General features: G+C 39.0%; 1 pseudogene; it reads right to left on the bottom strand.

The window, feature by feature from the left end:
* Positions 1 to 42,076: 42,076 nt before the first annotated feature.
* Positions 42,077 to 48,696, bottom strand: LOC139438497 (olfactory receptor 7A10-like; annotated as a pseudogene).
* Between the last annotated feature and the right edge of the window lie 23,393 nt (positions 48,697 to 72,089).

The raw sequence follows: 72,089 nt of genomic DNA, 5'->3' as shown, positions 1-72,089 counted from the left end.
GAAATGACTCTCAGTCTCTTTGAAAGAGAGCACCCACACCTTGCTGGGAACCCTAAATATGCTCTTGGAAGCTTATTAAGCACTTCCTACTGTCCCCCTCCCTTAGAGGAGTTGCACAGGACTAGTTAATTGCCTGGCTCCACCTTCTCCCAGACCAATTTTCCCTATCCCAGGGAGGTTAGGTAAATCAGACTGCCTCAGCAGATTTACCTCTCCCTTCTTCCTGGTTTCTCCAGAGGCCAGGTGGTATGCTTCTCAAAGCTAAAAAAAGGGGGGTCCAGACCATAGAACCCACACTCAGGGGATCCCTCTCCACCTTTCACCAGAACCCTCCCACTCTCAGAATTTTTCTCTTCTAGCTGACTGACTGGCAAGGGTCAAGGAATGCTGTGGCTCCTGCCCTGAGGGAGGGGCTCAGCTGTCCAATAGCTCCTGCCTGAAGCATCAGAAACTCATGGTTTGACCTTGCACAATCACGCTTTTTGTTATGCTCTCTGCAGATGGATGCCCTTAAGCCTCCTGCTTTTTGGGTTCCCAAAACAGCTCAGTCAGGAAGGATTTTGCTGAACTCAGTTGTTTTACTTAGGAGAGATGATGTAGGTGTACTTAATCTGTCACCATCTTGCCTCTCTCCATTTTTTTTTCTTAATTGAATTTTTTATACAAAGCCTTTGTTAATTTCAGAAGAAAAGAAGTTAATATAGGAAGGAAGAGAAGTTGGGAAGAGTGCTGGTGAAGGAAGGGATGGGTCTGTGTGGAAAGACCTTTGTGCAGGAATGCCAAACCCAGCAGTTAGACAGGGTGAAGGACATGTCACTGCTATTTGATAGGATTTGTTATCTTGTTGGTGAATGAATTGCAGTTGCTTAAAGAATTTTATCATATCACAGTTTACATAATGATTTCAAGTACTTTTCACAAGTGAATCAATTTTCTCAGTTTATTCAACTATTTTAAAAGCAGAAACCTGGGAATGATATCTACCCTTTCCCCCCACATACCAACTAACTCTGTAGGGCACAGCTTTCTACTGGGATTCCTTCATTTTTGTCTGGAGCCAGAACCCTCAGCCCAGAAGAGAAGTGGCTCTTCTCATTCAAGACCCCCAGCACTTGCCCTGTGAATTTGAGTCATTTTCTGGTTGCATAGCAAACAGGAAATCTGCTTCTCCTCCCTTGGGTCTGACCAAGGCCACCAGACATTGAGCAGTGGGGCCAGGGCTGATGAGACCACAGTAAGCAGTAGGCATGTTTAAGGGTAAAGAACACATGTTGAGGTCTGGACCTCAGAAATTCAGGGTCACCCCATTCCTCTCTGCACCCCACCTTGGTCTGCAGGCAACATCTTCAGACTATCACACATAGCTTCAGAGAGAGGGAACCCACCCATTCCCCACAGACAAAACACCAAAGGTCAGCCCGAATAGGGGTCCTGAATGTGAAAGAGAGCCCAGTGCTGACCCTGGTTCTTCCTTGCCTCTTCACGTTTATGGGTCTTGGTCTGTCCCTTTCCTTCACATGGCCTTAGTGTCCCCATCCCTAAATGAGGGCCTAGGACTCATATGTCAGTTGTAGAATTGGAATAGAGCCTGAGGGAGCTTTTGTTGATTCACTATCTTTTACCTTATTTATCCTTGAGTAAGCCAGCATAAGCAAACTCTGTCTAGAATTAAATTCATGATCATCTTTGGGAATGGTTATTATGAAAAGGAAACTAATATTTTAATCACAGATATTTTTTTGTTTAAAAATTATTTCAAAGCTGTTTTGACTCTTGACCCCTAACTGAAATCCTAAAATGACTGGGCATAAATAAGACATTAGCAGAGTAAGGGATTTATTGTTCTTTTATTATTCTCCCAATTACTATGAACAATTAAAAGAATCAGGGAGTTATTGTTAAGTAAAAACAGTTCAGGAGAGTGACTGTGGCTCATGTATTGAGTGCCTGTCTCTGACATGGGAGATCCTGGGTTTGGTTCCTGGTGCCTTCTGAAAAACACAACAAAATAGAAACGCCAAGGAAACAAATGAAAAAAAAAACCTCAGGGGATAAGTGATGATTTCTCACTTAAAATGTCCCAGTTTCAATCTCTGGCCCTGGGACCTCAAAAAAACCCACCACATCACAAAAATTCAAAGCCTGTTACCTGGCAGATCCAGTCACAGAAATTCCTCTATTGTTTTATTTTTCCATAAATAATATAACACCAGTTTGTTATTTCATTTATATACCAAACTCTCCTAACTGGCTCTCCTGTTCATAGAAATCCTTTAAATGAAATACATTCCAAGAACTAAAAGCATCTGTAAGTAGTTAATATTTCTACTTTGAAATCATCATCAGGACTAACAGGGATGCCTAGGCCCGCCATGACCCTGGAGCACCACGTGACATTAATCTGCATCTTCTGCCCACAGGATCAGAGCTGTGAAAGGGGGGCTGTGTATCTGTGGGTCTCGGGCCCAGGAGGAACAGGACTCAGAGAAGGTGACCACTCAGGGGATGGCTGGTGGGGAAAGACAGAGAATGAGCAGGATTCTGCTGACCAAAAACAGCATTTGTCCTGAGCTTATGGAGGAATGGGAGGGTTAGGGAATATATAAAAAGGACAGAGAGGGGGAAAGGAGTTGTCTTAAATTGTCATGTTCCCATGCAAAAAAAAATCATGTACAATTGTGTTAAAGCACCTGTAAACATAGTGATAGAGAGGGTATATTGTGTACATTTAAGTTAATATGCATAGACAAATATAAATAGGTAAAAATTAATATTGGTGTGAATGTGTCTGTAGGTAAATATAGCCACAGTTAGTTTGGCCTCACTGGCCCGAGGGCCTAGAGTCAGTATTTTTTAGGCAACCGCGTGAGGTAGGAAACAGGGTTGTGGTCTGTAGACCAGGACAGAAAGTGGTCATACGAGACCCAGGTGGGACTTTGCCTTGATTTAGGAGTCCCCATGGGAGTTTACTTTAAGAAACTCAGTTGACATTAAAAAAAGGATCAGGAAGCCATTATAAATGGCATTACTTGGCCTAGAATTGTCTCTTAATAAACAAACATCTATCTACTGTTATGGATTAGTGATATTAACCAGACTCAGACTTTGAATAAAGTTCCAATTGAGAGCTTCATTAGCTGTGCAGTGACTGTCTCATCCTATGCGGAGGAGACAGCAGCCCTGAGTTAAGGGAAGAGGTGTTTTTATAGCCTTTGAGGATGGGGGGGAGAGTTACTAGCAAGCAAGCAGGCACAGAAGCAGAACACTGTGGTTAGCTGAAGATAGTGTATCTATTTTTTTCTTTTTTAAAAGCCCTTTCTTGTGAGCAGTCCCATGTTATTTTTTGGCCCTTTTCTTGGGGACAGCCCTAAGTTATTTACTGACACTCTCCTTGGAGACAGCCTAAGTTATTTATTTATCTGAAGGCACATGCAATTCCCATTTCCTAATGTAGTTCTATTCCTATTTTCCCAATGTGGCCTTACCCTTACACTACCAAGAAATGAAAGACCTTCCAAATGGTGTGTTTAACTTTATGATGATTGTCATCCTGTGCAGCAGCCCTTGGGTCTGCATCCCTAGGAGGAGGCTTCCCTAGGAATCCCTCCACATTGAAAGCCCTCAGCACAGGGTCAGGGACAAATCATTTGTGGGAGGGGCTTAGCAGTGTTGGGAATGCTGATGAGTCATTTCAGATATAGGAGCTTTAAAACTCTCATGACTGGCTTGCATAGCTGTCACTTTTGCAGAAAATCCTCTTGAGAAAATACCTGTGAAGAAAGAAATTTATTTTGAGATCTTTGAGGCACAGCAAAACTCAAATAATTACACTTGCAATTGTCTTAAAATTAGCCCAATAAACATTTTTTAGCCATTTAGCATTAACTGGCTTTGCATACCCCAGGAAACTAGCTCAACATAGGCTCTCAATTTGTAGGTAAGCAGGGATGTTTATATGGTCCCAAGCTGCCTTGGCACTCCTTGCCCTGCTTCCCCTTCAGTGGACTCCTTCCCATCTGTGGCCTTTGGAAGCTTTTCTGTAGGGGTCCATCCTACAAAACAGTCAACACCATGTCCGATGAATAGATTGTCACTGCCATCTGGTGGTTATGTCTTCTGGGTCAATGACAAAATCCTCCATTTAAATTCCCCACAGTTGCACATCCTGTTAATGTGCTTCCTGTGTTCCCTGAGCATGTGAATTGTGGAATTTCCTTTCTGACCCAAAAAGGGGCTTCACCTGGTGTTCCACTGCTTTTTCTTTAGCTGCCCCAAGGGTAGAGAGGGAATCTGTGGAAGGGGAGCAGATACCTGGATCCTGGCCCCAGATTTGGACAGGAGTATGTCCCAAGTGGGAAACATGTCATGGGGAGTCAAGAAGGAGGAACAGGTGCCAGAGAGCATCCTCCCTTCACCCAGACTCTTCTCTCCATATTTTATCCCAGCTCCAGCTGTCACACCCAGGCTCCGATTGTAGCACTGGGGACATCTTGATCACACATATGTGATGTTACACTGGGGCACCACTTCACATCAGCCTCCTCCCCCCAGGTGCTTGGCTCCCTCCATGGAATCCCCACCCTCTCAGAGCCCTCCCTCTCTTATGCCCATCAACTCTCTGCTGTGTCCTTTTAGGAAATGTCCACAGAGATCTAGAAAGTTCATCTGGGTAGAAGCTAAATGTCTGCCTCCATGCCAGTGATTCTCTAATAGGGGTAGGAAAAGTGAGGAATGGGATTTGCCCCAGACTGGGGGTTTCCCAGAGGCCCTCTAATTTTCAACCTGCGACCTGGGTGGGGGGGGTGAGTAGTTGAAAGAAGCCTGTGGCTGTATCCCATACTCCATTTACACTGATGCTTCTAGCTTTCAGAATGTCTGCATTTGAAAGAAGTGATTGAAATCTGCTATGGGTTTGGGAGCAAAGGTAAGGGATTGTATCTTTTTTTTTCTATCTGGTTGCACCATCCTCTTTTTGGTGCTTCATTTTGCATGTGGGGTCAGGGGCTGCACCTCACTGCACAGGTCTGGGATGCCTTTATTTTTTAACAGGAGGTTCCAGGAATTGAACCTGAGTCCTACATATGGTAAATGGGAGCTCAATTGCTTGAGCCACAGCTGCTTCCTTAGAGTTGCATCTTAAACGACAAACCAAGCCTGAAGCCATCTATAGGAAATTATTCTCAGATAACTAAAAGAACTTCATTAATGCCACTTTTGGGAACCTGCACTAAATTCCTGTGACAGTTGACATCCTTCCTTCTAAGCTCAGAAGCTTCCTGTGGAATAACAGTGTGAGGACTGGTCTCTAAAGGTAAGTTAATTCTTAAGCTGAAATTCAACAAGTGTTTTAGGCAAAGTCCCCATAGTGGTGACCAATTTGGGGATGAGACCTTTATCCAGGGATTGCCCTTCATATATCTGTGCTTTGGGATCTGGTTTTGGCTGTGAAAATCCTGGGGAGGCCTGTGGAAGGAGGTTGGTAGGGGAAGACCATAGGATGGCCAGCCAGTGGCCACTATATGGAGCTGATGCCACCCTTGACCTGAGAACACAGAGACCGCTGATACCCAGATCTTGGGGAAGGGCAAATGGGAACCATCTGTGATCTTATGTATGCAATTGTCAGGGATTCTGTTTATTCCAAGCAAGGTGTTAAGACATCAATAACAATACTACTGGAAGTAATACCAATAGAAGTGACTACTAGTCACTGCTCTCGGATAAGAATTGTTTCAATATTCACAGTTCCTCAAGGGGCAGGGGACTGGGCTTTTTATACAGGAGGAGGAGGCAGGGACACTTCTGTAAAGGGGTGTGTGGACCCATGTAGAGTGGGTGCCTGGGTTTGATCTGTGACTGATGTGTGACCCTCCCTCCTGTTGATAGCTCACCTGGCCCAAGGCTTGCTGGCAGTAGGAGCCTTGGTTGATCCAGGCTGCCTGGTAAACATGGGCAGAGGGATTTCCTCACAAAAAATGTTCCATGACTGTGTCAAAGGGGCCTCCCCAAGGCTGGAGATATACTCAGGGTATCTTCTATCACAAGGCTCAAAGAAAAGTTCTGTCCATAGCATCATCTCCATCTTTTAATGTAAAAACGTGGCCTTATGAATTGTTGGTGGGAATCTGCCTTGTCTATCAGCCAGCTCTGCAGAGAACTGTCTCTCTCCTTTTGTATGTAAATAGAGGAGGGCCTCAGAGTCTTTAGTGTTAGGAGTCAATTACCTCTGTCTCTTTTTTTTCTGGGATGAGAGGGGCCACTCACACCCCCAGTTACACTTACCAGGTTGCCCTTTCTCCTCATTCCTCTATTTTTCACCCTGTTCATGATCATTTTTATTTTTATTTTTTTTAGTTCTTGTGACCAAGAAAACAGCTGCTTAAAGATTTGTGTACAAGATTGTATGTGGAAATATTTTCCATTCTCTTGAGTAAATATTTACAAGTGGGACTAAAGGAATATTTGTTAAGTGTATGATTTACTTTAGAAGAAACTGATATTATATTCCAAAGTGGCAGTTTTGTTTTGTTTGGTATTCATATGAGTAAAACATATGAGTTCCTGTTGTTCTGCATTCATGCCACTATTTGATATTCTCATTTTTTTCAAACTAGTGGTAGTGTTGTCCTAGGAGGTTCTAATTTGCATTTCCCTCATGGCTAATATGTAGAACTTTTTTTCATATATTTTTTCCTACCTATGTATTTTTTTAAAAGGTACTATTAGGATCACTTAGCTATTTCTAAAATTAGAATGTTTGTATTCTTATGTTTGAGGTTTTTTCTAATGGTCAGAGAAGAAGCTTCCTTCCTTCATTTTTCTCCCCATTGAAAGTAACTGTGACATTCAGAACATAGCCTGCTGCAAACACACAATGAGATATTTAATCATGAGCTGTACTAGGTTAGACATGCTTATGATTAAACAGGAAAATAGATTCATGTGTTATGTTTCATTTTTAATTCTCCATCAATGATAGAAACAGGAGAATATATATGGTTGAGTTTTGAGTATTCTTTGTATATATCTCTAAGGAAGAAATACAAATGGCCAAAAAGCACATGAAAAGATCCACAGTTCTGTGGTAACCGCTCTGGTCAAGGGCAGTCTGGGGCACCTCCCTGAAAAAAAAACCCTCTTCCAAGTCCCGAGCTTATACTGACTTGCTTAGGCTAAGAGGCGCCTTGTGTTTCCACAATGGATACAGCTGGGGATGGTTGAAACAAAAGGCTGAGTGAGTGTTGTGCAGTGTCAACACACAGAGGAAACATGGGAAGCACAGAAAGTAGGACCCCATTAAGTTATATGCAGAAAAACTTTCCCTGAGTTTTCCACAAAGATGTGGCATAAAGTTCTAACCAGGAAATGTTAGAATGCTTTGTGAACTACAATGGCTGGCTTTTGGCATGGGCTGGCCCCAGGAGGGCACATTTGACCCCGGATCATCTGTAAAGTCCATGAGATGTTAACGAGAAAACCAGAGTGCCCTGGCCAGTTCCCCTACATTGATGCCTGGCAGGACACTGCAAGTCAAAGTCCGCCCTAGTTAAGGGTGAGTAAGGAAGCCAGGATTTGCCTGATACAAAAGCCCACAGGTGCTGTCTCAGGAACCAGGCCAAACAGGTGCCTTGCAAAGGGTCCAGAGAAAGTAAGCCCCAAATCTAGTGACAACCCACCCATTCTAGAGGGCCCACCAACTTATGAGATTGTTCCTACAGTGCCAGTGCCGAGGAGCGGGGATGAGCCAATTTTCCCAAGCAATGCAACCTCGCTGCCCCGACTGCCATCTCCACTGCCGTCCTCCCTGAGCAGTATGACCTCGCTACCCTGACAGCTGTCTCCACTGCCATCCTTCCTGAACAGCGTGACCTCACTGCCCCCACACCCACCGTCCTCCCTGAGCAGCGCTACCTCGCAGCCGTTCCTGCAGCCGCTTCCACAGCCATTCCCACAGCCGATTCTGCAGCTGCTTTCTCCAAGCAACACAGCCCAGCTGTTCCTACAGCCACTCCCACAGTCCTTTCCACAGCCGGTTCAGTTCCACGGCCACTTCCTCCAAGAAACAGGAGCCAGCTGCCTCTGCAGCTGCTTCCACAGCCGGTTTCGCAGCTGCTTTCTCCAAGCAACACAGCGCAGCTGCTGCAGCAGCTGCTCCCACAGCAGGTTCTGCTGGCAATTTCTCCAAGCAACATGGCCCAGCCACACCCGCAGCCACTCCCACAGCCGCTTTCTCCAAACAGTGCAGACTCTGCACCTCTGCAATGGCTGTCTCCACCAATCTTGACCGCTGGCAGCATAGTGCTGGCCATCACTCAGGAGGAGTCCCTGAAAGATAGCAACTCAGACCACGAAGAGCCCCAGGGACAGGTGGAGCAGGGAGAAGGGCCACCCTGCAGCTTCCTCTCTCTGAAGCCTGGGCTCCAATTTATTATGATGCTGATGACCATATACAAGGAGGACACTTCACTACTACTGATCTCTTTATCTGGAAATGTCACACCCCACATACCTGGAGAAGCCTCAGGTCATGATGGACCTCTTCCAGTCTATCATTCATACCTGCAAACCCACCAGGGCTGACTGACTGTAAGCAGCTCCTTATGACCTTACTCAACTTCAAGGAGAGAATGTGAGTCACAAAAGGAGCTTTCACCTGGCTTAAAGAGCACCCATCTGGTGGAAGCCTGGACAGGGATCAATATGCCCACACTCAGTTCCCAGACAAGGACCCCCAATGGGATCCCAATGACATGACCAGGCCCAACTGTTTAGAAACTTTCCATAGGGCCTTAGTTGAAGGTTTCAGAGCTGGGAGACAAAAGGTAGTAAACATGGCAAAGACCACCCAAGTCCTACAGACTCTAGAGGGAAGTTGGTTCAATTCTGACAGGATTGACTCCTGACATTTATTTCAAACTTTGGGGTGTGATACGATACTACTTTTGTTGTTGCTTTTCAATTTGTTCTACTTTTTAGCCATGGTAGCTCTTTGCAGTGCATCCTATTGCTCTTTACTATAACCCTATCATTGACGGGTTTATTTTACATCTATTTACTTTTTGGTACTACAAAATATTCCAGATCCTTCTTGCATATTTCTTTCCTAGAAAGAGCAATTTCTCTAAGAAGGCATTTATTGGAGAATGGCTTTAAAACCTAAAGTCTGGGCATTATCTCTGCTCATTGTTACTGCAGCCTCGAGGGCCTCTCTGCAGAGAGTGTAAGGAAATATATGTGTATATACTAAGATGTGTACATGCACATATCTAGAACAACAAGAAACCTCCCTTTTAAGAAATTCTAAAGAGAATTTTGCAGGAAGAAAGGAAAAAACAGGACAGGCAGAGTTCGAGGAGAGTGTAAGAGCAACAAAAAATACAAAAAGACAAGGGAAAAAAAAGCACACAAAGTATGACAAACACAACTCCAATCAAAATATGGCTAACACAAATAATTCCTTGAAAGTGATAACACTGAATGTCAACGAACTTAACTCACCAATCAAAAGATTCAGACTGGGACATTGAATAAGGAAATATGACCCATCTATATGCTGTCTACAAGAGACACATCTTAGACCCAGAGACTCATGGAGGTTGAAAGTGAATGGTTGGAAAATAATCTTACAAGCAAACAATAATGAAAAATTGCAGGAGTAGCTATATTAATATTAGACAAAATAGACTTTAAATGCAAAACAATTGTGAGAGACAAAGAAGGATACTACATTTTAGTAAAAGGGAAAATCTGTCAAGAAGATCAAACGATCATAAATATTTATGCTCCTAACAAGGGGGCCTCTAAATACATGAGGCAAATGCTGGTAAAACTAAGTGAAAGAATAGATGTCTCTTCAATTATAGTGGGGGATTTTAATACACCACTATCAACTCTGGACAGAACATCTCAAAAGAGAATCACTAAAGAAACAAAACATTTGAACAGTATATTAGAGGAGCTGGATCTAATAGACATGTATAGATCATTACACCCAAACACAGCAGGATATACATTTTTCTCAAGTGCACATGGATCATCCTCCAGGATAGACCATGTGCTAGGCCACAAAGAAAGGCTTAATGAATTCAGAAAGATCAAAATCATACAAAATAATATCTCTGACCACAGTGGAGTGAAGCTGGAAATTTGCAAAGGTCAGAGGTCCAGATTTCAGACCATGATCTGGAAATTAAACAGCACACTCTTAGAAAAACAGTGGGTCAAAGAGGAAATCTCAAAAGAAATCAAAGACTACCTTGAAACAAATGATAATGATAACACGACGTAAAAAAATTTATGGGATGCAGCAAAAGCAGTACTGAGAGGGAAATTGATAGCCATAAATTCATATATCAAAAAGAAGAAAGAGCAAATTTTTAAGAACTAACTGCACATTTGGAGGAATAAGAAAAACAACAACAAAGTAATCTAATAGGAAGAAGAAGGAAGGAAATAACAAAGATAAGAGCAGAACTAAACAAAATAAAAAATAAGAAAGTACTTGAAACGATCAACAAGACCAAGAGCTGCTTTTTGAGAAGATCAATAAAATTGACAAACCTTTAGTGAGACTAAAAGCAAAAAAAGAAAAAAGATGCAAATACACAAAATAAGAAATGAGAAAGGCGATATTACCACTGACCCCACAGAAATAAAGACTATCATAAGAGGATACTTTGTAAAAACTATATTCCAACAAAAATGAGAATTCAGAGGAAATGGACAAATTCCTAGAAACACATAAGCAGCCCATATTGACAAAAGAAGAAATTGATGATCTCAACAAACCAATCACTAGTAAAGAGATAGAATCAGTCATTAAAAACCTCCCAACTAAGAAGAGCCCAGGGCAAGACGGCTTCACAGGTGAATTCTACAAAACATTCCAGAAAGAACAAACACCAATCCTGCTGAAACTATTCCAAAAAATTGAAACAGAAGGAACATTGCTGAACTCCTTCTGTGATGCCAACATTACCCTAGTACCAAAGCCAAACAAATACACCACAAGGAAAGAAAATGACAGACCAATTTCTCTAATGAACCTAGACGCAAAAATACTTAACAAAATACTTGCTAATTGTATTCAACAACACATTAAACGAATTATACACCATGACCAAGTGAGATTTATTCCAGGTATGCAAGGATGGTTCAACATAAGAAAATCAATCAATGTAATACACCATATAAATAGATTGAAGGAAAAAAATCACATGATTATAACTATAGATGCAGAAAAACCATTTGACAAAATACAGCACACTTTCTTGATAAAAATCCTCCAAAAGATCGGAATACAAGGAAATTTTTTGAACATGATAAAGAGTATATATGAAAAACCCACAGCCAACATCGTTTACAATGGAGAAATCCTAAATTCCTTCTCTCTAAAGTCAGGAACAAGACAAGGATGCCCATTGTCTCCCCTTCTATTTAACATTGTCTTAGAAGTACTTGATGAAACACTGAGGCAAGAACCAGATATAAAAGGTATTCAAATTGGAAAGGAAGAAGCCAAAATTTCATTATTTGAAGATGACATGATCATATACATAGAAAACCCTGAGAGATCTACAACAAAGCTTCCAGGACTCATAAATGAGTTTAGTAAAATCGCAGGTTATATGTTCAATGTGCAAAAATCAGTAGCATTTTTGTACACCAATAATGAGCAAGATCAGGAGGAAATCAGGAAACAAATACCATTTACAATAGTAAGTAAAAAAATAAAATATTTAGGAATAAATTTAACTAAAGATGTAAAAAACTTATACACTGAGAACTATACAAGACTGTTCAAGGAAATCAAAGAAGACCTAAATAATGGAAGAATATTCCCTGTTCATGGATAGGAAGACTAAATATTACTAAGATGTCTATTCTACCAAAACTGATCTACACATTCAATGCAATCCCAATAAAAACCAAACAGCCTTCTTTAAGGAACTAGAAAAACTAACTATGAAATTTATTTAGAAAGGAAAGAGGCCCAAATAGCCAAGGACATATTGAAAATGAAAAACGATATTGGAGGAATCACACTACCTGACTTCAAAACATACTACAAAGCAACAGTAGTGAAAACAGCATGGTATTGGCATAAGGAGAGACACACAGACCAATGGAATCGAATTGAAAGTTATGATATAGAACCTCATATATATAGCCATATAATATGTGATAAAGCCACCAAACCCTCTCAACTGGGAGAGAATGGCCTATTCAACAAATGGTGTCTGGAGAACTGGATCTCCAGATGTAGAAGAATGAAAGAGGATTACCATCTCACACCTTATACAAAGATCAACTCAAGATGGATCAAAGACCTAAATATAAGAGCCAAGACCATAAAGACCTTGGAAAGCAGTGTAGGGAAACATCTACAGGACCTTGTAATAGAAAATGGCTTCATGAATATCACACCAAAAGTACGAGCAGCAAAAGAACTAATAGATAAATGGGACTTCCTCAGAATTAAAGCCTTCTGCACCTCAAAGGAGTTTGTCAAGAAAGTAAAAAGGGAACCCACACAATGGGAGAAAATATTTGGTAACCATATATCTGATAAGAGACTTATAACTTGCATATATAAAGAACTCATATATCTTGAAAATAAAAAGATAAACAACCCGTTAAGAAATGGGAAAAAGATTTAAACAGAACTTTTCCATAGAAGAAATACAAATGGCTAAAAAGCACATGAAAAAATGCTCCAAATCTCTAGCTATCAGGGAAATGCAAATCAAAATTACAATGAGATACCATCTTATTCCCATAAGATTGGCAGCTATGAAAAAAACAGAAGACTACAAATGCTGGAGAGTATGTGAAGAAAGGGGAACACTCATCCACTGCTGGTGGGAATGCAGAAGGATCCAGCCATTCTGGATGACAGTTTGGTGGTTTCTCAAAAAACTAACCATAGATTTGCCATATGACCCAGCAAAACCACTCCTGGGTATATACCCAGCAGAACTGAAAACAAGGACACAAACCAATATATGCACACCAATGTTCATAGCAGTATTGTTCACTATCGCCAAAAGTTGGAATCAACCCAAATGCCCATCAACAGACGAGTGGATCAATAAAATGAGGTATATACATACAATGGAATACTACGCAGCTGTAAGAACAAATACACTACAAACACACGTGATAACATGGATGAATCTTGAGAACCTTATGTTGAGTGAAGCAACCCAGGCATTGAAGGACAAATACTACATGACCTCAATGATATGAAATAAGCAAGCTGCCTCAAAGAGCTAGAGACTGGAAAATAGGCTTACAGGAAATCGGGGGGTGGAGGAAGGATGTGAGCCGACGTCTGCAGGTGTGAAATCTATGATGAGCTGATGGTAAGTATGAGCACAAAGAAGAAATAAAATGGGGGCAATGGGTTGCCTTTGGGTGGGGCTTTGCAGATTTGAGGGGGGCTAGGGATGGGTGGATGGGTAATATTGCCCAAAAATTGGGAGGAGGGAGGGGCAACATATGAACATAGGAGAGAGTCAGTTGTTGGTTAAGAGTAAAATACTGAGAAAATCGTATCAAAATATAATCAGGAGTGTTACCTGTTTAGGATGCTCGGAGGGGATGGTCTGATGTGGGATGGACTCCTGGGGAATGTCTGAATGCTCATTTTGCCAGGGTGGGTTGCACCATTGGGTAGAGACCCAAGGAGTGAGAGTGAGGGTGGACCCACATCCTGGGGAGGACTAATGCCATCAAATAGAGGGAACTGTATCTCTTGAGAGAAAGGGTGGCTCCCAGGGCATTAGGGCAGCTGAGCAAGTCAGGCCCTGAACACTGTTGCAAGTATCTCTTTACATGGCTCCTTGGGAAATGGAGGTTGACTGTCACTTTGGGCCACAAGGGGAGGGGAAAATGGATGTTGAATGGATAGAACCAATGTAAATGTAAGGATAAGAGAGGAGTTTCGCGAGAGTACACAAGGATGGATATAAAACATGTAATATTACACCATAAACATATAGGGGATGACAGACTAATAATGTAAACCATAATGTAAAACATAGGATAACTAAAAATTTAGAAACCTGTGTATCCTAAAGTATGGACCACGATGTAAGCACAGATGTCACCTTGTTTGAAAGCTATTGTCTCAGAGTCTGTACATCAGTTTCAGTAAATATATGAATAAGTTATTAGGAAATCACTGTGGAAGGGAAAAGGTTTTATGGTGGATGTGTGGGAGTACTGTATATAATGTATATATGAATTACTGTGATCTAGGGCTCTTGTGAAGAGAAGCTCAATAGTTAGGAGAAAAGAAAAGAAAAAGAGAGGACATAGACACTGAGGAAAAGACGGAAGTACTTGCCTTGCCTATTTGCATACAGGGCAACACTTATTGCAGTGACGGAAGGTAAAACATCCAAAACAAAGCTTTTGCATTTTTAAATTTTTTGATACCCCAATTTATTTTTACCTTAATTTTTCCAAGTTAATATGTATTCTATATCTAACCTTTAAACTCATCACTATATTCCATTTTACTATTAATGGAACCTGGCAATATATTGGGTTTCACTTTTCATGATGTTTTGGATCACAGAGAGGTTCATCAATGGCAGGGGAGGAATACTGGTGTGGGATGTTATTGACAGGGGACACATGGTTGGCAGGATGTTCTACAGGGCATATATCCAGGGTACATAAAAATGTTTGGATATTTTCATAGTGGATACAATTAAAAACAACTGAGGGAGTGCTGAATTCCTAGCCAGGGGAGCTCTACCACAGCCCCTAAATGAACAGTAACAATCCCCCAAGTGCAATAGCAAAGACCAAAAAATAAGTAAGGTCCAACAATGAGCCCTTGATACTAATGATTATGCTTGTGAGCCTGTGCACCTGAAATAAGAATAAGGTCTAGAGCTGCAGGGTGCCTAAGAGTTACCTCCTGAGAGCCTTCCTTCGTGTTGCTCAAATGTGGCCAGTCTTGAAGCCAAACTCAGCATGTAAATGTGTTGCCTCCCCCTCAGATTGGGACATGACTCCCAGGAATGAGCCTCCCTGGCATGGAGGGATTACTACCAAGTACCAGCTGATGATGTAACTAGAAAATGACCTTGAATAAAAGGTCAACTCGCACCAACAAAATATCTCAATCTACATATAATACCAGGAGTTAAAAATGCTGTGTGACCTGAATCGAAGGGGGAAATGGAAAGGACAAATTAGTCTATATGGCTGTGAGTCTCCAAAAAGATCCAGGAGATTATCAAAGGGGTTGCCCTTATGCATTCCTCAGCAGAGTTCCAGTGACAGATAAAGTAGATACAACCCCGGGTATTGGTTCTTTGGAGGGCTACAGAGATCCACAGGTCCTATGGTCATGGCACTTGGAGTTCAGTGCCATGTCAGTTGGCCCTACTTTGGAATTTGTGTTTCTGTGTGATGGAGCTGGACTCAGATGTGATCTTTGTTCACAAGCCTCTCCTGTTGATATAGATGTGGAGTGGACACAACCATTCCAAGGTCCACAGGATGGACAAATAGAGTATGGATTAGAGTGGACTTACTGATATTCTATTCATGAAATATTGTGATTAGTAATGGAAGAAAATGTGTCATTGGTGTAGAGAAAGCGGCCATGGTGGCTGCTGGGGGTAGGGAATGGGAGGAAGAGATGAGATGTGGGGGCATTTTCAGGACTTGAGGTTGTCCTGGGTGGTGCTGCATGGACAGTTACCAGACATTGTATGTCCCCCCATGGCCCAGTGGGTGGAATATGGGAGAGTGTGAGCTATGATGTGGACCATTGACCATGAGGTGCAGTGGTGCTCAGAGATGTATTCACCAAATGCAATGAATGTATCATGATGATGGAGGAGGTTGTTGTTATGGGGGGGAAGTGGGGTGAGGGGGTTGGGGGGTGTATGGGGACCTCATATTTTTTAATGTAATATTAAAAAATAAAGACAAAAAAATAAATGATATTCACCTATTCCTAGAAAAATAAAAGTTGCCAAAAAATAGGCCCCCAAAATAAAAAATCTGAAAAGATTCATATCTTCTTCAGTGATTGAATCTATAGATTAAAACATTCTCATAAATTTTCATATTGACCAATGGCCTTATTGGGGAATTCCACTAAACTTTCAAGGAAAAAATAATACTTATTTACTCAAACTTTTCCAAGGAATAGGAAAAAAATGGGAAAATATCTCCATTTATGATTACGGCTTAACATTTGTATCAAAATCTTATAAGGCCATTAAAAATAGGAAATTTACAGGTTTCTAGCTTTTTTAAACATAAGCTCACATATCATAAAGAAAAATCTGCAGTCTAATTCCAGCAATATTTTATAAAGAGGATTTATCATGGCAAAGCAAGGTAATTCAGTATATGTACCCCCTGAAAAGTAGAAACTGTCATCTCAGTGAATGAAGGAAAATACTTAATAAAATTCAACACCCACCAGTGATTTTAGAACAAACAACAAAAGCATAACTTATCAAATAAAAATTGAGAAGAACCATCTTCATCCTTTAAAAGATACTTCCTGAAAACTAACACAAATTTCACATCATATTGAAGTATTTCATGCCTGGGAGATCAATAACAAAGCAAAAATTTTCAATATTAACACATCTAACAATGCACTGGAGATCCTTCCCAAAGCAATATTGGCAAGAAAAAGATTGGAAGGAATAATTATTTGAAAGGATAAAGTAAAATTGACATAATTTGGAAAGGAGTTTATTGCATAAGTTGAAGATCTGGAAGATTTTATAAACTCAGTTTAGTGGTCTGAATACAAGGGTAATATAAAAGCTTCTTATATATGCAACTCATAGGGCTTTATAAAATGAAACTTCCAAAGATGATATTTAAAATATCTTGAAAGTATTAAATGCCTAAAAATAATATTTAGGAAAGTTTGGAAAGGCTTCTTTATAATAAAGGTATCAAGAAAAATTTAAAGAAAACTAAATAAATGGAGGGATGAACCATGTTCATAATTGAAAGGACTCAATATTGTAAAGATTTCATTATTCTCCAAATTGATTGACTGAGTCAATGCAGTTGTTATCACAATCACAACTTTATGGGGCAATTACAATTTATTAAATCATTCCTATGAGATCATTTTCAAAAAGCTTTGCTAAGACAAACTTTAAAACAAGGAGTGAAATGGGAATGTATATTCTACCTGTTTCTTTTTTTAAGTCACTATAATGTTTCATCATAAGGATAAAAAGGAAATAAAATGAACCAAATGACATGTCTAGAAACAAATTGGTCACATGCAGATTCATCAATATCAGGAAAATTGTAATTCTAAATGTAAAAATGAAAACCTTAAAGAAACAAAAAGGAGAAGAATGTTTTCATTTTCAAAGGAGAAAATTTGTTTAATAAGACATGTATCATCATATATCATCAACCTTAAAGGAAAAGTTTAATGAATGTTAATTACATTAATACTGATATTTTCTGTTTGGCAATGAATGGTCAAGCCACAAGTGGAATAAATTATTTAACATAGATCTAGTCAATAGTGAATTACATCAAAATTATACAGGGGCCATCTACAGAAACAAGCAGAAAATCCACTAGAAAAAGTATGATGTGTGGACAAGAAAAGAATGGAAGCTCAACAGTAAATAAATTACACTGTTATCAAATTGATGGACTGAATGTTTAAAAGAAAGCCAGAGGTCTAAGAGAAAGTTTAGGGAAGGAACAACAAACACATTAAAGCACAGGGTTATTTAAAATCATCACAAGCTGGACAAATTTGGCTGAAATTGTCCAATGTTATTCTTTTGGGTCAAGTGAATAAGTGAGAATTACTGAACATGGGCTGATGACACTTTGCATTTCTCACCAGATGTAGAACACTGTGTGAAGTGTCCAGATCATCAGAATGCAAACAATGAGAGAACTCATTCCCTCCAAAAGACCCATTGGGGTTGACTCTGGTCTGCACAGCTCTTTGCTTCTCTTTCCTCACTACTGTTATTCTTGGGGTCTTTGTGAAGCACCAAGACACTCCCACCGTCAAGGTCAATAAATGGATCCTCAGCTACATCCCGCTCATCTCCCTTACCCTGTGTTTCCTATGCTCCTTGCTCTTCATCATTTATCCCAACACAGCCATCTGCATCCTCTGACAAATCACATTTAGAATTATTTTTGCAGTGGCTGTGCCCACTGTTTTGGCCAAAACAATCACTGTGGTTCTGGAATTCAAGGTCCCTGCTCTAGGGAGAAGGATGAGGCAGTGTTTGGAATCAGGGCCACCTAACTTTGCTATTTCCATTTGCTCCCTAATCCAGATGATACTCTCTGGAATCTGGTTCAGAACCTCTCCCCCATTCATTGATAAAGATGCACACACTGAGCCTGGTTATATTACCATTGAGTGTCTTAAGGGCTCAGCTACTGCCTTCTACTGTGTCCTGGGATACCTGGGCTGCTTGGCCCTCTGCAGCTTCAATGTAGCTTTCATGGCCAGGAACCTGCTTGACACCTTGCTGGTGTTCTGCAGGGTTTGGGTCAGTTTCCTCTCTGTCTACCACAGCACCAAGGGGAAGGTAATGGCAGCCATTGAAATCTTCTCCAGCTTGGCTTCCAGTGCTGGATTACTAGGCTACATCTTTGCTCCTAGGTGCTATATTATTTTATTAAGACCAGATAGGAACACTCACCATGGATTATGGTATAGAACATATTCTGTGGAAAATAAGACTTCTTAAGTTGTAACTGAATATTTTCCTGCAATAAATAGAATGCCTGAAGAAAATCAACACCATGCTTGCATTTACCTTCACCAATTAAGAAGTGGATCACATTTTTTCTCTAATAATGTCAGGAGAATGACAGTCACATCATCCAACTTTTCAACATTAAATTACATTTTTTTGTCCTTTTTCATTACATTAAATCTAATATTGAATACTCATATTCTAGTTAGTTTTGTATGTTTGGAATACATTTGAATAGACTTCCACTTTGGTTTTCAGTTTTTTGTTTATAAATTTCCTTTTATCCTAATTATCCTGGAATGCATGATAAAGGTTTCCCTCCTTTCTTCTGTCTGTGGTTATTTTAAAGATCCAACAACATTTTGGGAATATTCCTTATTTTTCCACATATTTGAATTGCTATGTATTGAGGATAATAAATACCGACATATAAGTTCTGTTTCTGGACACACTCTGTAGCAGTTTGATATTGATTATGAATTCCAAAAATAGATGTTAGATTTTGTTTGTGAACTGGTCAGCTCCTCTGGGCATATTAGATTAAATTGATTCAGAGGTTTCACTTTTACTTGATTGAATAATAAGCAAAGCTTTGATCGGGCCACATCTGTAGCACACTGGGTGTCCATAACTTTGGTTTCTGAGATTCCATCTTTTGGACTCAGAAACCAATAATTCCCAGCATCAGAATAGTTTGCAGTGCAAACAGTGCACAGATGAATACCCTGTTGCCCCTAGCCCTAGAGGTGCTCGCAGTCAAGACATGGAGACCAAGCTGATACGTAAACTTTAACTGACTTCTGTACCAAGAAACACAGCATTTTTCCATTACTAGAGGCTGCAGAAACAATGGCAAGCACAGACAAGTAGTTTATTGAGGAAATAGCATGGACCAGGTGTGAAAACCATGTGGTGTATGAATGGTGGAATGGACCATTGTATAGCTCTTGCCCAGTCATTTTAGGTATCATATTAAAACAATTTTTGTACCCCTCTTTCACCTGAATGCATTAAAAATGAATATACTTGCTTACTGGAAGTACTAAAGTGGAAGATGGGATCAGATTTTTAATCACTCTACTTCTGAATCACATTTAACCTGGTATAATTTATAGTCACTAGTACTGAATTACTGGACCTGAGTTTACCCTGACATTGAAATGACATTATGCGTTTTACTCTTTAAGCCTTCAGAGGAAATGTTTCCTGTGCACAACACCTTGTGCACACTAGACATCAATATGTTAATTGAATACATTTTGTGAATGTATAAAAGTGTGATACTATGTGTGCATTTCATTTCTGTGTGTATGTTCATTCATTCAACATGTCTGCATTAATACACCTTAAGTATTTATTCCATGAAGATACAAAATTGAATACCATAGAGCCAGAAACTGTCCTCATTAGTCTAACTGAAAAGTTCAATTGTTGGCATTGGCCTTTGAAGGGCGATTCAGGATGCAATGAGAAAATAGAATGGGATGCCCTAATCTGGATATGGCAATAAGAAAAACCCTTCCATGGTAAGGAAATTAGAGAAGATATTTTGAGGAGGAGTAGGAATTGAGACTAGGCAGGGAAAGGGGACATAGATGTAGAAAATGATATTACAAGCATGGGGACAAGCTGAGCATAGACCCCAAGTTTGACAGGTGCACTGAAGAAGACAGAGGCTCTGGAATCCAATGAGGAGGGAGAAGTGAGAATAGATAGGCATGAGTCAGACTGTATGGTTTTTGTAGTTCATTTTAGGGGGAGAATGAACAATTTTATGCTACTTTTATGCTAAAAAAACTAGACAATGTAGATAAAATAGAAAACTTCCTAAGAATGTACAAACAACCTACACTGATGCTCAAAGAAACAGAAGACTCAACAAACCAATCACAAGTAAAGAGATTGAAACAGTCATTTAACAGTTCCCCAAAATGAAAAGCCCTTGACCAGACAGTTTCACAGGTGAGTACTACCAAGCATTCAAAGAAGATTTAATACCAATGTGACTCAAGTTCTTCCAAAAAAGTGAACAAGAAGGAATGCTACAAAACTCATTCTATGAAACCAATATCACCCTAACACTAAAGCCAAATAAAGCTATTACAAAAAAATAAAGTTATAGGCCCATTTCTCTAATGAATATAGATGCAAAAATCCTCAATAAAATACTTGTTAATCAAATTGAACAACACATTAAAAGAATTATCCTTCTTTATCAAGTGGATTATATACAAGGCATGTAAGGCTGGTTCAACACAAGAAAATCAATCAGCGTAATACACCACATTAATAAGTCAAAGAAGAAAAATCACATGATCTTATCAATTGACACAGAAAAGGCATCTGACAAAATACAGTATCCTTTCTTGAGAAAAATACGCAAAGAAATAGGAATTGAAGGAAACTTCTCGACATGATAAAAGCCATATAAGAAAAACCCACAGCTAACATTGTATTCAATGGTGAAAGATTGAAAACTTTCTGATTGACATCAGGGAAAGGACAAGGATGCTCACTAACCACATTGTTCTTCAATGTAGTGGTAGAGTTTCTAGCTAAAGCAATTAGACAAGAAAAAGAAATAAAAGGCATGCAAATTGGAAAAGAAGAATTAAAATTTTCACTATTCGCAGATGATGATTATATATCTAGAAAGTCCTGAAAAATCTACAACAAAGCTGCTACAGCTAATAAATTATTTCAGTAGAGTGTCAGTATTCACGATCAATAAGCAAAAATCAGTAGTGTTTCTTTACATGAAAAATGCACAATCTGAGGAGGAAGTCAAGAAAAACACTCCATGTACAATAGCAACAAAAAGAATCAAATATTTAGGAATAAACTTAACCTAGGATGCAAAACACTTGTATTCAGAAAACTATAATGCATTGCAAAAAGGACTTTAAAACACCTAAATAATTGGAATAACATTTCTTGCTCATGGATTGGAAGACTAAATATCATTAAGAAGTCAATTCTACCCAAATTGATATACAGATTCAATGCAATACAAATAAAAATTCCACCAGTATTTTTTTTTAGCAAATGGAAAACACAATTATCAAGTCTATATGGAAGTGTAAGAGTCCCCAAAAGGCCAAAAACATTTTCAAAAGGAAAAGTGAAGTTGGAGGACTCTCACTTACAGACTTTAAATCATATAATTAGCTACAGTGGTAAAAACAACATGGTATTGTCATAAACATAGACACATAGACAAATGGAAGCAAATTGATGGTTCATAAACAGACACTCACATCTATGGCCAAGTGATTTTTGACAATCCTGTCAAGCCCTCCCAGTTGGGGAAGAAAAGCTTATTCAAAAAATTTTGTTGGGAGAACTGGATATCCATAGCCAAAAGAAAGAATGAAGACCCCTATCTCACATATTATACAAAAATAAACTCAAAGTCGACCAAAGACCTGAATATAAAAGGAAGTACAATAAAGCCTCTAGAGGAATATGTAGGAAAACATCTTCAAGACCTGGTGGTAGGTGAAGGATTCATAAACCTTACACCAAAAGCACGAGCAAAAAAAGAAAACATGGATAAATGGGACCTCCTCAAACTTAAACATTTCTATGCTTCAAAGGGCTTCATCAAGAAGGTGAAAAGGCATCAAGACAATGGGAGAAAATATTTGGAAACCAATTATCTGATAAGGGTTTGATTTCCATGCTATATAAAGAGATCATACAACACAACAATAAAAAAGCAAGCAATAAATTTAAAAATGGACCAAAGATTTAAATAGACATTTCTCCAAAGAGGAAATACAAATGGCCAAAAAGCACATGAATAAATGGTTCATATCACTAGCTATTAGGGAAATGCAAATTAAAACAACAATAAGATATCATTTAACACCACATAGAACGGCCATTATTAAAAAAAATAAACAGACAACAATATGTGCTGGAGAGGATGTGGAGAAACAGGAACACTCCTTCACTGTTGGTGGGAGTGTAAAATGGTGCAGCCTTCATGGAATACAGTTTGGAGGTTCCTGAGGAAGCTAAATATAGAACTGTCACATGATCCAGCAATTCCTCTACAAGGAATATATCCAGATGAACTAAAAACTAGGCCATAAACAGACATCTGCACACCAATGTTCATAACGAAGTTGTTCACAATTGCCAAAGATGGAAACAACTCAAGTGTCCCTTCATGATTGAATGTATAAACAAATGTGGTCTATACAAAGGAATATTATGCTGCAGTAAGAAGAAATGAAATTGGGACATATGTGATAACATGGATGAGTCTTGAAGACATTATACTAAGTGAAGTAAGCCAGACACAAAAGGACAAATATTGCATGGTCTCATTAATATAAACTAAATACAAATAATAAACACATGGAATTGTATATGTTATTAGGAGATAAGAGGATTTTTGAGAATAAAGATACTTAATGTATGTAGAAGTTTTTTTATTTATTTTCTTTTAAATGTTACATTAAAAAAATAACAGGCCCCTTTATACCTCCCACCACCCTCACCCCACTCCTCCCACAACAACAACCTCTTGCATCATCATGGCACATTCACTGCACCTGGTAAATACATTTTGGAGCACTGCAGTCCCGCATGTACAGTGGTCTACATAGTAATCTACACTCTTCTGCAGTCCACCCAGTGGGTCATGGCAGGAAACACAATGTCTGGCAGCTGTCCTGCATCATCACCCAGGACAACTCCAAATCCTGAAAATGCACCCACATCCTATCTTTTCTTCCTTCTCCCTAACATCAGCAGCTACCGTGACCACTTTCTTCACATCATTACTACAATTTCTTCCCTTACTAATCACAATAGTTCCCCAGCAGAACACCAGTAAGTCAACTCTAATCTATATCCTACTCCTCCATCCTGTAGACCCTGGGATGGTTCTGTCCAGTCCACCTCTACATCAAGAAGGGACTAACATTCCACATGGATGATGGATGCAATTCTCCTGCTTGCAGTTGTAGGCACTCTTGGCTCCCTGGTGTGGTGGTTGACCTTCTTCACCTCCCTGTTAGCTGGCCAGGATAAAAGCAATAAACCAGAGGGTAGGAGTTGCAAGCCTGCTGAGGCTCAGGGCCTGGCTGTCACATGGACAGTCCAGAGATTCAGGCCTCCTGAGTATACCCGAAACCCAAAGCCAACTACAGGTCTGGTAAAAGTAACAGAAGAGGCATGTGTAGAAAGATCACATCTGAGTCTAACTCCATCTCACTCAGGAATGCAAACTCAAAGCAGGGCCAACTGACATGGCACTGAACTGCAGAGCCATCTGCCATGAACATAGGGTCTCTGCAGCCCTCAGGAGAACCAGTACCTGGGTTTCTATCTACTTTGGCTGTCTCTGGGACCCTGCTGAGATGTGCATAAACGTTACTCCATTGATGACCTCCCAACTGTTTTTGGAGAATCATAGCCATACAAACTCATTTGTCCTTTCCATTTCCCCCTTTTGTCCAAGATAAAAAGCAGTTTTAAACACTTGATATTACATGTAGGCTGAGATATTCTGCTGGTCTGAGTTGGCCCTTCTATTCAAGGTCTTTTTCTAATTACATCATCAAATGGTGCTTGGTAGTAATGCCTTGGCACCAGGGAGGTTCATCCCCAGAAGTCATGTTCCATACTGGGGGGAAGGTAATGCATTTACATGCTAAGTTTGGCTTAGTGACCGCATTTGAGCAACATGGAGGTCCTCAGGAGGTAACTCTGTGGTCACCCCTCGGGCTGAAGCGTGGTTTGCTGGCCTGGCGGGGGAGCGGCCGCGGTAGGCCAAGCCGCTGCCCCCATAATAGGGTGGCTGGTCAGACTCACCGCCACCCCTGAAGGAAGCTCGGCATGGGCGCAGAGTGCCCTCGGGTCTCCCCTTCTCGGCAGCCATGCTTCCGCGGCCGCCCCTCCTCCCGGATGGCGCCACACGATGCCTGTGGGGCGGCACCCTTCTTCTTCTTTCTCCCTGCGTAGGCGCAGGGCAGAAATTTCCAGTATGCCCTTTTCCCCTCCCCCGACAGCAACAACAGCCAGGCGTGGGCGGAAAGATCCAGTCTGCCCTTTTCCCCTCCCCCGACAGCAGCAACAGCCAGGCATGGGCGGAAAAATCCAGCCCACCCTTTTCCCTTCCCCCGACAGCAGCAACAGCCAGGCGTGGGCGGGAAACTCAAGTCTGCCCTCCACCCCAGCAACAGCAGCCACCAATCCCTAAACCCTGCCCCTTCCCCCAGTAACAGCAACAGCCAATCCCTAATCACCACCCCTCCCCCATCCGGTACCGCCCACTGACCTTTTGCCGGCAACCAATCAGAGCAGTGCGTGGCTTCGACCAATCAGCCTTCCCCAGCCCCTATAAAACTGTTGCCTCTCCCTCAGTAAAATGGACTTGCGTGTTTACCTTGTCTCCGCGGTAGTTCTTCTGCCGTGCGCCCTCCAGTCCTGAGAGCCCCCGACAAGGGCCTGGCCTCCCTTGTCCCCAGTTCGTCGCCTGCTTCTCCGGGCGACCCCTTCGTCGCCTGCTTCGCCGGGCGACCCCTTCGTCACCGGCTTCGCCGGGCGACCCCGTCAGCCGAACTGCGCAACCCCTTGTGAGACCGATCCCTCGTCTGCTGCCGGACCGACCCCTCTTCCCAGGTGGGACCGACCCCTCGTCCCAAGTGGGACCGACCCCTCATCCAGAGCTGGACCGACCCCTCGTCCGCAGCCAGACCCCACCTTTACCGACTGAGCAAGCCGCCGCAAACTCTTCAGCACCTTGCAGCTCTACGCCTAGTTCATATTTCAGGCACACAAGCTCATAATCGTAGCCATCAGTATCAAGGGCTCATTGCTGGGCCGCCCATCTTTATTGGTTTTTGACATTGCACTTGGGGTATTGTTGCTGTTCATTTGGGAATGTGATAGAGCTCCCCTGGATTGGAACTCAGCACTCCCTCAGTTGTCATTTTTAACTGAAACCACTATGAAAATACCCAAACATTTTCATGTACCCTGTGTACACACCGGGGAGAACTCCCTCCCAATCACGTGCCCCCTTTCAATAACACACCACACCAGTATTCCTCCCCTGCCATAGTTGAACCCTTCTGTACTCCAAAACTTCTTTAGAAAAGAAGTTTAATATATTGCCAGATTCCATAAATAGCAATATGGTGTATAATGATGGGTTTAAAGGTTAGATACAGAATATATACTAATTTAGAAAAATTTTAAAAAGGAAAAATAAATTGGAGTATCAAAAAATGAAAAACTGAAAGTTTTGTTTTAACATTTTGCCTTTCATCACTGCTGTAGGTGTTGCCCTGCATATACTGTGGCAAGGCAATTTGTTCCATTTCTTCCTCAGTGTCTACATACTTTCTTTTTCTTCTTCTTCCAACTATTAAGTTTATCTTCACATAAGTTTTAGATCACAATAATTCACATATACAATATATGGTACTCCCACATATCCAACATCAAACCCTTTGTCCGTTCACAAACATTAATCTTTCTACATGTTCATATTCTATTTGCTGCAGTTCATGTACAGATATTGAAACAATAGCTTTCAAACATGATTCCATTTGAGTTTCCATTATGGTTTATATTTTAGACTATACAATTTTCTAAATGTTTAGTTATCTTATGTTTTACATTATCATTTATATTTTAGCCTATAGACTTTAATACATTTTTGGTGTAATTTAACATGTCCTATATCCATCATTGCATGATCTTATGGAATACTTCCATTGACCCACAGTTACACTGATTCCATCTATTCAACACCTTTTTCCCCATCCTCTCAGGGCCCACTGTGACATTCAATCTTCACTACATGAAGGACCATATTCAGAGAGACTTGCAACAATGTTGAGAGCTTGACGTACTCGACTGCCCTAACCCACTGGGAGCCACCAATTCTCTCAAGAGGTAAAATTCCCTCTATTTGAGAACATCAGTTCTCCCCAGGATGTGGGTATACTTTCACCCTCATTGTATGGGTCTCCACCCAATAGTATAACCCATTATGACACTCTCCCTAGAAGCTTTCCATGTGTCAGACCCCCCCCTTAAGCATCTTAAAACAGGTAACCTTCCATACTATATTTTCTAGAGTTTTCTCTAATTTATAATTTCAACCACATACCTGACAGTTTCCTATGTTCAAATGTTCTGCCCACCGTCCCCCCCAAAAATTTGGCCATCTGATCCATCCTTTCATCTCCAGCCCCCCTCATGCTCACAAAGCCCTGCCTCGAGGTATCCTTATGCCCCCATTTTATCCCTCCTCTGTACAAATACTTATATTCAGCTTATCATAGCTTTCACCCATGCAGGTGTCAGCTTGCACCCTTTCTCTACTCCCCAACTTTCTTTAAGCATATCATCCAGTCACTCTGAAGCTGTTTCTATCTCTCTGAAACAGCTTGGTTTACTTATTTCTTATCAGAGAGGTCATGTAGTATTTGTCCTTCAATGCCTGGGTTACTTCACTCAATATAAAGTTCTCAAGATTCATCCATGTTATCAAATGTGTTTGTAGAGTATTTGTTCTTATAGCTGAGTAGTATTCCATTGTATGTATACACATTTTATTTATCCATTCATCTCTTGATGGCATTTGGATTGATTCCAACTTTTGCCAACAGTGGAGAGTGCTGCTATGAACATTGGTGTGTGTATATCAGCTTGTGTCCTTGTTTTCAGATCTTCTGGGTATATACCCAGCAGTGGAATTGCTGGTTCATATGGTAAATCTGTACCTAGTTTTTTGAGAAACTACCAAACTGTCCTCCAGAATGGCTGGGTCCTTCTGAATTCCAACCAGCAGTGGATGAGAGTTCTCATTCCTCCACATTCTCTCCAGCACCTGTAGATCTCTGATTTTTTGATAGCTGCCAGAATTATGGGAGTAATATGGTATCTCATAGTGTTTTGACTTGCATTTCCCTAGTAGCTAGTGATTTTGAGCATTTTTTCATGTGCCTTTTAGCTATTTGTAAAACTTCTTTTGAGAAGCATCTGTTCAAATCTTTTTCCCATTTTTTAAATGGGTTGCTTGTCTTTATTTTCAAGATATAGGAATTCTTTATAAATGCAGGATATTTCTCCCATAAGATATATGGTTACCAAATAATTTCCCCCAATGTGTAGACTCTCTTTTCACTTTCTTGACAAAATCCTTTGAGGTGCAGAAGGCTTTAATTTTGAGGAAGTCCCATTTATCTATTTGTTCTTTGGATGCTCATGCTTTTGGTGTGAAGTTCATGAAGCCATTTCCTATTACAAGGTCCTGTAGATGCTTCCCTACATTGCTTTCCAAAGTCTTTATGGTCTTGGCTCTTATACTTAGGTCTTTCATCCATCCTGAGTTGATTTTTGTAAAAGGTGTGAATTGGTAATCCTCTTTCATTCTTTTAAATACGGATATCCAGTTCTCCAGGCACCATTTGTTGAAGAGGTCATTCTCTCACAGTTGAGAGGTTTTGGTGGCCTTGTTGAATACCATATGGCTGTTTATTTGAGGATCTATATCAGAACTCTCATTTCAAGTCCATTGGTCAGTATGTCTATCCTTCTGTCAATACCATGCCATTTTCACAACTGTAGCATTGTAGTATGTTTGGAGTCAGGTAGTGTGATTCCTCCAATTTCATTTTTCTTTTTCAATATGTCTTTGGCTATTTGGGACCTCTTTCTTTTCCAAATAAATATCATAGTTAGTTTATCTAGTTCATTAAAGAATTCTGTGTGGATTTTTATTGGGATTGCATTGAATCCATAGATCAGTTTTGGTAGGATAGACATTTTAATGATATTTAGTCTTCCTATCCATGTGCAGGGAATATTCTTCCGTTTATTTAGGTCTTCTTTGATTTCCTTGAGCAGTGTTTGTAGTTTTCTGTGTATAAGTCCTTTACATCTTTAATTAAATTTATTCCTAGGTATTTTTTTTAGTTTAATATTGGAAATGGTATTTGATTCCTGATTTCATCCTCAGATTGATCATTATTGGTATACAGAAATAGTATTGATTATTGCATATTGATTTTGTAACCTGTGACTTTACTGAACTCATTTATGAGTTCTAGAAGATTTCTTGTAGACTTCCCAGGGTTTTCTATGTATAGGATCATATCGTCTGCAAATAGTGAAATTTTCACTTCTTCCTTTCCAATTTGGATGGCTCTTATGTCTGGTTCTTCCCTCAGTGCTTGAGCAAGTAGTTCTAAGACAATGTTAAATAGAAGGGCTGATAGTGGGCATCCTTCTTTTGTTCTTGATCCTAGAGAGAAAGATTTTAGATCTTCAACATTGTAAATGATGTTAGCTGTGGGTTTTTCATATATGCTCTTTATCATGCTGAGAAAGTTTCCTTCTATTCTCATCTTTTGCATTGTTTTCATTAGGAAAGTGTGCTGTATTTTGTCAAATGCTTTTTCTGCATCTATAGATATGATCATGTATTTCTTTTCCTTCAGTCTGTTTATATGGTGTATTACATTAATTGATTTTCCTATGTTGACCCATCCTTGCATACCTGGAATGAATCTCACTTGGGCATGGTGTATAATTTATTTAGTGTATTGTTGAATATGATTAGCAAGTATTTCTTTGAGGATTTTCATGTTTAAGTTCATTAGAGTGATTGGTCTGTAATATTCCCTCCTTGTGGTGTCTTTGGCTTTGGTATTAGAGTAATGTTGGCATCAAAGAATGAGTTAGGCAATGTTCCTTGTATTTTTATTTTTTGGAAGAGTTTAAGCATGATTGGTGTTAGTTTTTTCTGGAATGCTTGGTAGAATTCACCTGTGAAGCTGTCTGGCCCAGGGCTCTTCTTAGTTGAGAGGTTTTAATGACTGATTCTATCTCTTTACTTGTGATTGGTTTGTTGAGATCATCAGTTTCTTCTTTCATCAATGTAAGCTGCTTATGTGTTTCTAGGAATTTGTTCATTTCCTCTAAATTGTCCTTTTTCTTGGAATATAGTTTTTCAAAGTATCCTTTTGTAATAGTCTTTATTTCTGTGGGGTCAATGTTGATATCTCCTTTCTCATTTCTTATTTTGCATATTTGCATCATCTTCCTTCTTTTTTTCTTTGTTAGTCTAGGTAACGGTTTGTCAATTTTATTGATCTCAAAAAACCAGCTCTTGGTTTTGCTCATTTTTTCAAGTGCTTTCTTTTTTTCTATTTCATTTAGTTCTGTGCTGATCTTTGTTATTTCTTTCTTTCTTCTTCCTTTGTATTTAGTTTGTTGTTTTCTTCACTAATTCCTCCAATTGTACAATTAGTTATTCAATTTTAGCTCTTTCTTCTTTTTTGATGTATGAATTTATGGCTATAAATTTCCCTATCGGTATTGCTTTTGCTGCATCCCATAAGTTTGGATATGTTGTGTTATAATTTTCATTAGTTTTAAGGTAGTTATTAATTTCTTTTGTCATTTCCTCCTTGACCCACTGTTTTTCTAAGAGTGCTGTTTAACTTCCAAATCTTGGTGCCAAATCTTGGTCTCTGTCCCTTGAAGATTTCCAGCTTCATTCTACTGTGGTCAGAGAAATTATTTTGTATGATTTCAGTCTTTCTGAATTCATTGAGACCTTTTCTGTGGCCTAGCATGTAAATGTACAAGTATATGTCTTGGGTAGGCCTGTTGGAATTTATGCTGTTTGGAGTGCATTGTGCTTCCTGGACATGTACATCCATCTCCCTCAGTAGATACGGGAAGTTTTCAGCCATTATTTCCTCCAACACCCCTTCTGTCCCTTTTCCCTTCTCTTCTCCTTCTGGGATGCCTGTAATGTATATGTTTGTGTGTTTTCCATTGTCATTCAGATCCCTAAATCCATGCTGGAATTTTTCTTTCTTTTTATCGATCACTTCTACTATCTGTTTGATTTCAGATATACTGTCTTCCACACCACTAATTCTTTTCTGTGCCTCTTTGAGTCTGCTGTTATTTGCTGAGAGTGTATTTTTGATTTCTAGAATTGTGCTGTTCATCACCATCACATCTGTTATCTTTTTGTGTATGATTGCAATTTCTTCTGTATTCTCTCTAAGTGTTTTCTTCATATTCTTAATCTCTTCCTCCACCTCATCAAATTTGTCCCTAATATATGTTTTGAGAACTTTAATTACTTGTTTGATGTTCTGTTACTCTTCCTGATTTTAGTTTGTTCATTGGATTGGAGCATGTTTTCCAGATTATTATTTTGGTTTGTAATTTTTTGTTGCTGTCTTGTCATCATTTTATATTGATGGTTTTAATCAGTTGCTTATCTTCTTTGTCTAGTTTGGTGTTTAATTAGTTGTTTTTGCATGTGTGTTAATTCTTCTCTTTGTCACTTTGTTCTTCTTATTCTATTTCCTTGTTGTTGGCTAAGTTCACTTGAAGGAAAATATTAAGGTCAGGGAAAGCCAAAAGAGTAAGAGAAGAAAAATGAACAATAGTAGCATTGATAATAAATATTAAGAGGAACCATGTGTGATCTAGGAGAATGGATATTTGACTCATGTAAGGTATGTATACTTATAACAGTATGAAAAGAAGTGTATGTATAATGAGACAGTAAACTAAATATGGGGAGGAATATAGTGTGAATTAAAAGTCCAGTGTGTTCAGGAGAGAGGGAAAGAGTAAAAAAAGGACAGTAATATAAAGAGTAAATATAAGACAGATAACGGAGCAAAGGTATTAGAAATAAATTCAGAAAAATAGGGGGGCAAACAAAGAGATGTGTAATGTAAGAGAAACAATAAATGATGGAGGATAGAAAGATGTAGAGGAAAGGGGATAGTGTTGGTGACCAAAATCAATATACACACAAAAGTGGAATGGAGGATGAGGAAATACAGCAAATGTGAAGGACTCCCTGCAGCAGCTAATATTTTAAAAAATTTAAAAAAGGAGATGAAAGAAAGAAAAGGAAAAAAGGGACAAAAAGGAGAGGGTAAGTAAGCAAGAAAAAGAAAAAGAGAAAAAAGAAAAAGAAAGAGAAAAAGGACCTTGGGGGATTAAGAGAAAGAAAACAAGAAGACAACCCAATAAAATGCCAGACAAAGTTTCAAGCAAGGTATCTCTTTGCAGTTAAATAAAATGCTTAGGGATTTGACATTCTCCCCTTTTCCCCTCCTTACTTCCCTGTCACCCAGGGCAGCAGGAAAGCTACCTGAGAGGTCCAGTAGGAGATTCAAGTGGGTCCTTGTTGAACCAGCTCTGCACAGAAAACAGTGACTTTTGTTTTCCAGAGAGAGAGCACCCACAGCTCACCAGGAACCCCAAGTATGCTATTGGAAGCTTGGAAAGCACCTCCTACAGTCCCTCTCTTTTAGGTGTGCTATGAGAGGGCTAGTTGATTTTCCGACTCCACCTTCTCCCAGACCAAGTTTCATATCACAGGGTATTTAGGTGAATTGGGTTTTGTCAGCAGATTCACTACTCCTTTCTTCCCAGGCTCTCCCCAAGCCAGCTGGTATGCTCCTCGAAGCACAGATACACAGAAAAAGGAGGGAGGGAGAACCAGAAAATTGAACCTTCACTCGCTTGGCCCCTTTGCTGCACCTTCTTCCGAATCTCTCCCACTCATGGAGTCAGTCCAAAACTGGAGGGCTTGGGCAATCCCGGACCTCCAGAAGTGCTGGACTTGGGAAACGGAAGCCCAGGACACTGCAGAATCAGAGTATGTAGGTGTGTGGAATGCGGGCTATGGAGCTTAGGGGACACAGGCCTGGGGACCACGTATCTGGGGATCATGGTGCCCAGGGACACCACCACACAACTGACAGTTCTCAGGGAACATTGTGGCCACCAGCCATAAGGTGAAGGGTCCCGCCTCCCCACAGCTTTCAACCTCTGTGCTTGTAACCTGCAATTCTACCTTTAGCAAGCACTACTTCTGTCACTGTCTCTAAAAAACAGACGTCCATACACCACCTGCCTTGCAAGGTCCTGAAACAGCCTGCTCCGGCAAGACTCCAACACCACTTTGCTGCTTCTTTGCAGTTGCACTCACTCAGACACCACCTTGCCCTGCCTCCTCCTGTAGAAGTTTTAATTAACTGGACTTAAAAGTGTAGTGATGGATAGAGCTGATAATAACACATTATAGTGAGTAGTAACTGGATTATAAATGGGATTGTGGCTGAAAAAGTTAGTCTGGGTAAGTAAATGTCAATAGAAAGAAAGCTAAAGAATAACTGAGAGGGAAGCAGACTTGGCCCAGTGGATAGGGCATCCATCTACCACAAAGGAGGTCCGCAGTTCAAACCCCAGGCCTCCTTGACCCATGTGGAGCTGGCCCATGTGCAGTGCTGATGCAAACAAGGAGTGCCCTGCCACGCAGGGGTGTCCCCGCATAAGGGAGCTCCATGCGCAAGGAGTGAGTCCCATAAGGAGAGCCGTCCAGTGCAAAAGAATTTTCAGCCTGCCCAGGAATGGCAGGCAGCACACAGCAAGATGATGCAACAAAAAGAAACACAGATTCCCGTGCCACTAACAACAACAGAAGCGGACAAAGAAGAGCACACAGGAGATAGACACAGAGAACAGACAACTGGGGCAGGGTGGGGGGGAGAAATAAATAAACAAATCTTTAAAAAAAAATAAAAGAATACCTGAAGGACTGAAATACACAGTAAACCCAGAGGCAGTTGAGAATTGTGGTTAAGGGTGCAAATACAAGCAAGTTCTTCTGTGAACTAGAGCAGATGTATATCAATATTGTATATACATGGAAAACTACAATTAGTGTGGTCTATAGACTGTGGTTAACAGCAATACTATAATATCCTTGCATAAATGTCAAGCTGTACTGTGTTGATAAAGGAGGTGTATGGAAAAAGTGTGCTAAATGTATGCTATGGGCAGAGGACGTGGCCCAGTGGTTAGGGCATCCATCTACCACATGGGAGGTCCGCAGTTCAAACCCTGGGCCTCGTTGACCCGTGTGCAGCTGGCCCATGCACAGTCCTGATGCACACAAGGAGTTCCCTGCCATGCAGGGGTGTCTCCTACGTAGGGGAGCCCCATGCACAAGGAGAGCACCCCAGAAGGAGAGCTGCCCAGCGTGAAAGAAAGTGCAGCCTGCCCAGGAATAGTGCCACACACACAGAGAGCTGACACAATAAGATGACACAACAAAAAGAAACACAGATTCCTGTGCTGCTGACAATAACAGAAGCAGACAAAGAAGACACAGCAAATAGACACAGAGAACAGACAACTGGAGTCGGGCTGGGGAAGGGTAGAGAAATAAATAAATAAATAAATCTTAAAAAAAAAGAAAGATAAAGGTTTGCATGACTCTAAAAAAAAAGCATGCTAATGGACCATGATTGGTAGTAATAGTCTGGTCATATTGTCTCATAATCTGTAACAAATGTTCAACAAGGGTGTGGAATTGTATGGGAAATTTACACATCTGTATGATTGTTTTGCAAGTTCACAATATTTGTAATAAAAATATATTTAAAAAATAATATGGGTTGGGGAAAAAATACACCAAATGTAAGATAGGAACTATAGTTGGTAGTAATATTGTGATGATGTTCATGCACAGTTTGTAACAAATGTTTCACAATGCAAAGAGTTGGTGGAAGGGTGATGTATGAGACACCTGTGTGATGTTATGTATGTATATTTTGTAAGATCACAATCTTTAGTGTGCATGTTTATGTATGAATGATATACTTCCATAAAATATAAAAAGTTTTTTAAGAATAGAGTGTTGAGAGATGATGAAGAAAGAGTTGGCCTTGCTGATTCTGAAACTTCAAGATTCAGAGAGTCACTTACGCACACATTGTTGTGACTGGCAATGGAAGAAATTGAGCATTGATGTGGAGTAAGTGGCCACAGTAGTTGCTGAAGGCAGGGAGAGGGAAGAAAAGAGGTGATGTGGGGACAATTTTGGGACTTGGAGTTGTCCTAAATGATATTGCAAGGACAGATGCTGGACATTATATATCCTGCCATAACCTACGGAATGGACTGGGGGAGAGTGTAAACTAAAATGTAAACTATAATCCACGTGGTGCAGCAGCGCTCCAAAATGTATTCACCAAATGCAACAAATGAACCACAATGATGAATGAGGTTGTTGATGTGGGAAGAGTGGGGTAGGGGGTTTATGGGAACCTCTTATTTTTTTGATGTAATTTGTGATCTATGTATCAATACAATTAAAAATGATGCAATTGGGGGTGGGGAGTGGGGTGTAAAGGAACTTCTTATATTTTTTCAGTGTAACATTTTGGAAAAAAATCTACTCATTCCCTATAAATGTGTATTATTTTCATAATTAATTATCTTTAAAGACATTTTCAATGATATGTTTTAAACTTTAAAAAAAGAAGTAATATTGGATATGAATGGACTCTGTAAAATAAAGCCTAAAGAAACTATGAAAGTACAGTTCTATAATTAACAATGTACCAACCCACCATGTATGGATTAACAATTCTAATACTTCTATGCATTTGCACTGGAATCAAGTTTCATAGATAGTTGACAGATGAGGGAATATTTTTCACACTGTGAAACAGGTGATTATAGATAAGCAAGGGAGGAGACTAGAATGTTCTATATGTTAATAGTTTAGATTTATTAACTCATGTATCAGTAAATATAGAGTGTTGTATGTAGGCATATTTATAAACATGTATATACACACATATGTTTCCTCACACTCTCTTCAGAGAGGCCTTAGAAGGCACAGTACCATGGAACTCAGAACATGGAATTTATCACCATTATCCAATAAGTGTCTTCTTGGAGAAATTGTTGACTCTAGGAGAGAAACATGCAAGGAATGACTGGCACAATTTATAGTACCATAGAGTAAATATGTGCTAAAATAAAACTCTCAATGATGGTGTTATACTACAGATAAAGAGTACAGCTGACATTTTACCCCCATGGCCAAAAGTGGAACAAATTAAACAAGAAAAGTAATATTGTATCACTACTAAAAGTATCATATAAATTTCATGAGTTCATCCTGATATTAATAAATAATTGATTAAATAAATAAGAAGAGACAAATCTCTCTTGCAGGAAAAAAATCAATAATTTATGTAGATATTACTTTTTCAAGGCCATGGAGAAAAATCCCACTCTTGAAGTATGGGTTTCACTTAGTGACTTCTTCCCAAACGTGATATAAGGAAGGTTAGAGATATGAGGAACTTAATGCTGGGGAACCACAAAACACTGCTGAAAGAAGTCAATATCAACAATGATAAGTCATGTTGATAGGATGCACCCTGGTTATGATGGTATGAAAATGATACTTTATTTCTGGTGCATTCTTCCAAAAACCCATAAGCTCAGTCTAATCATGAGAAGAACATCAGAAAATTCAAACTGAGGGAAACTTTACAATATATCTTACCTACACTCCTCGAAAGTATCCAGGTTATCAAAACCAAGAAGAGTCTGAGAAGCTGCCACAATCACAAAGTGACTAAGAAGTTATGACAAATAAATAAAAGGTGTTATTTTGGATGGCAGATGGTACAAACAGGGGAAAGGGGGTAAGAGATTCTTGGAAACTATTTATAACATCCTTACAGGATTTCTGCAACTCTAAAACTGTTCTAAATATTAAGTTTATTAAGAAGTAAAATTTTTAGTGAAATGCAAATTCCTGGGATCATAAAACTCCAAGATTCAATACCGACACAATTATATGCATTGGAAAATTACTCTGATTTCACAGAGTAATTGGAATAACTAAATAAAATGATAAACATGAAATGACTGACATTATGCCAAGCATTAATAGTGAAAACTTTATGATTCAACCCCACTTATGCTAACTCATCACACCTCCTTCCATGCATCCACTCTTCTATTTTCATCCCTCATCATCTTTCCAAAGTTTTTACAACAGATAGAGTCATATTAACCCAGAGAAATCTTTCTACTTGGCAAGGGTTTTCATGAACATCACTCTCTCTAAACCATACACAGACTCCAATAACCTCGAACATAAAGATCCAATTTGTGGACAGAATACAAGACTCTCTGTTACAAGGCTCATTTTCAACTTTTCATGAATGCCCATCATTGTTCATCAGATATTCAAAAATATTTCTAAAACTGCACCACATCCTATGGTTATACTGAACTCACATTTGTGTCCCTCTTATCTCTTTTTGTTGTGCTTCTACCTCCACATCCTCATGGAATTATTCCAATTCCTCCTTCATGGCTCAGTTCAATCATGAGGTCCCATATGATGCCTTCATTAACTCACACAACACAGGATGAGTCCAAAGTTCTAGACCCTCTTCACTAGGAATTCAGAGCCAGCTCAGGATATTGCATGTACTCATTTCTATGTCTCTTAAATTGTTTAGATATAATCTTTTATAAAAGAAACAATGTGTCACTCAATTCTTCATTCCCAAATTCTTATTTAGTTCTTCATACTGTTTGATGACTAAATGTCATGTGTTGAACCGGATTCTTCCCAAAATTTTAGAAAAAGAAAAAGCAGTGAAACGAAAATCTCTATCTATGAAATTATGTTCTGCTGTGTGTCTTCTCCAGTGTATCTTCATGAGTGAGTGTTCATTTATATAGGACACCAAGGGGGCAGGGACTCAACCATGAGTACCGCCAGTGATATGATCAAATCAAAGCTCTAATCTTGATTTAATTAAGTAAATGTAAAAAAAATGAATTTAAATCAATCAAAGGGTATCATATACAGAGGAACAGACCAGTTTACAAACATAATTGAAATCTCTTCTTGGAATTCATAAATAGTATCAACCTGCCATAGAGACCTTTAGGGATTTCATTCCCATGAAACTCATTAATGAATTATTCTTTTGTCTCTCTTCTTGATAAGATACATACTTCTCTGGAGGTAAGAAAGAAAACCACAAAGCAAACTCGTGCCAGTTTTGAACCTCAGAAGACAGATAAGGAGAATCATGTCCATCTCTTATCCCACTGAACACCTTCCTTCCCTGTAGGAAGTCACCTTTCTTTAGATGTGAACTCTAATATTACAAGGTTTCCCAAAATGGTTTCTCTATCACTGATAGTAAAAAAGATTCTGGGTACACTAAAATATCTTGTTTCCAATCTGTCTCCTTTGGAGTCATGGGACTTCCCTCTCTCAACAAGATTTCCTTTTCTCTCACTTCTTCTCCATTCTCCCCAAAACTTAGCAATATATGTGCAAATCACTCAATCGTTTATTTCTTTATCATTTGACAAATATTTATTCAACAATACTGTATGGTAAATAGTAAGTTATATTCTGGGAATGAATAGAAGAGTGAGATATTTTGCTTCTGCTCAAACAGCTCACAGACTTTAGAAGGCATGAGATAAGCAAATAAGTAAATGCAACATAATAAGATGGTACTGGAATCCTGCTGGAGTATATTTCCATATATCAGGATCAGCTTTTCCATTTCTGCTAAAAAGGCTCTTAGGACTTAGATGGGAATTACATCGAAGCTGTAGATAACTTTGGGTAGTACTGACATCTTAACAATATTAATTCTCCCTATTCATGAACACAGAATACCTAGCCATTTACTTAGTTCTTTTATTATTTCATTCAACTTTTTCTTTGAAGTTTTCATTGTGCATCTTTTTTAGTTAAAGTTATTCCTATGCATTTTCTTCTTTTAGATGGTATGGTGAGTGGATTTTTTATTGTCCATTTAAGAATGTTCTTTCTGTTGTATAATTTAAAACTTTTTTTTCATGTAAACCTGATAGGTTTCATTTGGTTGAATTCATTTATGATCTCTAGGGTTTTCTTGGGGCAGCTTGTCATGATATAGATAAGGATCACCACATTTCTTAAAACAGATGATTTTACTTTTACTTTCTAAATTGGGTAGACTTTATTTAGTTTTATGGCCTAATTTCTTAACTTCCAGTATAATACTGAATAGCAATATTGAAAGCAGTCATCCTTGTTTTGTTCCAGATCTCAAAGAGATAACTTCCACTCTTTCAGGATTGAGGATAAGATTACCTGTGTTTTCTTATATATTTTGTTTATTCTGTTTAGGGAGTTATTTATATTCTTATTTTCCTAAGTATTTTTATCATGAAAAGGTGGTGGAATTTATCATTCACATTTTCTGCATCAATTTAGATTTTCATGTGATTTCCTTTTCATTAGGTTAATGGGTATATTACATTGATTTTCTTAAGTTGAACATTCATTTTGAATCCCATTTTGTCTTAGTGGGTAATTCTTGTAATATTCTCTTGGATTTGACATGCTAGTATTTGTTAAGTGCTTTGCATCTATATTTATGAGAGAAATTGCTCCTTGCTTTACTTTCTTTGATATGCTTTATGTAGTTTTGGCATCAAAATAACTTTAGTCTCATAGAATGAGTTAGGAAGCTATATGTATCTTGACTTCAAGTTGGAAGGTTTTGAAAAATATCGTCATTAATTCTTCTTTGAATATTTCATAGATTTCATTTTGGAAGATGTCTGATCCTAGACTTCTAGTTTTGAGAAGTTTTTGATAACTAATTGAATTTCTTTACTCATTATGTTTTTGTTGAGATCTATTTCTTTTCAGTCAATTTAGATAAATTGCATGTTTTTAGGAATTGGTCCATTTCTTCTATTTTCTAGATTTCGGTAGACAGTTATTCATAGATTTAATTCATAATCCCTTTAATGTCAGCAATATTTAGCAACATCCCTGATTACTTTTTTTATTTTGGTAATTTACATCCTCTTTCTTGTTTCTTTTTCAATCTAAATAAACCTTTTCTATTTTATTGATCTTTTCCAAGAAACAAGTTCATTGGTTCACACAATTGTTTTTTCTATACTCTAGTTCATTTCTCTTCACTGAAATCTATATTGTTTTTCTCCTTCTTCTAGATTTAGGTACAGTCTGCCCTTCTTTTTCTATTTCCCACAAATCTGTAGTTAGGCTTTTTAAAAAAAATTTTCTCTCCCCTTCCTCCCTGCCCCCACCCCCCATTTGTCTGTTCTCTGTGTCTATTTGCAGCATGTTCTTTGTCCGCTTCTGTTGTTGTCAGCAGCATGGGAATCTGTGTTTCTTTTTTGTTGTGTCATCTTGCTGCGTGAGCTCTCCGTGTGTGCGGTGCCATTCCTGGGCGGGCTGAACTTTCTTTCACACTGGGTGGCTCTCTTTATGGGGTGCACTCCTTGCGCATGGGGCTCCCCTATGCAGGGACACCCCTGCGTGGAATGGTACTCCTTGCATGCAATAGCACTGTGCGTGGCCAACTGGACACAGATCAAGGAGGCGCTGATTTGAACCGCAGACCTCCCATGGGGACCTCCCATGTGGTAGACAGATGCCCTATCCACTGGGCCAAGTCTGCTTCCCTGTAGATAGGTTTTTGATGTGTTATTTTTTGAAATATGAGGATTCACACCTACAAATTTCCCTGAATATTTCAAATTCATCCCAAATCTGGCCTAACAGAATGAATTAGTTTAGCCACAAAATAAATAATAAAATGGACTGTGATGTGAGGTGGATTTCAAATGCCAGCTGCAGTTTTGAGAGACTGTCCACATTAAGGAATTTGAGATTCCATATTACTAAATATGTTCTATATGAAAATGAATTAGAAAATTATCCTAAGTGGGAACTCTGGTAAGAGATTCCTGTATAAAAGATGGATCCTTAGAATTATAGTTGCATTGTAAATGTTAACAAAGTATAAATACATTAATCAAGTATGTGTATGAAGAGACACACTTCTCCTGACCATGGTGCTACAAGTGCCAAAGCTCTCTGAATGAGGATCCAGCATGCAGTGTGAAATCACAGAAGCTTTGTGACCTTAAAGGCTCAAGGTGCACAACTTAACATTAAATTGTTTTAGCTTGCTAATTTCCAAATAATGTAAAACGTGAATCCTCTCTTTTCCACTGAGACCTCCAAGAATTCACACAAATATGTCCTCAAATTAAACAGCAGAATTTTAAAACTCAGTATATCAATGGATAAATTCTTACATTGCTAGAATCACAATAAGTCCATAGTAAGATACCAGTAAGTCTACTTTAGTCCAAATTTCATTCCCCAAACCAGAGGATTCTGGGATGGTGATGTCTACTCCACATCTCATAGAGAGGGGCTGTGATCCTTTAGAGCTGATGGATGGGACTATGTTGCTTGCAGTTTTAGGCTTTCTCTGTTACTTGGTATGTAGTTGTCCATCATCACCCCCTTGCCTGTTGTCTTGGGTGAAAGCAATGAACTGGAGAGTAAGTGTTGCAAATCTATTGAGGTTCAGGGCCCAGCTGGCACATGGGCAGCCCCCAAACTTACGTCACTTGTACATAAACCTACAAACTCTAGTACTAATTACAAGTACAAATGAAAGGACAGAAAAGCCACATGTAGGGAATCTGAAGGTAGTGGTCACTGGAGGTTCTGAGGGTAGGAAACAGTAAAAAGTGTTATAAGACAGGGGCATTTTTTGGAATTGGGAATTGTCCTAAAAGACATTGCAATAACAGATGCAAACCATTATATATCTTGCCATAACCTATGGAATTATGTCGAAGAGAGTGTAAACTACAATGTAAACATTTGTCCATGCTTAGTGGCAATGCTCCACAGTTTGTTCCTCAATTGCAATGAATGTACCTCACTAATGAAAGATGTTGTTCATGTGGGAAAATGTGGGAAGTGTGGGGAGTGGGGCATATTAGAATCCCCTATCTTTTTCATATGATATTTGTGTAATCTAAGTATCTTTTCAAAAATTAAAAATATCTATACAGACCCTAAGAAAGCAAGTTATCATGACTAAAAGACAGAAAAAAAGACAGACAATAGGAATAAAAGCTTTTAAGTTTTTCAGATTTTGAAAATATTCAGAGAATATGAAACAACACTTTTTAATGAGTTTTAGAAGATTAAAAAGAATATTGCAATTATATTAAATGGTATATTTCAATAATTAAATAAATAGAACCTCTGAAGCTAAAATGTACAATGATGAAAATGTAAAATTTCCAAGTAGGAATGGGAGAAATTTATCTACCATGGGAATCAAAGACCCACTAATCCTGAAACAGAAATGGAAAATAAAACAAATTTATATCTGTGGACCTACTACACTTGACATTTTATCCATGTCCCTCCATTTACTGCCAGTAAAACAGTCCCTTTCATATTTTCTTTGCACAGTGAAACAGATCTACAGGTTGATTTCAGTGATTTATTGTTCCACTGATGTTTTCCTTCTTGGATAATAAATAAATACAAAATATTTTCATTCAGGAAATGAAAAATATATATATATATATATATATAACCACACTTAGGATGATGTATCTCAGAGCTATTAATATGCAGGTGCTTCCAATTCTTCTGAGAGGGATGGTCTGTAAATGAGGAGAAATGGGAAGTGTGACATTGGAGAAAGACATTAGGATGTGAAATCCAGGACCTTCTCATTCAATACTGTTACTCTAGAATTTGCTTCTCTTGCAAACTCAGTTCTTGGCAGTGGAGGGAGGAGTAATTGCTCCTATGTTTGAAATATACTCATTTAGGCATGGGCTACCTTATTACAATGCATTATAATAGGTAAGCATTCTGTTACAGTTTTCTACTTTCTCTTGGTTTAAATGATGTTCCTTGGACCTGGGTGTGTTTATTCTCACTTCCCCACTCTGGACAGTAAATCTTCAATTGGCAGTATTCATCTTTTCTAAATTTCTCATGTTAGTGTCCCAAAGTATTTATTTTACTCATAAAACATTCAATTAAACAGAACACAGATCACTCAAAATGTATCTTGCCCTCCTTCTAGGTAACATATATTTCATGGTTTTCAGACAGCAAATAAATCCCCCACTTATCCAGGAAAAAAAACAGTTTTTCCCTCTGTAACTTTGTGTTTATCTCTCACTGAAATTATGGAAGTGTCTTTTAATGAAATCTATATTTTAGGATCTCTCTGCAAGGTTTCCCTTTTTAAAAAAACCTAACTGTACTTAAGTTTCACTGATAAAAGACAATATGATGCTTTTTTCCCCTTATAGCCATTTATAGACTCTTAAGGAATAAACTTTGTTTTACATGAGAACAAATTTTACCCTCAGTTTAGAGTGAATCATTGTTTTCACATATTTTAGGATCCTGGAGAAGAATAAAATTCTACTGACAAAACCAGGAATACTTTTTTATTTTAAAGGAAAAGAGAAGATGCAGGAATGGGGAAATAAGAAAAGATCTTTGTAAAAACATAAGTTCGAGGAGAATATAATAGAGTTGAAAAGGTCTCCATCACTCACATATGATATTTGCTTAATAAAAATGTTACCTTATGAATCAGTGTACCAGCTAAATATTTAGAAAGGAAACAGGAAGTTTCTTAGGGGATTTTGAAAGATACCAATCACCCTCCCTTCATAAATACAATCAAAGTGTAAGTAAGTTTGGCATCCACAACTGAGTCTTCTTAGGGTGTGACTTCAGTAGGGTAGGTTATTCTTAGCAGTCTTTTCTCCCTCTTTCTGGTTTGTATTCCTGTCCTCCAGATGGGGAAACTGCAGGTGGTGGTGCCTATTTAATCAATACTGAAGACATGAGCCTCCTTCTCCCTGACTGCAGAAAGGGGGCATATTTGTGTGGTCAATAATTCCAGTGGAGTCTTCTTGATTATACAGTGTTCCTGATTATAACAGAAGTATCACCTTTCTTAGCTGGACTGTTTTTCACTCTTTTCCATACTTCCAAATATTGAAAGACATAACTCTAGTTTCTTCAGTAACATGAGTGTTCATGACTACCACGTTTTTTCTCAAGATTCTTTTTCAAAATTTTCTTAATGTTTTTATTTTTAAAGAAGCTTTAGATTACATAAATGTTACATTAAAAATACAGGAGATTCCCATATGCTCCAGCCCCTCAAGATCCCACACTTTACCACATTAACAACTTGTTTCATTAGAGTTGTACATTTGTTAACATTGAAGGACACATATTGAAGCATTGCTACTAACCATGGACTGCACTGTAGATTATAGTTTACCCTCAGTCTCAGACAATTTTATAGGCTGTGACAAAATGTATAACGGCCTTGTTTCCATCATTGAAAGGTCATGTAGGAGAATTCTTATGTCTCCAAAATGTCTCCATATTACTCCTTATTCTTCCCTTCCCTCCCCTCAGAACCTCTGGTGGCCAATGCCTTTATTTCAATGATAAAATTCTTTAATTACTATAATAACACATCTATAATAGAATAATAATATCTAGTTATTATAATGTACAATGGACTAAAGTAAACATTCTTAAAAGCTTTTATTTGGAAAGAGATTTCTGCTCAAAAATAAGCCTTTCATGTAAACTATTTTGTACCAGAACTGATTACAAAATAGCAGTCTTGCAGGGTAGCAATTGGGAACTGATACATCAAATTGTTGGGAGTGAGAAGACCACTGACACTATTTCCATGTGGTAAATGTACATAATTGCTCTTGTATAGCTTGGAAAAAATGATTCACAATATATTGTTTGCAGTAGCATTTAAAGAAAGCACCTAGGAAAGGTATTGACAAACTGGTTTATGTGAAAAATGATTTTACTGAGAATCCTAATTCAAGTTAATGTGGAATAAGGTGGGGCTCTTACTTGCACTGGAGAGAATTCCAGAAAAAAGTGACAAGGTGAGGATTTTTAATTTTCAGATTAAGGTGTAATCAAAACATAGACATTTTATAAAACTGCATGAATGAAATATATTTTCCGGAAAATTTCAGTTCTGATAAGTGTATGACTCACATCAGAGACTGAACCTGTGTGTCAATAAATTACAAGTGAAAATGAATTCACAGCTTTGCCAAAGAATTTGAAGTGAATACAAATAGGTAAGCAATTATTAACATCTTCAAATATGACCATTAGCTCAGAGAAATCATTACCTCCAAAATGCCACTCTGGTTTGCCATTTGTAGTGATGGCAAGGAAACCAGTTGATGAATGAAGCATTCACCTTAGTCTACCCAGAAGAAAACAGCAAGCTTACATAAAAGTCTGAAATTATGTCTTAATATCTGGGTTTAATATAAGAATAAGATATAGTAGGAAAGGCAGAAAAACACATATTTGCTTTTTATGACCCATAAATGAGGACTATTATTGTAGGGAGTGCTGAAAGAAATTTCCAGAAAATATCCTTCAATATGGAAATATTTTTTAAAGGGCAAACTTACATCGCTGGAAGAATGATAGAAATTATTGAAACCATCATTGTTTGAAAAATCAGGGAATGTGTTGTTGATTACAACCTCACTTGAATTATGATTTTGAAGGTGCAGGAGAAAGGCACATATTGGAGATAGAATGTGGATTACTATAAAGCAGTCAGATGACATCTCCAGTTCAGGATGTGACCTCTTTCAGGAACTAATGAACAAGCCCTGGTAGCTGGTACAGAGCCTTTGCTAGGAGAGCTTATTTTTCACTAACACCATAAAACACAAGCAGTTTCTTTCATCTGGGAGTGACTGCAATACACTTTCATCCCTCCAGCACCTGCTATAATTTTATATATACAGAATAAACTGAATGAAATATTTTACTGCTGAAAATCCAGGCAGCAGTTTCTATCTTCAATCCTGAATCCAGGAATACAATGAGGGAACACATGATGTGAAATAATACAAAAGAAATAGGAATCCGTGATATACCAAAATGAAACAAATGTAAGTTTTTATTAGGCAAATGCAAGATTATCTCTCTATACACTTACAAAGTACCTAGATTAAGATCTCCTCTAATCCATATTTTATTCCTCCACCTTGTGTGCCCTGGGATGGTGATGTCCACTCCACCTCTAAATTGAAAGTTGGCTTAGATCCCACATGGCTGATGGGTGGAATTCTCCTGCTTGCACTTGTAGACTCTCTCGGTTCCCTGGTATGGTGGTTGACCATCCTCACCTCCCTGTTAGCTGACACTGGCAAATCCAATGAATTTGAGAGCAGGTGTTGCAACTCTCCTGAAGCTCATTCAAGTCTCCTGACCATACAACAACCCCAGCACCAACAAAAGTTTGAGTAAAAGTGACAGAGAAGCACATGTAGAAAGATCACATCTGAGTCCAACTCCATCACACTTCAGGGTACAAATTCCAAAGTAGTATCTTCTGGCAAGGCACCGAACTCCAGAATCATCTTCCATGACCATAGGAATGAGGTGTCTCTGTAGTCCTCAGGAGAACCACTACCTGGGGTAGTACCTACTTAGGCTGTCTCTGAGATCCTGCTGAAAGATGCATAAGTCCAACTCATCTGACGACCTGACTCATTTTGAAGTCTCTTAGCCATATGAACTCATTTGTCATTCCCATTTCCCCTTTTTATTCAAGGTATTTTTCTAATTGTATCACGAGCTGGTGGTTGGTAGTAATTCCTCAGCACCAGGGATTCTCAACCCAGCGGATATGTCCCATGCTGGAGGGAAAGTAATGTTGAGTTGACTTAGGGAGTGGCCACATTTGAGCAACATGGAGGCTCTCAGGAGGTTACTCTTAGGCACCTTGCATCTCTAGACCTAGTTGAAATTTCAAGCACACAGGCTCATAAGCATTGTCATCAGTATCAAGGGCCCATCATTGGACCATCCTTCTTCACTGGTCTTTGTTCTTGCACTTGGGGGATAGTTGCTCCTCAACTGGGGAGTGCAACATAGTTTCCCAGAATAGGAACTCAGCACTTCCTCAGTTTTCATGTCAAACTCTACCTAATATGACAATTAATATCCAAAATATATTTATATACCCTGCATGAATGCCCTGGAGAACTGCCCTCTGCCCATGCATCCCCCATCAACGACATCCCACACCAGTGCTCCTGCCCTGCAATTGTTGAAACACTCTGTGATCCAAAACTTCTTCAAAACTATATGCTAATATATTTCTAAACTCAATTAACAGGAAAATGAAATATTAGTGATAGGTTTAAAGATAAAAAATAGAATATTTTTATTCTATATTTAAGAAAAACTAAAAGTAAAAAATAAATCAGGGTATTAAAATGCAAAATATCATAAAATATATTTTACATTTTGCCTTCATCACTGTAATAGGTGTTGCTGTGTATGTACAGTAGAAAAGCTCTCTCTCCCATTCTTTTCTCAGGGTCTTCATCCTTTGTTTAAAAAAATTATAATGTCTTCAAAAAAGTTTTAGATCACAATAAAGTCACATATACAATATAAGGGAATCTGATATGCCAACATCAAACACTTTTCTCTCTTCCCCCTGCAATTATCTTTTTAATGTGCGTATATTTGCTATAGCTGATGAACAGATATTGAAACATAGATACAAACCATGGTTTCACTATGGTTTACATTATGGTTTATATTTTAGATTGTACAATTTTATAAAAATTTGGTTGTACTATGGTTTACATTTAATTTTTTGGTGAAATTTAACAAGGCCTATATCCATCACTGCATAATCTTGTGGAACACTTCCACTGCCCCCAGTTGTCCCATCTTCCATCTATTCTATTCCTCTCTCCCCCACCCCTTGGGGCCCACAGTGACAACCAAGCTTCACTGCCTGAAATACACGATTCACAGATACTTGCAACAATGCTGAGGATTTGACACACTAGTCTGTCTGGAGACAGTGGCTGTGGGAGTTGCTGAGTGCTGGGAGAGGGAAGATGTGTGACATGGAGGCATTTTTAGGACTTGAAGTTGTCCTGAATGATATAGTACAGATAGATGAAGGACATTACATATCATGCCATAAGCCATTGAATGGACTGTGGGGAGTTGCAAACTACAATGCAAATGATAATCCACACAACCATAAGTTGTTGGTGTGAGAGGAGTGGGGGTGGGGTGGGGAATGGTATATATGGGAACCTCATATTTTTAATGTTACATTTTGCATTATCTATGTATCTTCAAAAAAAGACAACAAAATATTTCATTTTCAAAAAAAGAATCTTCTAGTGTTTGATCTCTGTTAATCATGAGCACTTTTGTAAACTTGAGACAAAGTATCCTTTTATAGACAGAATGTTTCCCAGCTTTTTAAAGGCCTGCTTTATGTCCTTGTTTCTAAGAATGTAAATAAAGGGCTTCTACATGGGAGTAATCACTGTGTACATCACTGAGGCTATTGCATTTGCCTTTGAGTTTTTGGTAGCAGCAGAGCTAAGATACACTCCAATACCTACCATAAAACAAGGTCACTACTGAGAGGTGAGATCCACAATTAGAAAATGCTTTATATTTACCACTAGCTGTTGAGATTCTCAAAATTGAGGATATAATTTTATAGTAAGAGAAAAAGATCCCAGTGAGTGGTATAACCCCCAGAAGTCCACCTGCAAAATACATCACAAGGTCATTGAGGAAGGTGTCAGAACAAGCATGTCTGACTACCTGATTAAGTTCACAGAAAAAGTAGGGCATTTCCATCTCTGTACAAAAAGACAATTGTAAAACCATTATGTTATGCAAAAGAGAGTCCAAAACACTCAATAACCAGGATACCAGCAGTAGGAGGCCACAGAGCCAGGGGTTCATGATGACTGTGTAGTGCAGGGGGTGACAGATGGCCACGAAGCGGCCATAGGCCATTGCAGTCAAGAAGGAGTTATCTAATTGTCCAAAAAGCATGAAAAAATACATCTGGGTGAGACGGTTTTCAAAAGTTATGATTTTGTTGCCTGTCTGAATGTTCAGCAGCATCTTTGGTTTCGTGGTGGAGGTGAAACAGATATCAGTAAAAGACAGGTTGGAGAGGAAGAAGTACATGGGTGTGTGGAGATGGGAGTCCAAGATGATGGCCAGGATGATGAGCAGGCTGCCAATGAATGTAACCAGGTACATGGACAGGAACATTCCAAAGAGGAGGGGCTGCACCTCTGTATTTTCTGAGAGCCCCAGGAGGATGAATTCTAAAGCATATGTTTGGTTTTTTGTTTCCATGTGGATGATGAATTTCCTGAGGAGATATTCAAAGCAGTGCAATTTAGCCTCAAGCCATAATCAGAAAAATATAATAAATGGTACTGTTTGTATTGTAATTACATTAAGTTAATATTTTTATGGATTTTATAGAGATCTAGTACCCTTTTCTGAAAATAGGGAAAACATATGTTCCTGCTTCTCCTTGATAGTTGTGATGGCTAGAAACCCTTGGTCATAATAGAATACACTTTGCCAAGGCAATAATTTCCATGATAAATTCTCTCAGACTTTATTTTAAGCAACAAACATTATGACCATGTTTTTGTACCCTGTGACAAAATAGAAAAGAAGAACAAAGTAGTAGGAACCATGTTATTTGGTTGTAACTGTTATTATAAAAACACAATAATTTAAAAAATCTTTTTGGTGAAATGGACAAATGACCCCACACAAATGTGTTCCACTGATGTTTCACAGAGGACAAGGGTAATTCAGTGTAGAAAGTATGATCTTTTCAAGAAGTGGTGTTGGAACAAAAGTGAAGCAGGCTAGTAAGATAGGGAATAGATGGATCTAGACCCTGACAGAGTCCACATGGACATCAAATCCCCCTAATGATGGCTGCTGGAGGAATCTCACCCTGGGATTTGCTACCCAGAACAAAGCCTCCTTCCTGAGAATATGGAAAAGCCTGGATCTTCCCTAGGAACTTTATCACTGGGTCCTCACTAAGGAATTGATGGGCAGGGTAATCAATCCAAAGAGCAAACAGCTGAAACCCCCTCCCCTGCCATTAGCAAAGGGGTGGATAACTAGCAGTTTAAAAGCAAACCATGAGGTTTGAGCTTGCTCTTGCCTACCTTTTTGCCTATTGACCCGTCTTGCCTTCTGCATGTCACTTTCATCATTTTTCCTCTGCCATGTGGCCATGCAAGTTACCCTCGGGACTTATAATCTATAATGGGGAATTGTAGCTTGTAAATTAGCCCTCTTCATCCCTTTTCAGCCCCTTCCTCACTACATGCTGGGGCCCTGCTCTGTTATTTTCTCCCATTTCTCTTCCCTTCCTACCTGAATTAATTACTGGCCTAACTCACCTGGCGTGTTCTTGAAATTCACTTCTGCAGCATAGCCAAGAACTTAGTTAGAATATGGTAGCAATAGGATGCACTCATGCCAAATAAAAAAGGAACTTAGGCACTGATTGAATTCATTTCACAAAAATTAAATCAAAATGAATCATACCATTTTAAAGTAAAATGCATTGTGAAAGTGCTAGACTAAAATGTGAAGAAAATCTAAGGGCCCATAGGTTGGAAAAGAGTTTTTAGATATAGTCATGGAAGCATGATTCATGAGAGATTAAAATTTATAAGTCAGTTTTTATTCAAATGTAAAATATCTACTCTGTGAAAGACATTGATAAGGGGTTGTAAGAAAACATGCAGGTTTGGAAAAATACTTACAAAACACATCTGATAAAAGATTTGTATACAAATGTAGAAATTAATATTAACACCACAAAATAAGAAAGCATAAGCTGAATTTAAAAATCTGCAAAAGATATAAACAGAATCCTAACTTAGGAAGAAATTCAAAATACAAATACAAAATACAATATATAAAAAGAAATTCAACTTCACTGGCACCTAGGTATTATGACCAAATGCCAACTAGCAATGTCTCTGAAAAAGACCTTGGCCAAAAAGGGGAAATATTCAGTGCAGATGAAATTTTATGATTAAGAGATTTTAAAGTGAGTTTGGTGGTCATTCCAGAGGTTATGCTTATGCTCATCTCAGCAGAATCTCACTATCTGTTACAGTAAACAGTGCCTCAAACAGTAGGGATCCTGATGGTTCTAGAGATATCTAGACACTGTAAATAGTGCAGGGAATCTCAGGAATTTGGCACCCTGTCAGTAGGCCTTACTTTGGAATTTATGCTCCCCAGTGTAAAAGAGTTAGCCTCATTTGTAGATTCCCAACATGTGGCTCTTCTCTAAATGTTATTTACATAAAGCCATGTGTTGGCACTATCCTTGTTAAATACATGAGCCAGAGCATTATGTTTTTGGTCTGTTCATGTGCCAGTTGAACGCTTAATCTAGAGTTTCAACACTTACTCGCCAGGTCATTGGACCTATGTAGAACATCTAATAAGGAGATGGTAATGGACAACACCTATCTCAAGGAGCAAAGAATGTCTGCACCTCTAAGCAAGCTAGTTCCACCCATATATCCCAAGGGATCTAAGGCCCCTCTCAATTAGAAACAGTGGGCATCACCATCACAAAATCCTGAAGATTGGGGAATGAACAATGGACTAAAGTAGACATTATTTTTATATTATAGACTTACTATTCTAGCAATGGAAGAATGTTTATCATTGATATAAAGGCCATGGCCACCAGAGATTCTGAGAGGAGGGAGCAGGCAGAATACGTGTTATATCAGGGCATTTTCAGGACATTGGGATTGTTCTGCATGACATTGCAATGACGGATACAGGCCATTATATGTTTTATCATTACCTAAAATTGTGCAGGACAGGCTCTTAACTATAATATAAACTATAATTCATGGTTAGCAGCATTGTTTCTATATGCATTCATCAATTGTAGCAAATGTACTATACTAATGAAAGTTGTTGTTACTATGGGAAAGAGTGGGAGGGTTAAGGGGTGGGGCATATGGGTCCCCTCTATATTTTATGTAACATTTATGTAATCTAAACCTGTTTTAAAATTTTTAAAATTTAAATAAATAAATGAATAAATAAACTCATTAAAACTCTTTTAAAAATTAAACATCATCTGTCATTAGGGACTTGGAAGACTATGAACACAATAATATATGACCACATGTTTATTAGAAGAGATAAAAACCTAAAAACTGAGAATACCAATTGCTGTTGAGTATATGGAACAATACATCTCTCATTCACTGCTAGTGAGAACACAAAATGGTTCATCCAGAAGACAGTTTCTTTTAAAACTAAACATTGTCTTAACATACAATCCAGCAGTTTTGCTTTTAGTTATATATATATATGATATGAAAATTAGAAGCCACACAAAAGTCCACACTTGAATGTTTACAGCAGCTTTATTTGTAAACACCAAATCTGAAAGCAAACAAAATGTTTGTCAACCACCACAACAGGCAACAGAGAGAGTCCACAACTGCAAGCAGAATTCCATCCATCAGACATGTGGGATCTAAGGCCCCTCTTGATTTAGAGGTGTAGTGGTCATCACCATCCCAAGATCCTCAAGATAGAGGAATAAAATAAGAATTAGAGTAGACTTAATGGTATTCTACTATGGACTTATTGTGACTCTAGCAATGGAAGAAATTGTGTCACAGTCAGGGAGACAGTGACCACTGGAGTTGTTGAGTGCAGGGAGAGGGAAGAAGAGGGGGTGATATGGTGGCTTTTTTGGGGACTTGGGGTTGTCCTGAAGTATATCACATGGACAGATGCAGGATATTATATATCGTACCATATCACACTGAATGGACTGGAAGAGAGTGTAAACTAACATGTAAACAATAATCCAAGCTTTGTAACAATGATCCAAAATGTATTCATTAAATAAAAGGAATGTGCCAAACTGATGAAAGGTTGTTAATGTGGGAGGATGGGGAATTTAGGGAGTGGGGTATATGGGAACGTCATATTTTAAAATGTAAAATTTAGTGTGATCTATGTATCTTTAAAAAAGAAGACCATAATAATTTTTGCTAAAGAAATCTCATAGCGAATTTATAAAAACAAACAAGAAAAATCTTTACCTCTCAGTGAACATACTCTAAGAATGACTGAAGTAATAAATGCACAGTTATGTCATTATAGCAAATACAACAAATTATACATGTCACAGGAATTGTATGCTTTTTAATATGTATCAATAAACTTCATTTCTTTTTTAAAAAGAACTATTTTTAAAACCTCACCACACCATATAATTATTGACTCCATATTTGTGTCCATGTCATCTCTTCTTCATGTACTTCTAGCCTTTTCTCCTTCTGAAATTACTCTAAATCCTCCTTCAAGCCTTATTACAATTAAAATCTTCATTGTGATGCCTTTACTAACCTCCCCAGGATGAGTCTGTAATTTCTGATCCACTTCACCAGAATTCCAGAGCCACATATATTGAATGACTAAAAGAAAAAAATGAATAAACACAGGTAAACAGATAATTTCTACAAGTGTAGAGAAAGAAGAATGAGTGAAACAAGGAAACAATCCTTCTGAGAGAGGGAAGACCCAAGAGTAAGAGATTAGAGGAAACAGATTGGGAAAAAAAATCTATTTTAGTTTATCTGCTATTTTCACTCAGGCTTTTTAATAAGACAGAACTTTTGTTTTAAGCTTTCTCTGTGGTCATAATCTGCAGATTTCCTTAAAGCTTCTACCAATAAAAGGTGTCCATGGAGTCAAAAATATATTCCCACAGTACCTGTGAAGATTCTGTAAGTCGCTCTGAAATTATCAAGTCAGGCTCTAAGTTCACCAATGCAGGTTCTTCCTTGAATGATGAAAGAAGTTGGAAGCTCTGTTCCCAAGTGAAGTGAGATGGAATGAGTCATAAGGTCTGTAGAAGACAAATTGTGTTTTCTTTGATATAGTGAAGGAGAAGCACATAGAGTATCTGAGCAATTAGGGATTCCATTTCCATGAACCACATTAATGAAGTATTCTTTTGTATCAATCTCCCTGAGATAATTATTTCTCTGGAGATAAGAAAGGAAAACACAATGCAAATTTGTGCCATTTTAGTCCCTTGTGACAGCTTTGGAGCTACATGTTCATCTCTAATCCCTGTGGACACCTACCTCCCAGGAGGACGTCACCCTTATTAAGGTGTGGGCTCTAGTCTTGTCAGGTTTCCCATACTGATTTCCCTCTTGTTGCTTCTGGAGAAAGATTCTGAATACATTAAACTATCATATTTCCCAATTTTTCTCCTCTGGAGTTGGCTGTCATGAATGGAGACACCCACTCACAAGTGAATTTCCTCTTGTCTCACTGCTTCTCCTTTCTCCCCCATAATTAGCAATATCTGTTCAACCCACATAACCATCTGGTTTCTCAGTCATTCAACAATATTTATTCAGCAATACTGTATGGTAAATCCTAAAGTACATTCTGGGAATGAAGAGAAGACAAAGGAACTGTGTTTCCTAACAAACTGTTCACAGTTTTAAAAAACCAAGAAATGAGCACTCACACAATCCTTAGAAGCCTGCCCCTGGTGCACCTTGTGCCATATGTCCACCACCCAATACCCTAAAACAGTAACCCTTCCTTATTATATCATCTACAGTATTTTCTCAAGGATGGATATAAGACATTTAAAATTACACAAAAAATATGTAGGGGCTGATAGGCTAAATATAAATCATAATGTAAAATATAAGATAACTAAAAATATAGAAAATTGTATAGTCTAAAAAATAAACCACAATGTAAACACAAATGTTACCTTATTTGAAAGCTATTGTCTCATATCTGTACATCAGTTTTAGTAAATATGGTATGACTATGTTAAAAGATTACTGCTGTGGAAGGGAAAAGATATTATGTTGGATATGTGGGATTACTGTATATTGTATATATGAATTACTGTGATCTAAAACTCTTGTGAAGATAAGCTTAATAATTAGAAAAAAGAAAAGAAAAAGATAGGATTTTGAATTTTTCCAAATTAATATGTACTCTATATCTAACCTTTAAACTCATCGCTATATTCCATTTTACTATTAAGGGGACCTGGCAATATATTGGGCTTTACTTTTTAGGAAGTTTTGGATCACAGAGAGGTTCAACAATGGCAGGGGAGGAATACTGGTGTGGGATGTTATTGACAGGGGACACATGGTTGACAGGGAGTTCTACAGGGCATATATCCAAGGTACATAAAAATGTTTGGATATTTTCATAGTGGAAACAATTAAAAACAACTGAGGGAGTGCTGAGTTCCTAGCCAGGGGAGCTCTATCACAGTCCCTAAAGGAACAGCAACAATCCCCCAAGTGCAACAACAAAGACAAATAAGAATGAGGGTCCAACAATGAGCCACTGATACTAATGACTATGCTTGTGAGCCTGTGCACCTGTAATAAGAACAAGGCCTAGAGCAGCAATGTGCCTAAGAGTTACCTCCTGAGAGCCTCTGTGTTACGCAAATATGGCCAGTCTTGAAGCCCAACTCAGCATGTAAATTTGTTGCCTTCCCCCTAGCGTGGGACATGAAACCCAGGGATAAGCCTCCCTGGTGCCGAGGGATTAATACCAAGTACCAGCTGATGATGTAACTAGAAAATGACCTTGAATAAAAGGTTCAACTCGGACCAGCAGAATATCTCTGTCTACATATAATAACAGGAGTTAAAAATGCTTTTTGACCTAAATCAAAGGCAAATGGAAAGGGCAAATGAGTTTATATGGCTATGAGTCCAAAAAAGAGCTGGGAGTTTATCAGAGGGGTTGCCCTTATGCACAACTCAGCAGAGTCTTAGAGACAGATAAAGTAGATGGAACCCCAGGTATTTGTTCTTCTGAGGGCTACTGAGACACACAGGTTTTATGGTCATGGCAGATGGAGTTCAGTGCCATGTCAGTTGGCCCTTCTTTGGAGTTTGTGTTTCTGTGTGATGGAGCTGGACTCAGATGTGATCACTTTTCAGAAGCCTTTCCTGTTACTTTTACCAGAATTGTAGTTGGTGCTGGGGGTTAATATAAACCCAGGGGATCTGAATCTCTGGACTGACCATATGATAGCCAGGCCCTGAGCCTCAATAAACTTCAGCTCCTACACTCTGGTTTATTGGACTTACCCCAGTCAGATAACATGGAGTTGAAGAAGGTCAACCACCACACCATGGAGTCAAGAGTGCCTACAACTGAAAGCAGGAGAATTGCATCCAGCATCCATGTGGAATCTAAGCCCCCTATTGACATAGATATGGAATGGACACAACCAATACAAGGTCCATAGGATGTAGGAATAGAATATGGATTAGAATGGACTAACTGATATTCTACTCATGAAGTATTGTGATTAGTAATCGAAGAAAATGTGGCATTGGTGTGGAGAAATTGGCCATGGTGGCTGCTGAGTGTGGGGAATGGGGTGAAGAGATGAGATGTGGAGGCATTTTGGGGTCTTGGAGTTGTCCTGGGTGGTGCTGCAGGGACAATTAGACATTGTAGGTCCTCCCATGGCCCACTGGATGGAACATGGGAGAGTGTAGGCTATGATGTGGACCATTCACCATGAGGTGCAGCGATGCTCAGACATGTATTCACCAAATGCAATGAACGTGTCATGATGATGGAGGAGAATGTTGCTATGGGGGGAGTAGTGGGGTGAGGGGGGTAGGGGATATATGGGGACCTCGTATTTTTTTAATGTAATTTTAAAAAAATGAATAAAGACCAAAAAAGTGAAAATAAAATAAAGATGCAGAAACAGGATTATAGTAAAAAAAAAAAAGTGTTTTCTCAACATTATAATTTGAACCACGCACACATCAATCCTGCGTGTTCACCTTTCCACCCCGAACATACCCACAATTCCATGGACCATCTGACCCAGTGTATTATATTCGTGGGTGTAGAGCAATACAATGAGCAAGAATTGTTGTACACCGATAATGGAGAGGACACATAGATGTTCTCAAAAAGAGAGGAGAGTATCTCTCAAGAGCAAGGCTTGCTCCTAATGGAAGAGGATAGACCAGTTTGTCAAGCCCTCAGCATTGTTGCAAGTATCTATGAATCTTGTCCTTCAAGCAATGAAGCTTGGTTGCCAATGGGGGCCCCAAGGAGAGGGAGAGAGAGAGAAAATAGATGGAAGAGGGGATAACTGGGGGTAAATGAAAGTGTTCTGTATGATCTTGCAATGATGGATACAGGCCATGATAAATTTCAACAAAAATTTATAAAAGTGTATGGTCTAAATTGTAAACCATATTGTGTACTACTGAGCATGGTTGGTAGCTATCCAATATTTGTACATCAGTTGTAGCAAATGTAACATCCACATGTAAAAACATCATTGGTGAGGAAGAGGGAGGATTTTGGGTATATGGGAGATACCTATATTCTGTGCATGACTTTACTGTGACCTTAAACTTTTTTGAAGATATAATGAAAAATAAAAGAGGCAAGACACTGAGGAAGAAATGGAAGAGATTGCCTTGGCACTATATATACAAGACAACACCTATTAGAGTGATGAAAGGCAAAACCTTAAAGAAAATTTATAAAAATTTTCATTTTTGTTTTCTTTATATGAGGTCCTCATATACTCCCTCTATATGAGGTCCCCATATACCCCCCAACCCTCACCACACTCCTCCCCCCATAACAACAATCTCCTCCATCATCATTGGGCATTCATTGCATTTGATGAATACATCTCTGAGCACTGCTGTACCTCATGGTAAGTGGTCCACACCGTAGTGCACACTCCCACATTGCACCCAGTGGGCCATGGGAGGACATACAATGTCTTCTAACTGTCCCTGCAGCACCCTCCAGGACAACTCCAAGTCCGAAAATCGCCCCCACATCTCATCTCCTCCCACTCCCTACCCCAGAAGCTACTATGGCCACTTTCTCTACACCAATGCCATATTTTCTTCGATTACTAATCACAATAGTTCATGAATAGAATATCAGTAAGTCCACTCTAATCCATACTCTATTCCTCCATCCTGTGGACCTTAGAATGGTTGTGTCCACTCCACACCTATATCAAGAGGGGGCTTAGATTCCACATAAATGCAAGATGCACTTCTCCTGCTTTCAGTTGTAGGCTCTCTTGGCTTCCTGGTGTGGTGGTTGACCTTCTTGACCTTCATGTTATCTGAGTGGGGTAAGTCCAATAAACCAGAGTACAGGGGTTCCAAGTCTGTTGGGGCTCAGGGCCTGGCTATCAGATGGTCAGTCCAGAGATTCAGGTCCTTTGGGTATACACTAAACCCTAGCACCAACTACAGATCCAGTAAAAGCAACAGGAGAGGCTTGTGGACAAAGAACACATCTGAGTTCAGCTCCATCACACAGAAACACAAACTCCAAAGTAGGGCCATCTGACAAGGCACTGAACTCCATCTGCCATTACCATAAAACCTGTGGGTCTCTGTAGCCCTCAGAAGAACCAATACCTGGGGTTGTATCTACTTTATCTGTCTCTGGGACTCTGCTGAGGTGTGCGTAAGGGCAACCCCTCTAATAAGCTCTCAGCTATTTTGGAGACTCATAGCCATATAAACTCATTTGTCCTTTTCATTTTCCCCTTTTCTTCAGGTCAAAAAACATTTTAACTCCTGGTATTCTATGTAGACTGATATATTCTGCTGGTCTGAGTTGACCCTTTTATTCAAGGTCATTTTCTAGTTACATCATCAGCTGGTACTTGGTAATAATCCCTCAGTGCCAGGAAGGATCACCCCCAGGAGTCATTTCCCACACTGGGGGGAAGGCAACACATTTACGTGCTGAGTTTGGCTTTGAGACTGGCCACATTGTAGCAACACGGAGGCTCTCAGGAGGTAACTCTTAGGCACCCTTCAGCTCTAGGCCTTGTTTTTATTTCAGGTGCACAGGCTTAAAAGCATAGTCATTAGTATCAAGGGCTCATTGTTGGATCTTCCTTCTTTTTTGGTCTTTGCCATTGCACTTGGAAGATTGTTGCTCTTCCTTTCAGGACTGTGATAGAGCTCCCCTGACTAGGAACTCAGCACTCCCTTAGTTGTTTTTAATTGTAACCACTATGAAAATATCCAAACATTTTATGTACCCTGGATATATGCCCTAGAAAACTCCCTCCCAAACGTGCATCACCTGTCCATAACATCCCACACCAGTATTCCTACCCTGCCATTGTTGAGCTTCTCTGTGATCCAAATCTTCTTCAAAAATGAAGTACAATATATTGCCAGGTCCATTAATAGTAAAAAGGAACATAGTGATGAGTGTAAAGGTTAGATATAGAATACATATTAATTAAGTAAAAATAATGTACAAATAAATTGGGGAATCAAAAAATTAAAAAATTCAAAGCTTTGTTTTTGATGCTCTGTCTTCCATCACTGCAATAAGTGTTGCCCTGTATGCACATTGGCAAGGCAACTTCTTCCATCTTTTCCTCACTGTCTATGTCCTTTCTTTTTCTTTTATTTCCTAATTATTAAGCTTACCTTCACAAAAGTTTTAGGGCACCGTAATTCACATATACAATATACAGTACTCTCACATATCCAACATTAAACCCTTTTCCCTTCCACAGCAATAATTTTTTTTACATATTCATACTATATTTACTGAAACTGATGTACAGATATTGACACAATATCTTTCAAACAAGGTAACATTTGTGTTTACATTGTGGTTTATATTTTAGACTATACAATTTTCTAAATTTTTATTTATTTTATGTTTTACATTATGATTTAAATTTTAGCCTATCAGCCCCTATACATTTTTGGTGTAATTTAACATGTCTTATATCCATCCTTGCATAATCTTGTGGAACACTTCTATTGCCCACACAGTTATATTGGTTCCATCTATTCAATACTTCTTTTCCCCTCCCATCAGGGCCCACAGTGACAGCCAATCTTCACTGCTTGAAGGGCCATGTACAGAGATACTTGCAACAGTGTTGAGGGCTTGACATGCTCAACTGTCCTAATGCATTGGGTGCCACCATTTCTCTCAAGAGATACAATTTTCTCTATTTGAGAACATCAATCCTCCCCAGGAAATGGGTATAACTTTGCTCTCATTTTATGGGTCTCTATCCAATGATATAACCTGCTATGGCAAAATGAGCACTCACACACTCCCTAGAAGCCTGTTCTGCATCAGATTATCACCTTTGAGCATCTTAAATAGGTAACTTTCCTTATATTTTTGAAAAAGTTTTCTAAGCATTGTATTCTCAACCAAATACCTGACAATCTCCTATGTTCCTATGTTCCCCCAACATCCTCCTAATTTCTTGGGCAATATTACTCATAATCCCATTACTAGCCCCCCTCAAGTCCACAAAGCCCTACCCAAATTTAGCCCTATGTCCCGTTTTACCCCTTCCTTGTGCAAATACCTTCAGCTTATATAGATTTCTCCCATGTAAGTGTCACCTTACATCTTTCCTCTACCCCCCAATATTCTTTAAACCTATCATCCAGTCTCTAGCTCTCTGAGGCAGCTTGGTTTACTTATTTCATATCATTGAGATCATGTAGTATTTGTCCTTCAATGCTTGGGTTGTTTCACTCAGTATAAGGGTCTCAAGATTATCCATGTATTCACTTGTGTTTGTAGTGTATTCATTCTTAAAGCTGAGTATTATTCCATTGTATGTATATACCACATTTTATTTATTTATTTATCCATTCATCTGTTGGTGGGCATTTGGGTTGATTCCAACTTTTGGCAATAGTGAACAATGCTGCTATGAACATTGGTGTGCAAATATCGGTTTGTGTCCTTGTTTTCAGTTCTACTGGATATATACCCAGCAGTGGAATTGCTGGGTCATATGGCAAATCTATAGCTAGTTTTTTGAGAAACTGCCAAACTGTCCTCCAGAATGGTTGGATCCTTCTGCATTTCCACCAGCAATGGCTGAGTGTTCCCATTCCTCCACATCCTCTCCAGCACTTGTAGTCCTCTGTGTTTTTGATAGCTGCCAGTCTCATGGGAGTAAGATGATATCTCATTGTAATTTTGATTTGCGTTTCCATAACATCTAGTGATTTTGAGTATTTTTCATATGCTTTTTAGCCATTTGTATTTTTTATTTGGAGAAGTGTCTGTTTAAGTCTTGCCACTTTTTAAGATGTGTAGGTTGTCTTTTTATTTTTTGAGATATAGAAGTTCTTTATATTTGAAGGATATTAATCTCCTATCATATACATGGTTACCAAATATTTTTTCCCATTGGGTAGGCTCTCTTTTCATTTTCTTGACAAAGACTTTTGAGGTGCAAAAGGCTCTAATTTTGAAGAAGTCTCATTTATCTATTTGTTCTTTTGCTGCTCGTGTTTTGGGTGTGAAATACATGAAGCCATTTCCTATTTCAAGGTCCTGTAGATGTTTCCCTACATTGCTTTCTAAGGTCCTTATAGTCTTGGCTCTTATATTTAGGTCTTTGATTCACCTTGAGTTGGTTTTTGTATAAGGTGTGAGTTGGTAATTCCCTTTCAGTGTGTTTCGTGGCCTTCAGAATATCATGTGTCTGTATCTATGAGGATCTATATCAGAATTTTCAAATTGGTTCCATTGATCAGTGTGCCTCTCCTTGTGTAAATATCATGCTGTTTTCACTAGTGTACTATGTTTTGAAATCAGGTAGTGTGATTCCTCCAATTTCATTTTTCTTTTTCAATATATGTTTGGTTATTCGTGGCCTCTTTCCGTTCCAAATAAATTTCATAGCTAGTTTTTCTAGTTCCTTAAAGAATGCTGTGTTGATTTTTATTGGGATTGTATTGAATGTGTAGATCAGTTTTGGTAGGATAGACATCATATGAATATTTAGCCTTCCTATCCATGAACGGGGAGTATTCTTCCTCTTGTTTAAGTTTTCTTTGGTTTCATTGAATAGTGTTCTGTAGTTTTCTGTGTATAAATTTTTTACATCTTTAGTTAAATTTACTCCTAGGTATTTGATTTTTAATTTACTATTATAAATGGTATTTTTTTTTCTTGATTGCCTCCTCACAATTTTCATTATTGGTGTACAGACATGCTACTGATTTTTGCGCATTGATTTTATAACCTTCAACATTACTGAACTCATTTATAAGTTCTAGAAGTTTCGTTGTAGACTTCTCAGGGTTTTCTATGTATAGGATCATATCATCTGCAAATAGTAAATTTTGACTTCTTCCTTTCCAATTTGAATGTCTTTTATGTCTGATTCTTGCTTCAATGCTCACCCAAGTACTTCTAACAAATATTAAATAGAAGGGGTGATAATGGGTTCCTTGCCTTGTTCCTGATCTTAGAGGGAAAGATTTTCAGATTTCAAAATTGTAAATGATGTTAACTGGAGGTTTTCATATATATCTTTTATTATGTTCAGAAAGATTCCCTTTACTCCAGTCTTTTAAAGTGCTTTTATTAAGAAATAGTGCTGCATTTTGTCAAATGGTTTTTCTGCATCTATAGATATGATCATGTGATTTTTTTCCTTCAATCTGTTTATGTGGTTTTTACATTAATGTATTTTCTTATGGTGAACAATCCTTGCACACCACGAATGAATTCCACCTGGTCATGGAGTGTAAATGATTTATGGTGCTGTTGAATATGATTAGTAAGTATTTTGTTGAGGATTTCCACATCTATGTTGATTAGAGAGATTGGTCTGTAATTTTCCTTTCCTGTGGTGTCTTTGTTTGGCTTTCATATTAGGGTAATTTTGGCATCATTGTATGAGTTATGCAATGTTCTTCTGTTTCAAATTTTTGGAAGATTTTCAGCAAGATTTGTGTTAGTTCTTTATGGAAAGTTTGGTAGAATTCACCTGTGAAGCCATTTGGCCCAGGGCTCTTAGTTGGGAGGTCTTTAATGACTGATTCTATCTCTTTACTTGTGATTAGTTTGTTGAGATCATCAGTTTCTTCTTTCATCAATATAGGCTGGTTATGTATTTCTAGAAATTTGTCCATTTCCTCTGAATTGTCATTTTTGTTGGAATATAGTTTTTCAAAGTATCCTCTTATGATAGTCTCAGAACATATATTAGAGACCAACTTAATGAAGTGAAGGAAGAGTTTAAAAATATGAAGAAAGCACTTGCAGAGAAAATTGCAGACATACACAAAAAGGTAACAGATATGATGGAAATGAACACCACAATTCAAGAAATCAAAAATACACCCGCAGCAAATAGCAGATTAGAAGAGGCAGAGGAGAGAATTAGCAAACTGGAAGGCAGTACATCGGAAATCAAAGAGATATTAGAATTCATCGATAAAAAGATAGAAAAAATCCAACTAGGACTTAGGGACCTGAATGACAATGCAAAATGCACAAACATACGTATTATAGGCATCCCAGAAGGAGAAGAGAAGGGAGAGAGGTCAGAAGGGGTGTTGCAGGAAATAATGGCTGAAAATTTCCCAAATCTACTGAGAGAGACAGATGTACATATCCAGGAAGTACAATACACCCCAAACATCATAAATCCCAACAGGCCCACCCCAGGACATATACTTGTCATATTATCCAATGCTCAAGACAAAGAGAAAATTCTAAAAGCAGTAAGAGAAAAGAAAACAATCACATACAAGGAGGGTCCATAAGATTAAGTGCTGATTTCTCATCTGAAACCATGGAGGCAAGAAGGCAGTGGTATGCTATAGTCAACGTACTAAAAGAAAAAATTCCAACCCAGAATACTCTACCAAGCTAAACTAGCATTCAAAAATGATGGAGAGTTCAAAATATTCACAGATAAACAGAAATTGAAAGAGTATGCCAACAAGAAACCTCCCCTTCAAGAAATACTAAAGGGAGCTCTGCAGGAAGAAAGGAAAATACAGGAGAGACAGTGTTTGAGGAGAGTGTAAGAGCAACAAAAAAGACAAAAAGAGAAGGAAAAAAAACAAACAAAATATGACAAACACAAGTCCAATCAAAATATGGCTAACATAAATAATTACTTGAAAGTAATAACACTGAATGTCAATGGATTAAGCTCACCTATCAAAAGATTCAGACTGAGACATTGGATAAGGAAATACGACCTATCTATATGCTGTCTACAAGAAACACATCTTAGACCCAGTGATTCATGGAGGCTGTAAGTGAATAGTTGGAAAACAATCTTACAAGCAAAGAATAACCAAAAAAAAAAAAGGCAGCAGCTATATTTTTATCAGACAAAATGGACTTTAATTGCAAAACAATTGTGAGAGACAAAGAAGGATACTACATATTAGTGAAAGGGACAATCTCTCAAGAAGAATGAACAATCATAAATATTTACGCTCCTAACAAGGGTGCCTCCAAATACGTGAGGCAAACACTGGAAAAACTAAGAGAAAGAATAGATGCCTCTACGACTATAATGGGAGATTTTTTTTAAAAATATTACATTAAAAAAATTTGAGGTCCCATTCAACCCCACCGCCCCCACCCCCCACTCCCCCCACAGCAACACTCTCTCCCATCATCATGACACATCCATTGCACCTGGTAAGTACATCTCTGAGCATCACTGCGCCCCATAGTCAATGGTCCACATCATAGCCCACACTCTCCCACATTCCATCCAGTGGGCCCTGGGGGGATCTACAATGTCCTGTAATTGTCCATGAAGCACCACCCAGGACAACTCCACGTCCCGAAAACGACTCCTCATCTCATCTATTCCTCCCATTCCCCGCACCCAGCAGCCACCATGGCCACCCTTCCCACTCCAATGCCACATTTTCTCTGTGGACCTTGGATTGGTGTGTCCATTGCACATTTATGTCAAGAGGGGGCTTAGATTCCACATGGATACTGGATGCAATCCTCCTCCTTTCAGTTGTAGGCACTCTAGGCTCCATGGTGTTTTGGTTGACCTTCTTCGACTCCATGTTAGCTGAGTGGGGTAAGTCCAATAAATCAGAGTGTAGGAGTTGAAGTCTGTTGAGGCTCAGGGCCTGGCTATCATGTTGTCAGTCCAGAGATTCAAATCCCCCAAATATATCTCAAACCCCAGCACCAACTACAATTCCAGTAAAGTAGCATGCGAGTCTTGTGAAAAGAGATCCCCTCTGAGTCCAGTTCCATCATGCAGAAACACCAACTCCAAGAAGGGCCATCTGACATGGCAGTGAGCCCCATCTGTATAATGGGAGATTTTAATACACCACTATCAACTTTGGACAGAACATTTCAAAACAGAATCACTAAAGAAACAAAATATTTGAACAGTATATTAGAGGAGCTGGATTTAATAGACATATACAGATCATTACACCAGAATACAGCAGGATATACATTTTTCTCAAGGGTACATGGATCATTCTCCAAGACAGACCATATGCTAGGCCACAAAGAAAGGCTTAATGAATTCAGAAAGATTGAAATCATACAAAATAATATTTCTGACCACAGTGGAGTGAAGCTGGAAATCTGCAAGGGCCAGAGGCCCAGATTTCACACCAAGATATGGAAATTAAACAGCACACTCTTAGAAAAACAGTGGGTAAGAGAGGAAATCTCAAAAGAACTTAATATCTACCTTGAAACTAATGATAATGATAACAAAACATACCAAAATTTATGCGATGCAGCAAAAGCAGTACTGACAGGGAAATTTATAACCATAAATTCATACATCAAAAAAGAAGAAAGAGCAATAATTAAAGAACTAACTGCACATTTGGAGGAATTAGGAAAAAAAACAACAAAGTAACCCCATAGAAAGAAGAAAGAAAGAAAGAACAAAGATAAGAGCAGAACTAAATGAAATAGAAAATAAGAAACACTTCAATAGATAAACTAGACCAAGAGCTGGTTGTTTGAGAAGATGAATAAAAATGACAAACCCTTAGCTACAGAACAAAGAAAAAAACAGAAAATATGCAAATACACAAAATAAGAAATGAGAAAGGAGATATCACCCCTGACCCCACAGAAATAGACTAGCATAAGAGGATACTTTGAAAAAGTATGTTCCAACAAAAATGACAATTCAGAGGAAATGGAGAAATTCATAGAAACACATAGGCAGCCTACAATGACAAAAGAAGAAATTACTGATCTCAACAAACCAATCACAAGTAAAGAGATAGAGTCAGTCTTTTAAAACCTCCCAACTAAGAAGAGCCCAGGGCCAGATAGCTTCACAGGTGATTTCTACAAAACATTCCAGAAAGAACTAACACCAATCTTGCTAAAACTCTTCCAAAAAACCGAAACAGAAGGAACATTTTCAAACTCATTCTATGATGCCAACAATACTCTAGTACCAAAGCCAAACAAAGACAACACAAGAAAGGAAAATTACAGACCAATTTCTCTAATGAACTTAGACGCAAAAATACTTAACAAATACTTGCTAACCATATTCAACAACACATTAAACGAATTATACACCATGACCAATTGGGATTCATTCCAGGTATGCAAGGATGGTTCAACATAAGAAAATCAATCAACGTAATACACCATATAAACTTATTGAATGAAAAAAATGAGGTGATTATATTTATAGATGCAGAAAAAGCATTTGACAAAATACAGCACACTTTCATGATAAAAACACTGCAAAAGATTGGAATACAAAGAAATTTTTGGAACATGATAAAGAGTATATATGAAAAACCCACAGCCAATATCATTTACAATGGTGAAATCCTAAAATTCTTCCTCTAAGATCAGGAACAAGACAAGGATATCCACTATCACGTCTTCTATTAAACATTGTCTTAGAAGTACTTGCTCAAGGACTGAGTCAAGAACCAGATATAAAAGGCATTCAAATTGGAAACGAAGAAGTCAAAATTTCATTATTTGCAGATGACATGATCCTATACATAGAAAACCCTGAGAGGTCTGCAACAAAGCTTCTAGAACTCATAAATGAGTTTAGTAAAGTCACAGGTTATAATATCAATGCGCAAAAATCAGTAGCATTTCTGTAGACCAATAATGAGCAAGCTCAGGAGGAAATCAAGAAACAAATATCATTTACAATAGTCAAGAGAAAAATCAAATACCTAGGAATAAACTTAACTAAAGAGGTAAAGAACTTATACACACAGAACTACACAAGATTGTTCAAGGAAATCAAAGAAGACCTAAATAAATGGAAGAATATTCCCTGTTCATGGATAGGAAGACTAAATATTATTAAGATGCCTATCCTATCAAAACTGATCTACACATTCAATGCAATCCCAATAAAAATCAACACAGCATTCTTTAAGGAACTAGAAAAACTAACTGTGAAATTTATTTGGAAAGGAAAGAGGCCTGGAATAGCCAAAGACATATTGAAAAAGAAAAATGAAATTGGAGGAATCACACTACCTGACTTCAAAACATACCACAAAGCTACAGTAGTGAAAACAGCATGGTATTGGCATAAGGAGAGACACACAGACCAATGGAACCAAACTGAAAGTTCTGACATAGATTCTCATATATATAGCCATATAATATTTGATAAAGCCACCATACACTCTCAACCAGGAGAGAATGGCCTATTCAACAAATGGTGCCTGGAGAACTGGATATCCATATGTAAAAGAATGAAAGAGGATTACCATCTCACCTTATACAAAGATCAACTCAAGATGGATCAAAGACCTAAATATAAGTGTCAAGTAATAGGAAATGGCTTCATGAACTTCACACCAAAAGCACGCGCAGCAAAAGAACAAATAGATAAATGGGACTTCCTGAAAATTAAAGCCTTCTGGACCTCAAAGGAGTTTGTCAAGAAAGTAAAAAGGGAGCCTACACAATGGGAGAAAATATTTGGTAACCATATATCAGATAGGAGACTTATAACTTGCATATATAAAGAAATCCTATATCTTGAAAATAAAAAGATAAACAACCCATTTAAAAAATGGGGGAAATTTTTAAACAGACACTTCTCCAAAGAAGAAATAAAAATGACTAAAAAGGACATGAAAAAATGCTCCAAATCTCTAGCTATCAGGGAAATGCAAATCAAAACTACAATGAGATACCATCTTACTCCCATAAGATTGGTAGCTATGAAAGAAACAGAAGAGTACAAATGCTGGAGAGGATGTGGAGGAATGGGAACACTCATCCACTGCTGGAGGGAATGCAGAAGGATCCAACCATTCTGGAGGACATTTTGGCTGTTGCTCAAAACTAACCATAGATTTGCCATATGACCCAGCAATTCCACTGCTGGGTATATACGCAGCAGAACTGAAAACAAGGACACAAACTGATAGATGCACACCAATGTTCATAGCAGCATTGTTCACTGTTGCCAAAAGTTGGAATCAACCCAAATGCCCATCAACAGATGAATGGATCAACAAAATGTGGTATATACATTCAATGGAATACTACTTGGCTTTAAGAACAAATACACTACAAACACATGTGATAACATGGATGAATCTTGAGAACCTTATATTGAGTGAAGCAACTCAGGCATTGAAGGACAAATACTACATGACATTAATCATATGAAATAAGTAAACACAAGGTGCCTTAGAGAGCTAGAGACTGGATGATAGGCTTACAGGAAATCGTGGTGTAGAGGAAGGATGTAAGCTGACATCTACATGGGTGAAATCTGTGATAAGCTGGATTTAAATATGTGTACCCGGAAGGGATAAAATTGGGGCATAGGGTTACCTTTGGTTGGGGCTTTGTGGGCTTTAGGAGTGCTAGGCATAGGCAAATGGTTAATATTGCCAAGAAATTGGGGGGAGTTTGGGGCAACATTCGAACATAGAAGATTGTCAGGTATTTGGTTGAGAGTATAATGCTGAGAAAACCTTTTCAAAAATATAATAAAGAAAGTGACCTGTTTAACATCCTTAAAGGGAAAAATCTGATGCAGGACAGACTCCTAGGGAATATGTGAATTTCCATTTTGCCAGAGAGGGTTATATTACTGGGTAGAGACCCATATAATGAGAGTGAAGGTATACCCACATCCTGGGGAGGACTGATGCCATCAAATAGAGGGTCCTGTATCTCTCAAGAGAAATGGTGGCTCCCAGGGCATTAGGGCAGTTGAGCATGTCAAGCCCTCAACACTGTTGCAAGTATCTCTGAACATGGCTCTTCAAGAAATGAAGATGGACTGTCACTGTAGGCCCTAAGTGGAGGGGGAAATAGGCATTGAATAGATGGAACCAACATAACTGTGAGGGCAATAGAAGTGTTTCTTAAGAGTACGCAAGGATGGATATAAGATATGTAAAATTACACCAAAAATACATAGGGGCTGATAGGCTAAAATGTAAATCATAATGTAAAACATAGGATAACTAAAAATTAGAAAATTGTATAGCCTAAAGTATAAACCACAATGTAAACACAAATGTTACCTTGTTTGAAAGCTATTGTCTCAATGTCTGTACATCAGTTTCAGTAAATATGGTATGACTATGTTAAAAGATTATTGCTGTGGAAGGGAAAAGGTTTTATGTTGGATATGTGGGATTACTGTATATTGTATATATGAATTACTGTGATCTAAAACTCTTGTGAAGATAAGCTTAATAATTAGAAAAAAGAAAAGAAAAAGATAGGATGTTGAATTTTTCCAAATTAGTATGTACTCTATATCTAACCTTAAAACTCATTGCTATATTCCATTTTACTATTAAGGGAACCTGGCAATATATTGGGCTTCACTTTTCAGGAAGTTTTGGATCACAGAGTAGTTCAACAATGGCAGCAGAGGAATACTGGTGTTGTATATTATTGACAGGGGACATATGGTTGACAGGGAGTTCTACAGGGCATATATGTTTGGATATTTTCTTAGTGGAAACAATTAAAAATAACTACTGAGGGAGTGTTGTATTCCTAACCAGGGAGCTCTATCACAGTCCCTAAGGGAACAGCAACAATCCCCCAAGTGCAACTGCGATGGCTTGCTCGGTCAGTAGAGGTGGGGTCTGGCTGCGGATGAGGGGTCAGTCCAGCTCTGGACGAGGGGTCGGTCCCGCTTGGGACGAGGGGTCGGTCCGGCAGCAGACGAGGGATCGGTCTCACAAGGGGTTGCGCGGTTCGGCTGACGGGGTCGCCCGGCGAAGCCGGTGACAAAGGGGTTGCCCGGAGAAGCAGGCGACGAAGGGGTCGCCCGGAGAAGCAGGCGATGAACTTGGGACAAGGGAGGCCAGGCCCTTGTCGGGGGCTCTCAGGACTGGAGGGCGCACGGCAGAAAAACTACCGCGGAGACAAGGTAAACACGCAAATCCACTTTATTGAGGGAGAGGCAACAGTTTTATAGGGGCTGGGGAAGGCTGATTGGTCGAAGTCATGCCCTGTTCTGATTGGTTGCTGGCGAAAGGTCAGTGGGCGGTACTGGATGGGGAGGGGTGGTGGTTAGGGATTGGCTGTCGCTGTTGCTGGGGGAAGGGGCAGGGTTTAGGGATTGGTGGCTGCTGTTGCTGGGGTAGAGGGCAGACTTGAGTTTCCCGCTCACGCTTGGCTGTTGCTGCTGTCGGGGGAGGGGAAAAGGGCAGACTGGATTTCTCCGCCCACGCCTGGCTGTTGCTGCTGTCAGGGGAGGGGAAAAGGGCAGACTGGAATTTTCCGCCCTGCACCTGCGCAGGGAGAAAGAAGAAGAAGGGTACTGCCCCACAGGCATCGTGTGGCGCCATCCGGGAGGAGGGGCGGCCGCGGAAGCATGGCTGCCGAGAAGGGGAGACCCGAGGGCACTCTGCGCCCATGCCAAGCTCCCTTCAGGGGTGGCGGTGAGTCCAACCAGCCACCCTATTATGGGGGCAGTGGCTTGGCCTGCCGCGGCCGCTCCCCCGCCGGGCCACACTTCAGCCCGAGGGGTGACCGCATGCAACAGCAAAGACAAAAAAGGAATGAAGTTCCAACAATGAGCCCCTGATACTAATGACTATGCTTGTGAGTCTGTGCACCAGAAATAAGAGCAAGGCCTAAAGCAGTAGTGTGCCTAAGAGTTACCTCCTGAGAGCGTCCGTGTTGCTCAAATATGGCAAGTCTCGAAGCGAAACTCAGCATGTAAATGCATTACCTTCCCTCCCCCAGCATGGGACATGACTCCTGGGGATGAGCCTCCCTGGTGCCAAGGGATCACTACCAAGTACCAGCTGATGACGTAACTAGACAATGACCTTGAATAAATGGTTCAACTCGGACCAGCAGAATATCCCTGTCTACATATAATAACAGGAGTTAAAAATGCTTTTTGGCCTAAATCAAGGGGGAAATGGAAAGGACAAATGAGTTTATATGGCTATGAGTCTCTAAAAAAGAGCCTGGAGGTTTTCAGAGTGTTAGCCATTATGCACACCTGAGCAGAGTCTCAGAGACAGGTAAAGTAGATACAACCCCAGGTATTGGTTCTTCTGAGGGATACAGAGACCCACAGGTCTTATGGTCATGGCAGATGGAGTTCAGTGCCATGTCAGTTGGCCCTTCTTTGGAGTTTGTGTTTATGTGTGATAGAGCTGGACTCAGATGTGATCTCTTTTCACAAGCCTTTCCTGTTAATTTATCAGAATTGAGTTGGTGCTGGGGTTTAAGATATTTCTAGGGCATCTGAATCTCTGGACTGACCACGTGAAAGTCAGGCCCTGAGCCTCAAAAGACTTCAACTCCTACACTCTGGTTTATTGGACTTACCCCACTCAGATAACATGGAGATGAAGAAGGTCAATCACCATACCATGGAGCCTAGAGTGCCTACAACTGAAGGCAGGAGGAATGCATCCAGCATCCATGTGGAATCTGAGCCCCCTGTTGACATAGATGTGGAATGGACACAGCCAGTCTAAGGTCCACAGGATGGAGGGATAGAATATGGATTAGAGTGGACTTACTGATATTCTATTCATGAACTATTGTGGTTAGTATTCAAAGAAAATGTGGCATTGGTGTGGAAAAAGTGGCCATGGTGGCTGCTGGGTGTGGGGAATGGGAGGAAGAGATGAGATGTGGAGGCATTCTCGGGACTTGGAGTTGTCCTGGGTGGTGGTGCAGGGACAATTACTGGACATTGTAGATCTTCCCATGGCCCACTGGATGGAATGTGGGAGAGTGTGGGCTATGATGTGGACCATTGACCATGAGGTGCAGCGATGCTCAGAGATGTATTCACCAAATGCAATGAATGTGTCATGATGATGGAGGAGAATGTTGCTATGGGGGGAGTAGCGGGGTTAGGGGGATGGTGGGTACATGCAGACCTCATATTTTTTTAATGTAATATTTTAAAAAATGAATTAAAAAAATAAAAACACAAAGCAAAACAAACTCCATTTACCTTTCTCTCTTGATATCCATTTGGACCATTGTGTTTTGAGTATTGTTGAAATTCAGTGTTTCCTGATCCTGGTTTGGCCCTTGTTGTGTACCATCAGTTTTCCCTCAGGAAATAGCTGAGGTGTGAACAAAGTGCAGGGTGACACAGAAGGAGGGTTGCTGATGTTGGTGGTGCTGGGGGTAGGAAACGGACATGACAGTGGAGGAGACCTTGGTACTGCAGATAGAGCTGCTGGCTGAGAAAGGGCACTTGGTAGGAGAAGCAAGGGCTTTCCAGCAGTGGGAAATGGAGCCAGAGACCCAACCCTGGAGGGCACTTCAGGATCAGCTGAGTGGTAGATGGCACCAATAGCCAATTCTCCTGCACTCCCGGCCACCCACAGGAGTAACTGTCCCTGCTCCTCTGC

Source organism: Dasypus novemcinctus, unplaced genomic scaffold (genome assembly GCF_030445035.2).
Source record: "Dasypus novemcinctus isolate mDasNov1 unplaced genomic scaffold, mDasNov1.1.hap2 scaffold_107, whole genome shotgun sequence".
Taxonomy (NCBI): Eukaryota; Metazoa; Chordata; class Mammalia; order Cingulata; family Dasypodidae; genus Dasypus; species Dasypus novemcinctus.
The sequence above is the reverse complement of the archived record's forward strand: the minus strand, read 5'-3'. Positions and strand labels throughout refer to the sequence as shown.